General features: G+C 31.1%; 6 protein-coding genes and 1 pseudogene across 8 annotated transcripts; 3 read left to right on the top strand and 4 right to left on the bottom strand.

Annotated features, from left to right (window-relative positions):
• The window catches only part of LOC106763773, an 859-nt pseudogene extending 67 nt beyond the window's left edge, over positions 1 to 792 (top strand).
• Positions 793 to 6,018: 5,226 nt separating this feature from the next.
• LOC106762935 (allene oxide synthase 1, chloroplastic) lies at positions 6,019 to 7,806 on the top strand. Its single transcript, XM_014647062.2, has one exon. The coding sequence runs from the start codon at positions 6,166 to 6,168 to the stop codon at positions 7,729 to 7,731; it is 1,566 nt and encodes a 521-aa protein (XP_014502548.1). The 5' UTR covers positions 6,019 to 6,165; the 3' UTR covers positions 7,732 to 7,806.
• Positions 7,807 to 20,495: 12,689 nt separating this feature from the next.
• Positions 20,496 to 22,854, top strand: LOC106764100 (protein JINGUBANG). The gene is made up of 2 exons (XM_014648326.2): positions 20,496 to 21,509; positions 21,828 to 22,854. Exons 1-2 carry the CDS (start codon positions 20,928 to 20,930, stop codon positions 22,617 to 22,619), a joined length of 1,374 nt encoding a protein of 457 aa, XP_014503812.1. The 5' UTR covers positions 20,496 to 20,927; the 3' UTR covers positions 22,620 to 22,854.
• A 2,686-nt stretch (positions 22,855 to 25,540) lies between these two features.
• Positions 25,541 to 32,243, bottom strand: LOC106765244 (inactive protein kinase SELMODRAFT_444075). Of its 3 annotated transcripts, XR_001376022.2 has the most exons (9): positions 31,745 to 32,243; positions 31,297 to 31,430; positions 28,707 to 28,801; positions 26,962 to 28,016; positions 26,678 to 26,838; positions 26,519 to 26,595; positions 26,123 to 26,423; positions 25,828 to 26,028; positions 25,541 to 25,626 (listed from the first exon to the last, which is right to left on the bottom strand). XR_001376022.2 is itself a non-coding variant. In XM_014649795.2 (8 exons), exons 1-8 carry the CDS (start codon positions 31,944 to 31,946, stop codon positions 25,879 to 25,881), a joined length of 2,175 nt encoding a protein of 724 aa, XP_014505281.1. In that variant the 5' UTR covers positions 31,947 to 32,242; the 3' UTR covers positions 25,632 to 25,878. The 3 variants fall into 3 exon arrangements, 2 of the variants coding, with proteins under 2 accessions (XP_014505281.1, XP_014505282.1); XM_014649795.2 differs by lacking the exon at positions 25,541 to 25,626 and having other exon boundaries at positions 25,632 to 26,028; positions 31,745 to 32,242; XM_014649796.2 differs by lacking the exons at positions 25,541 to 25,626; positions 31,745 to 32,243 and having other exon boundaries at positions 25,632 to 26,028; positions 28,689 to 28,801; positions 31,297 to 31,336.
• A 1,538-nt stretch (positions 32,244 to 33,781) lies between these two features.
• Positions 33,782 to 35,341, bottom strand: LOC106763771 (germination-specific cysteine protease 1-like). Its single transcript, XM_014647929.1, has 3 exons — positions 35,279 to 35,341; positions 34,242 to 34,331; positions 33,782 to 33,973 (listed from the first exon to the last, which is right to left on the bottom strand). Exons 1-3 carry the CDS (start codon positions 35,339 to 35,341, stop codon positions 33,782 to 33,784), a joined length of 345 nt encoding a protein of 114 aa, XP_014503415.1.
• Positions 35,342 to 44,414: 9,073 nt separating this feature from the next.
• On the bottom strand, positions 44,415 to 49,217 carry LOC106764099 (probable transcription factor KAN4). Its single transcript, XM_014648324.2, has 6 exons — positions 47,611 to 49,217; positions 47,225 to 47,301; positions 46,907 to 46,946; positions 46,537 to 46,645; positions 45,161 to 45,263; positions 44,415 to 45,037 (listed from the first exon to the last, which is right to left on the bottom strand). Exons 1-6 carry the CDS (start codon positions 48,092 to 48,094, stop codon positions 44,903 to 44,905), a joined length of 948 nt encoding a protein of 315 aa, XP_014503810.1. The 5' UTR covers positions 48,095 to 49,217; the 3' UTR covers positions 44,415 to 44,902.
• A 12,799-nt stretch (positions 49,218 to 62,016) lies between these two features.
• LOC106762906 (B3 domain-containing protein REM16) lies at positions 62,017 to 65,191 on the bottom strand. The gene is made up of 4 exons (XM_014647026.2): positions 64,920 to 65,191; positions 63,784 to 64,459; positions 62,796 to 62,977; positions 62,017 to 62,644 (listed from the first exon to the last, which is right to left on the bottom strand). The coding sequence occupies exons 1-4, from the start codon at positions 65,019 to 65,021 to the stop codon at positions 62,306 to 62,308; spliced, it is 1,299 nt and encodes a 432-aa protein (XP_014502512.1). The 5' UTR covers positions 65,022 to 65,191; the 3' UTR covers positions 62,017 to 62,305.
• Between the last annotated feature and the right edge of the window lie 6,898 nt (positions 65,192 to 72,089).

Raw genomic sequence — 72,089 nt, 5'->3', positions numbered from 1 at the left:
AAAAACACACATTTGACTACTTCAAGGTTCTTGGAAGAAGACCTAAACATCTTCACAACTCATCGCCACCCCTTCCTTCACCTTTCCTCATCTTCCCCTATACCCAACAACCTCAACCCCTCAAACCCTCCCTCCTCATCGTCGCCCTCTCCCCTTCCTCTGTTGCCCTCTTCCACTGCCACCGCACCACCTCCCCTGCCGCCTCACTCCTCCTCCTTGAACTCTCCCTCTTTCTCCTCGATCATGCCGCCCAAATTCTCCCCCTTTCCCCTTCTGCCCTCCTCGTCATCATCCCGTTCCCGGTCCCCGGATCCCGCGCCTATGCCATCGCCAAGGCCCTCCTCGACGATCGCATCTGCCCCGACTCTGTCCTCATCCTGGACTCCCTCGATTCCCGCAACTTCGGCGGCAGGCTATCCTCCGATGAGGCCGTGGTGTTTAAGTTGGACACCGTCGCTGAGAGAAAGAGAAGCGGCAAAGAGAAGCTCCTGCCGGATTTGGAGTATTATCCTTCCGGAAGGGTTGTTGACGGGTTGGGCACTCTCACACGGTGCCAAGTGGTGAACGTGAGAGTGAGCTTGTGTGTTTCGTGGCCTCAATTCGACGCCTCTGTGGTGTCGTTGATTATGGGTTTACTTCAGCGCCGCATGTTGCAAGAATTTGATTTTGATTTGAGTGATAAAGACGTTTTTAAATTTGGGAGGAGCAAGGATAGGGTTTTGCATTCTAAGTTGTATATTTGATTTCTGCTTTATTATGTGAATGTTTTGATTCACTGGGACTAATTCATTTTGGTTAACTTGTGTTGTTATGGTCCGTAGCTTGGTATATTGATTTTGGCCTAAGATTTTACACTGAAACATATTTTAGATTTTGTCTCATGTCATGGTTGTGTTGATTTACTCTTGGGATGACCATGGATTGGAAATTTTTGAAGTATTTTGGTTTATTTGACAAATTATTAAGTCCACCTATTAACATTTATGTGCCATGTTTGTAAAAAATGACATCTCACCTAGCCATCACACAAGGGTTTTAACGCCGTTTGTAGAATTTAACGGTAAGGACTTTATTATTTCAAGTTTTCATAAAGAGTGACTGCGGAGATCTATTTGATGCAAATATGTATAAATAGGGACCACTGAACCTATTAAAACCTAATTTATATTAAGAAATATTACCTTGTGTAAAAATATCATGTTTGAAAGTATATTCTACTTTGAATTCTAATTTTTTTTTATTCATGGACATCATATTAATTTTTCAAATACATTTGACCATAAAAAAATATTATTTATTAAAAAAAACTTAAAAGTATTATGTTTTAGTATGATCCCACATTTAAAAGATATTTCCGAACTAAGTATTTTTTTTAACCTAATTATACATTCAAACTAGTTGAAAAAAAAAAATCAATCAAAAATAAGTTCAATACTTTTGTAAGGAATGAGTTGACCTCTATAATACTTTAAATGTATTCCTTGTTTATCGAATGTCTCATTTATATTGTATTGAGTTTATTATTATTATTATTATTATTATTATAATTATTATTATTATTATTTTGAGATTCTTTATAAAAAATTTAGTGTCCACGAAAAAAATCTACCAGATAAGATAAATTATATATATGTAATAAAGTTACATAATTTCGCATATTTAATCGCGAAATTATGCAATTTAGTCTTTATATTTTTTGAATTTATAGGTAGTAAATGAATTATTTTGATTATAAGTAAATCGACGAGAAAATAGTGGATGAAATGTTGCATTTTGAATTGTCAATGTGATAAAATAAGCAATATATACAAAAATAATAATATATTTATATTTTAGAAAAATATTTTAATTGGAATGAGATGGACATGTGTTTTGGGCGGCAATGACTTTCAAGCCAAATATTAACTTTAGATATTCTCAGTTTGAGGTCAGAAACAGAATAACATCTGATGCAACAAAAGTTGAATCTCTGTACCAAAGACATTCTCTTAAGGTTAAATTATAAATTATAGACTTTTGGTTTAAATCCTTTCACGTAGTACCTATTTTAAGTGGTAATTTTTAGTTTAGTACTCGATTTTAAAAACATAGACATTAAATCCTAAGATTGTTAAAATTATATAAATTAAGTTTATTTCCTTAAATGGACAGGAGTTAACTCTCGTATGACGTGACAAAGATTTTTTCACTTTTTTTTTTCTATTTTTCCTGTTCTATTTAAGTTTTTTTTTTCTTCAGTTTTCTGTATCTTTATGATTTTTTTGAACATTTACATTGATCTCTAAAACTGAATTATAAAATTTGAAGAATAAAAGTAAAATTTCCTTTCTTTTAATCAGTCTTAACTCAATTAAAATGCAAAGTTTTCATTTGTTAATTATTTTTTATTTAAAAGTTGTTTTTTGAATCATTTTATTTCAATGAAATTTAATTTATAAATCAAATAAATTCAACTCAGTTGATCATACACACTGTCACGTCACTAATGTCATTCTATCACGCACATTCAATTTTAATGTCATTCATCCATATTAACCGTAAGTCTTTAATTGATTCAATTTTTGACATTCAAATACTTAACTGAGAGATTTTACAATACGAAAACCTAATTGAAAAAACTCTATATAAATGAAAATGTTCTAAATGATTAATCCTTACGTTATAAGAAATGATCAATAATATAAAGCTATAATATTAATATTGTTTGGATTTAAAGAACGGAGGTGAAGTTTATTTTTTAAAACGATCTTTAAATTTTAAATTTAGATCAAAGTTTTTCTAATACTTCATATTAGTTGATGTTTAGTCAAATCAATATCATATATATATATATATATATAGGTAAGTTGATGTTAAAATCAGAAAATGTTCAATCATATTAATAATAAATATACAATTAATATAATGAACTCATATGAGATTAATTTGCATGAAACTATAAACTGGTCAACCGTTTAATTCTTCAACTGATTGGACGGTATATTTACTCTTTTTTTTATGAATATTTTCTCTATGTATATATTATTTATATTTTTATAACTTAAATATTATAAAAGATAAAGTAAGAATATTCAGTAGTTACATAAACGATCGAGGAATCTCCATTACATTAAAAAAATGAGATTTTTATAATTTAAAATAAAAGAATGAATGAAACAGTGGTTTGAGTTGTTTAACAAGGTTAGTCCTACAGCGTGAATTCTGAGGTCAACTTCAAATTTCAAACACAACTTTATGCTTAGCTTCCTCCTCCTTTCCCATCTTCAATTTATATTCCAACTTTTCCTTCAAACTCTTACATGCTATACACTTTTTCTTTTCCTTCAACAAAATACGTTAACAATATTAATAAAATATTTTCAAATAAAACCATGCTATTTACCGTCACCAGTAAAATCCACGTTATATTTGAGTATAATATTTTAAAAAATATTACTACCATAAGTATTAAGAAGTAAATTTTAAGTCTAATTAAACAACTTTAAATTAATCTTACTAAATATTAATGGATAGTCAGATAACAGCTCATAAATTTTAAATCTAACTCAATTACACAACTTTAAATTAATCTTACTAAATATTAATGGATAATCAGATAACAGCTCATAAATTTTAAATCTAACTCAATTACACAAAATTAGTTTGTAACATGAGATTTGTACTTGTTTATATACTTTACATTGACTTTATCTTATATGGGTCCAACAATAAATAAAACTTAATCTTACAAAATTTAATTTGTAAGTGAGGTTTTGAATCATACGTGTAATTAAAATTTATTTATTAATCTGATAATTATAAGCTAGTAATAGGATATATTCAAGAAACAATAATGTTTTTTATAATACATTATTAACTCTATTATAAATGTCTATGAAAAAATATATTGCAAATCTTATATTAATTATATGACCATTTATAGTATAAAAATAAATACAAATCATATTTTATCAACCAATTTTGTAATATTAAATTAGGTTTAAACTCACCATTTAATACTAATAACAATAAAATTTGTTAAAAGAAATATATAAATGTATATTGTGTTTTCTTTTTTCTTTTGATTAGGGTAAAGAAGTTAATGTTGATCAATATTGTTAGTGCTAAATTGCCTACTTCAATAGAAATCTAGGTTAGGCAAGAACATCTTCTTACGTACATTAAAAGAAATAATAAATTGATGAAGCTTGAAGATGATCTTTGCTGTTTATAAAATGGATTCACACAGTCACATGATGATGACATGCAACCATATCAGGATTCAGTATATATATATATATATATATATATATATATATATATATATATATATATATATATATATATATATATATTGTAATTGATTTTTGTCAGTTATCCTTAACATTTAGTACTTCATTCTTTAAAAACCACCCTTTAATATTTAATTAAGAGGAGTTATGTAATTTAATTATACAAGAAAACGGTATTCTTTGTTTCAAATTAAACAATTGAAACTAAGTATTAAAGTGATAAAAGAATTGTTTATCTTGCAAGTGACTTAAAAAGCTAATAGATTAAAGTGTTATTATGTATGGGAATCTGAAATTAACACGTGTTGAGAATATTTCAACTTGAACTCTATGATTTCTTTACCAACATAAGAAATTAATTATTATTCACTAAAATTGTAATTAATGGAATTATTATGTTAAATTAGCACGTGGGGTTTCAGAAAGACGTGTTGGCTGCTCTGACTTTCTTTTTTATGATACAATAATACAAAGTCCATGTTCCCAGGTTCCACATAAAGCTATAGGCTTTCGTGTAAAACAAGATTTTCGATTTCTATTCAACTTTGGTTATAGTTCTACAAAAATATTTATGTTCAGAGAAAAAAAAAAAAAAGAAATGTTGTTTATAAAAGTTATTGACGTGTTCATGATTTCTACATCAAGTAATTCTTTTTTTCATATCAGTATTAATTATCATTCTCTTTGGTTTATTTTAATTTCAATGGATGGAAATTTTCCTCATAATTTCATACGCTTGTTGTATTGATTTCTAATTTGATTTATGAAAAATGAATAAACATACTTAGACAATATTTTTTGACAACATTTAAACATCATCATACGTATCATTGTGTAATTGATTTATAATAGTATCATTATATCATTTGAACCAATCACACAATAACACGTATGATTGATATTCAAATGTTGTCAAAAAATATTGTTTATTTATTATTATCCATAAAAAATATAATGACCAAATGGATGAGGATTTTATCCATGATGACTGAGACAAGAAAGAATATCTGAGAAAGTTTGCGAGCACTCCGATTGGGAAAACAACGTTTCATGATTGGACTCAGCACTTCTTCGGAATGCGTAATTCAGTAAAAAGAAAAAAATAATTGCTTTATGTTTACTCGTAAATGGTACTAGAATCTGTACCACAATCACTCAACTTAATTCACTACTCCCAAAACACTATTTTACGAAAAAAAAAACAAAAATGAGGGACATAATTATTATAAAACACCAAAAATAAGAAAATTAGGATAAAAACATATAAGAAAAATATATAATAAATTTAACTGTGTTAAGGTATACTAATTACATTTAATAGGAAAAAGGTCAAAGTATATGTATTGCTACATTGTGTACATAATGATATAATTTTTTCTGTGATAGAGAAGAATCTCAAGAAAAAGTCATCCAAAATCTTGTTTAATAGATCTATATCATTTGGTATCTACGGTGAGCACATGATAAACTAATTATTTAGTTATTAAAGAATATAACGAGTCTTACATGTTTATATAATATGGATAATCTTATTTATTAATTTAAAAATCCATTTATTCTTTTGACTTTGCTGTTGTTTTTATTACACTAAAAAAAAACTACCTTTTATTTTTTTCATTATAGGTATGCTTAAGTAATAATACAGTAAATTAATTGGACTAGATAGTAATTTATGGTAAATTGAAGGTAGAGTGAAGAGTAAATATGAAAAAAATGGTATTTATGAGAAAAAGAAAGATGGACGGAGGAAATGCAGAAATGTGAGTCTTAATTATTCAGGTCAACAAAAACGACCCCTTCAAGCTTTGTCTATAAATAATACAACTTCACACTTAAACACAACATCACCCAACAACTTGACACCAAAAAAGGAAGCAGAAAAAAAAAAAAAAACATGGCATCATCGTCTTCCTCGACACTCTCCTCCCCATTCCTGGGACTGGAGTTCCCCTCTGCAAGAAAACAACGCTCTTCCAATTACATCCCCTTCATCAGAGCCTCCGTTTCTGAGAAACCACCACCGGCAGTGTCGGTCACCTCCCCCGAGCCCACCAAGCTCCCCATCCGCAAAATCCCCGGTGACTGGGGTTTGCCGGTCATCGGTCCCTTAAAGGACCGTCAAGACTATTTCTACAATCAAGGCCGCGACGAGTTCTTCAAATCCCGCATCCAAAAGTACCAGTCAACGGTCTTCCGTACCAACATGCCTCCCGGTCCCTTCATCACCTTCAAACCAAACGTCGTCGTTCTACTCGACGGCAAGAGCTTCCCCGTCCTCTTCGACACCTCCAAGGTCGAGAAAAAAGATGTTTTCACGGGAACATACATGCCCTCCACCGACCTCACCGGCGGCTACAGAGTCCTCTCCTACCTCGACCCCTCCGAACCCAAACACGCCCTCCTCAAGCAGCTCATCTTTTTCCTCCTCAAGTCCCGACGCTCCCACGTCATCCCGGAGTTCCACGCCTCCTACGAAGACCTCTTCAACCAGCTGGAGTCCGACCTCGCCGAAACCGGCAAAGCCAGCTTCGGCGACGCCAACGACCAAGCCGCGTTCAACTTCCTCGCCCGGTCTCTCTTCGCCGCCAACCCCGCCGACACCAAACTGGGCCAAGACGGCCCAAAGATAGTGCAGAAATGGGTTCTCTTCCAGCTGGGCCCACTCCTCCGCCTGGGTCTCCCTCAGTTTCTGGAAGAATCCACCATTCGCACCTTCCGCCTCCCTGCCTCCCTCATCAAGAAAGACTACCAGAGACTCTACGACTTCTTCTACTCCTCTTCTTCCACCGTCCTCGACGAAGCAGAGCGATTGGGAATCACGCGCGACGAGGCTTGCCACAATCTTTTGTTCGCCACCTGCTTCAACTCCTTCGGCGGGATGAAGCTGTTCTTCCCCAACATCATCAAGTGGATCGGGCGGGCGGGGGTGAAGCTCCATGCGCGCCTGGCGCAGGAGATTCGGTCCGCCGTGAGAGACGCGGGCGGGGAGATCACGATGGCAGCGATGGAGAAGATGCCTCTGATGAAGTCGGTGGTTTACGAAGCCTTCCGCATCGACCCTCCAGTGCCGTTGCAGTTCGGGAGGGCGAAGAGGGACCTTCTGATCGAGAGCCACGATCACGCGTTCCAGGTGAAGGAGGGGGACCTGCTTTTCGGGTACCAACCGTTTGCCACGAAGGATCCTAGGATCTTCGAGAGGGCCGAGGAATTTGTGGGAGACCGGTTCGTTGGGGAAGAAGGGGAGAAGCTCCTGAAACACGTGCTGTGGTCGAATGGACCCGAAACTGAATCTCCCACACTCGGAAACAAGCAATGTGCTGGGAAGGATTTCGTTACCTTAGTCTCAAGGCTTCTTCTTGTCGAGTTTTTTCTCCGCTATGACTCCTTCGATATTCAGGTTGGAACTTCTCCTTTAGGTTCTAAAGTCACCATTACCTCCCTCAAGAGATCAAGCTTTTAGCTCTCATTAATTATATATTACTATTACTATTTTTCCTTTCACCAAACTCTAATTTTACATTTCTTTTTTTTTTAATTTTCTAATCTTCATGTAATTTTTAATTCCATATACGTTTTATTTTTAATTCACTCAGTCTTTTTCTCTTCATATATCACTTCTGTTTTTCATTCATGTTCAAAGTCAAATCACACATTAATAAATGAGTATCAAAATATCAAGATTATATACTATACTATTCCTCCACCCATCCAAATTTAATAAAATAATATAACATGTTCATGATGTAAGTTTAAGATTTATCAGTATTTTTAGATCCGCTAAAATTAACGAGTTTTACTTTTAGTTTCTACGATTTTTTACTTTTTATTTTTATAAAATTTTAAAACACCCGTTGTGTTCTTCAGAAAATGAGCGAATTTTGGTTTTAGTTAATGAAAAACATGTTCCTTCATTTTTCATCATTCTAATGTTTTTAATCTCTAATATTCGTTTTAAAATAATAAATAATTTCACAAACTTTGAATTTTTTAGTGTAAACAGCAACTAACACTATCATTAGAACGATATTTGACTTTCCTTCTTTCAATCCTCACAATTAATTAGTGTTATACAAGTTTGCATCCATTAAAGAAAGGTGTATAATAAAACATGTAAGAACGATACATTAAAATTCAAATCATTAAGATAATATGTATATAATATGTGATATTAAATACCAACTAACAATAAAACTCAATAACAAATAATTTTTCATTTGTAGGTTCTTTTAATTTTTAATTGAGATAAAATCTCTAACAATTTTTAGTTGATAATTTAAATAGAAGTATTTTTAGAAATATATTAAATAAGAAAAATTTATAATATACAAATAGTTAGAAATATTATTTTAAAAATTAATTTGATAAGATTGTGGAAGAGTTGAAAGTTGAATTATTTAAAATAAGAATTAAAATTAAAAAAGAAAATAAAAATACATATTTTTGAAAAAAGTTTGGGATTTGAAAGTCTAAAAGAGGTAAATGTTGTGATTTGAAATGGTTTTGATAGCTGCAATGTCCTGAAGCAGATTTGAGAGATGAAGTCTAATAATAGGTTTTGTGGTGGGGGCAATGTGCAGTCCACTATATAAGTAGTGGAAGCTCATACTGTTCAACAATAAACAACAGGATAGAACTGGGTTGGGCCCTCATTTCGATGTGACTTTCAGCCAATTATATGATATTAATTATTAAGATACACACTTTTATATTTATTTAACATAGTATAAAAATTAAATTGTCATAAAAATATAAATTTTTGTATTTAAAAAAAAAATAAAAAAAAATAAAAAAAATAATATCAAATAAATATAAAAAATAAAGATCAATCGTTATAAAAAATAAGTCAATTGTTGGTATGGTGAGTAGGGGACTTAACGGTTTACACAATCATAAACATGACACACTCCTTTTTCGTTTCTTCCTCTCCTTCTTTGCACCCAACAACACTCGAGTCTCCCAGACACCGCACTATTGTCCGAAGTTCATAAATATGTAGGGAGGAAGTGTTTGTAGTGATTTGAAGATGTTTTACTGCGTATCTATGCTTTGTCGGATTTAGAGACGCGATAGAGGCTGTATTGGTTCTCAAAAACCGATGTAGGCTGTATCGGTTTCACATGTTCAATACACGCCTAATTTTTTTCTTTTAATTTTGTTTTACCGTTTTATTGTATTTTTTTTCTTTTTCATTTTATAGATTGTTCTTTTTATTTGAAATTAATTGTTTTAATTTAAATAGATTATTATGTATATTAATATTTGAATAAATTATTTTCTCTTATAATTATTTTAAATATTCTGTTATAACAATTTTAAGTTTTCTGTTTTAACTTTTTCAAATGTTTTGTTATAATTATTTTAAACTTTCTGTTTTAATTTTTTAATTTATAGTTATTTGATTTTTATTTTAATAAAATTGATATAATTGAATATAAATTAAAAATTTACAACAATTAATGCATTCCACCAAATGAGTCATATATACTGCTTGACTACTAAAAGAGAAACTTTTTTTAACTATATAAAAGTCTCATGTCGATAATTTGTTATCCACCAAAATCATTCATCTTTATCTATTATCAATGTTTATCTCATGTATTTGAAAGAGATGAGTAGAGAGGTGTGGATTAATATAAATACAAATTGCAATTATAACATAAAAGTAAAGAAGAAGAGAAGCATGAATGTGTATGAGTTAAGAGTTGTGGGCTTAGGTTCTTTGCAAATTGGTGTGCACTGTAATGGGTTGGCTTGGTGTTTGACTCTATAATTCTCTCTTCTCTTTTCTTTTATTCTCACAAGTTATGCTCTGCTTAGCCATCAACCTAAAGTTTAAAAATATATATGCATCACATGCGACAAAAAAAAATTTCCCATCGACTGTCGACATTTGAAAAAAAAGTTTTTCCCATAAATTATTAACATCTGATAAAAACTGCATCGGGTATCTAGATCCGAATCTCCCCTTTCGGATTTTCATATCCGATATATATACTTGTATTTTATTTTTCACCACCTCCAATTCTCAACAACCCTGTTTTGTTGTCTGTCTTGTATCACTCACTGTATATAAGTTGTAAAGCAGAGAGAAAAATGATGAGTTCTGCCCTTTTGTCTCTTCACTCATTTATGCTCGGTCCTTCCATCTTATATAATCTACCCACTTTGATCTAACTTACTAAAATGCAAAATATTCAAGAGAAGAAGAAGATTTGACACCAAAATAGAAAAGTAAAAACGTAAAAACCCTCCTCAATGCACATTAGAATACACTTAACGAAAATAAAGGAAATAGAATGGGGTGCAGGGAAATGGGGTATAGCGAAATGTGGTGTGGGGGTGCACAGGGGAAATGGGAGTGGAGGCTTTCAATGTTACACAGAATTTGTCCATAAACAAATAATTACTACATAACTACCTTATTAATTGACGAGGCATTTTAGGAAATTGGAGGTGCAGGATGAAAGTGTTGGAGGTGTAGGGTGAAACATCCCCACCTTAAACGCACAACTTTATTAAACTTCAGCTGACCAAGAACCAGCCCAAATGACAAAAAGACAACTCAATCCAAAACATTGGCCCAAATTAACTTTCTTTAGCACTAGCCCCAATGCAGAATTTTTCAATCAGCCCAATGCTTCTATTGACTCAACTCCAGGCTCCTTTAACCAAGGGCCTTCCTCTAAAAAAAAGAAGAAATGAACAGGGATAAATCAATAAAAAAAGAAAATAAAAGCCTGTAACAACAAAACTCTAAAAACATTTTTAATTTGACATTTAAAGAAAAGATAAAAAAAATACTATTTATATAAAAATATAGTATTTGTCACAAAATTAACACTATTTTTACAAAACCCTAAAATTAAAGCAAAAATTCTAAACAATTCTAATTCTAGAAAATTAGAAACTAAAAGAACCTAAAAGTAACTTCTAGTCTAAGAAAAATAGGGAAAATTGAGAGTTATCAATCATGTTTAGGTTTGGGCAGCTTGTGTACTGTACAATTTCACTTGGGATCGAGCACCACCTAGGTCAACCACTCATGTCGACCACCCAAGTTGTCCACCCAGACCATCCACCTAGGTCATCCACCCAGGTCGACCACCCAAGTTGTGTCCAGTATGACCTATTAGTATGGTTAGTTTATTAGTGGTAAGGACTCATTAAGCCCCAAATACAGATTAAGGTGTGATTAGGCTGTTATTAGGCCAGCGAAAGGTAAAGACCCATCACAACTATTATAAATAAAGGTCCCAGGTATTGCTTGAAAAAAAGAAAATGTGCATAATATGCATTACTTGTAATGCTAACCGATCAGTTATATTACTGACTTGAGCGTCAGAGTGCCTTTGATAGGTACCCACTGGCACAACTTGGATAAGGAAAAGGGAGAGAGAACAACATAACTTGGATGATGGAGGACCATTAGGGAGCTCATTCGGTCTTCAGGAATACTTGGAGTACTTTAAGTAAGGGACCTCAAATCCATAACTGAAACAAGAGCCATTTTCTTGGTCCTGTAGAAGTGATGTGGAGCATGGTGAATACAAGAATGAAATCCATATTAGATTTGGTGAAAAGGATGATGCAAGAATTAATGCAGGATCATGAAAGATAAAAAATCAAAATCATGAGCGATTCCAGCATTTGCAAAGAGATGATTAAAGGCCTCACCGGGGTGGTATAAGCAATTTCCTGTAGCAAAAACAAAGGTGAAACTGGTTCCATGATGAATGCAGGCAATGGGTCACACTTACATGAATCTTCATATATTCACATCAATAAAGTGATTACTGCAAAAAGAAAAAGAACGACAATAACCACAAAATACACAATAGGGTAAGCTAGGTGAAAAAGAGATAACATACATCTACTATACAATAAGTTATTCAGTTATCACATAATGCATACATACAATCAAAATCTTTTAGACTCAACTTATCTAGATAAGTGCACTTAAGTCATACTCATAAAGTCATGCACTTATGGGGGTAAAATATCACTCTACCGAGGTGTCATACATAATGTTAGTCCTTGTCATGGTCATAAGAACCTTAGGGTTATCCTTATGATAGGACCTTTTGTCACCCTCACCATCTAACCATCCTCCTCTACATGAGTATGAATGATTAGTAGAGTTTAGGATAATTTAACATGATGGAACAATCTTTACCTGAAGGCATACCCTAATGAATCACCCATTCAACGGGGTTTCCTCCCTGGAAAATACCTTATAACCCATTCGTCCCTACCACTATTTCACTTTACAAGCCAAATACATCATTAAGATAATAATTGACATCATAAAAACATGGAAAAACAATCAATAAAAGATGTAGAATAGATGGCGCCGAGTGGTATCAGAGGTGTGTCCAACATTAGTTTTCCAAGGTTTTAGCGCCCAGCGCTACAAAGTCAATGGGCTCCTTGACTCTGGTTTTGCCTAGCAAAAACCATTTCAAAGACTCACTGTCGAAATGTCGTCCAATGGAATAACTTAACGCCCAACGGACTGAAGCGAAAATACTTCCAAACTTGAATATTTGACTTGGTGTCTAACATCCATTGATATCACCCAATGCCATGATAGGAAAATGTTAAACGAGAGAATCCAACTTACTCAATTCCTCAAATTAATACTTCCTACTTTCTTTTTCAGCTCAAACAAACTTTAAGTGGTATCAATACGCTCATATTGTAAATCTCCTTTTCAACCTTATATCAAAACCTCAATTTAACACATAAGAGCACAATAATAACATATTGATGACAACTTTCTCAGTTAAATAAAACAAATTTAGTGATATATCAAAGCCTCTAACCATTTATTCATCTACACAATATTTAAATTTAATTATCAATTTACAAATCAAAGATACATGCTAGCTTCCATTACCTCTTAAAGAACTCTAATAGCTTTAAAACCATTATAACTCCTTTAACTTTATACGATGTTCTATTTACACATAGAAACATCACAAGAATGATCAAGTTATACTACTATGATCATTGATAAGCAAAAACGCATATTGATGACTTAAATGACACTAGTAAACAAAAGAGGACTACATACAAAAACAAAATAGATTGGACCAAGAGAAAAGAAACAGAAAACTAACTTACACTAATAGAGAAACTCATCAGTTCAAATTGAAGAGCTTGTTGCGAAATCTCTCCAACGTTATCAAATCTTCAAACAAGTGAACAAAGAAGAATAACTCATAAAAAGAAGTCAAATTATTCTAGAAAAGTGATTTCTAAACATGATGTATTTTAAAATAATGAAATCCATTGATAACAAAATTATTTATACTAATTTTTTTAATATTAAAATAATTAAGTTTCATTATTTTTAAAATATATTTTTTTAAGTCTTTATAATATTTTTCTCAATAATTTATAAAATCGTAGAAATACTTTGGTTGTAAATAGAGTTTTTATATGGGTCGTAGAAATGTCATAAGCATAATCCATGACCAACATAGGTTACTATTCAATTTTTTTGCCCATTAAGTTCTGGGCTTCTGAAAATTGGCCTACTAAACTTTTAACTTAAATCAGTTTGGTCCATCGGTGTGCAAACAAACAAATGCATTTACTTATATAACTAAATGAGTATTTCAGAAGTAACTTTAAAGAGGTAAATATATGTGATAATAATAATATATTAAAAAATGAATAATGATCCTCAAAGCAACTCATTTATAAATAAATTTACAAACATCTATATCTTTTCACTTTTTTGGACCAAACAACTTAAATTTTAATTTTTTTAGTCTACATTCACACTCTATTAAATTATTTTCATTGATTTTACTTTTTATTTATTTAAAAGAAAAAAAAATATTATATGTTTTATTTTTTTAATTATTTTGAAATACTGTGTATCGTTTGGCACAGGGCAAGGGCAAGGTCGTTTTCGAATTTCCCTTCTCAATGATTCATCTCACCGACGTACTTTACTTCATTCTTCTGGCAACACAGTGAGGGCACACATTCCAGTGTTGAGCGCCACGTGGAAGACGGAGAGAGGAAGCTAAATTTTCCGACCAAGCCAAACCATAGCGCATGCGAGTTGGCACGTGTCAGGATAAGAACATTTGGAGCATCGAAGTGATTAGGAAAAGAAGGATGATGATATTTTCACATACTTTTTTATAATTTTTGATAACAGAATATATGTTATTATTTTATTGATTTATTTGAATTTAAGTTTAAAAAATATTTAAAGTAGATCAATTATAAACTGTCATAATTACTGTCACGTATGTGTTGTCAGAAAATTATTAAAAAAATGTTAAAAACAAATTTCCGAAAAAGAAGACAAAGAGGTTGATGAATGGGTTGAGGGTAGGGTACATTACTACTAAGGGTTCACCAAAATACACAAGTATCTTTGGTCCTTGTTTTTCCTTCCTGTTCATGATTTTTAGTTTTTTGAGAAATTCTATGATAAACGAAACCTCTGAATGTGCAATGCAATGTATGGAGACAAATATGACACAACGTTGTTTCAAGACAAACGTGTCAATTGGACATGGATTGATGACACCATCACCTGTTACCAGTTTGCAGCTTCTGCTCTATTATTCATCACCATGTTACAAGAATCCAAGATAAACTTCCTTCTTTTTATTTCACTTTTTATCTTTTTTCAACCATTTTAGGGCAACCACATTGTCGTGGAAAGAAAGTTACTTTTCTCTATTTAAACACTCTCATTGTCATTTTGTTCATCTTCAAGGAAAATGTTTTTTTTTAAGAACTTTGTTTTGATAATTTTTTTTATAATGTATAAATCATAGTTCGTGATTAGTTTTGTTTTATATTAACTAATAAAATAATGATACGTAATTTATTGTCAAAAAACTATTCACATATATAATCTTTTTATAAAATTTAATAATGTTTTAAGAGACAAATGCAAAGTAGAAAGAGTGATAATTAAAACTTGTATAGTTATAAATTTAGTAATTAAAAATAGTTTAGAAGTTTTATCTTAAAAGTCGAATTATATTTAAAGATGAACTAATGTTTATTATAGTAAGTTTGTTGTGTTTATTAATAAACTATTATCAAACTATTATTAATGTTTAATCTCTTTATATACACATAGTATAAAAAAATATGTTGAATATTTCATTAACTAAGACTAATTTATAATAAATTAGTTTGTGAAATTAAGTTAAATCTAAGATATATTTAACAATTTTACTAGAAAAGTAATTATATTTTACATATTGTTTTTAAAACTACTAAATCAAATGAATTAAAGATATTTTGATAACCATATAACTCTATTAAATATGTTTTTAAAGATAACTAAAAAAATAAAAAAGTCAAATAAAATAATGTATATAATTTTGTAAATCTTAGTTACACGCCACATTAAATCTAAAATTTATTTCTTGACAGTTTTAAAAAGAAATATTTTACAAGTTTTTCTTTTACATTATCAAACCAAGTGAGTTATCTTTGATATAAAATAATAAAAATGATATTTTGATAATATATAATTCTTTTAAAATATGTTTCTAAAGATAACTATAAAAAAAATAAAATAATGGATATAATTGACTGTATACATGTATTGGGAGATCAGTGTATGATTGTCCATCAAATAACTTAAAAAATTGAAAAAACTTCTCATAGATTTTCTCTGTTTAAACCTGATGATTAATTAAGCAACAATTTTATATATATTTTTTTCAACTCTTAAGCAAAAGAGTTGCATAAGAAGTTGATATCACCCTTAGATCTGGGAAGTTAATTTGGAAACCATGATGTAAGAATGTTATATAAAATTTCTTTTTTAACGTTACAATAACATTTATTAACAGTAGGTATAAAGTTCAAGAATGAATATAATAATTTTGTAGTCAGTGTTGCTTCAATTTTTCCATTGAAATTCAAATTTAAACTATGCTCAAGACGTAAATAACAGTGAAAGTCGTTGGATTTCTCTAATTCAATTATATATGCATAATAATTATTCTTTCGGTTGTGGAGTTGAGTTATTACCGATACATGTACAATTTGTCTTTTAGGCTGTCCGGTTTCACCTCTTACTGTCTTCTTCTTACAAATAATGTATGGTCTTATTCTCATTTTTCTCCTTCTCTTCTTACAAATAGTGTCTGGTTTTACCTTCATATTTCTCCTTTGAACGAATACTGTCCAATCGGGTACCTGTCTGTTCTTCGCTCAAGTCAGTGCACAGTCTGTTCAGTAAATCTAGAGCAGTAATAAATGTGTAGTAAATGTGAATTACCCACCTCATACCTTTGACTTACATTTATAATTTTTACCATGGACTTATGATTAGTGAAAACTTAATCACGGTCTAATACTGGCTCAATATATAGTCTTAATCACGTCTTACCTTAATCTTATCCTAAGTCGAGAACTATAGTCGGCCGTCCTTAATGAAACGCCTGGTCATGTCTTTTTCAAGACAGCTCTTCTTCCGCCCGGTCCATCTAGTTCAATTACTTTCATTTAAAAAATAAAATATATATGATATTTTTTTATCCTAAACAATACTATAGTTTTTTTTATGTTATAGAAAACAACTATGTAATAGAAATACTTGATATGAATTTTGATACTACATGCATATTGAATTTTTGCTTGACAGTGTCTGGTTGGTCCTTCATAATTCCTTTAAGAAGATCCAAATTTAGGTTATTAGAAATTCCATGAAACTGAAGGAAAGGAGCAAAAACATTATTGATTAGCTATCTATCTCTTAGGTTTGGTAGAGTCACATCACATGGGTTTACTGTTTTAAGGTCGATGCATACTTTGTTTTCACTTTCACAACCTCTGCATGTGTCCCTACCTCATAAGTCATAACATATAGCAATATCAAAGAATGTCACTTAAAACATATAAGGAAGACAAATGCTCCTCTTTCTATTTCTGTAAAATGCTTGCATAACATTTTCATACAAAATGCATCATTTCACGTGATGTTATTACAGATTCAACTTGTCTACATTTTATACAGCAACTTGGGCCACACAGAATGGTCGTTTCAGAAAATCATTATAGGATCTCAAATTTCACACTGCACATGATTCATTATGAAGTTCAAGCTTGTATTCTGTGTAATTTCTTTTTAGCTATGAAATAAACCACATTTTTATGATTTTATGCTACGCTTTGGTGTAATATATAATTAAGCCAAATTTCCCTTTTTTTATCGATAAATATAAATCGTTATTAGTTCAAAATTCTCTTCCAAATTTTGGGATTTATATAATGGAATATTTATAACTCAATTTATACAGTAACCGGGAAAATAAATGAAGGAAACCGATGTTCCCATATAAAAATATAGGGGAAGGATTATAGTACAGAGATGTATTAAATATTGGAGCGTGGAATTTCTTATTTGAAAAAAATATATTTTGGACAATATATTAAATATTTTGATATAATATATGTTTTATTTTTTCACTGATTCATTATTTATTTATTATTATGTTAATATACTCTAAACTCAATAAAAAAATGATACTTATGTTTTGTCAAAATATTATAAAAAAATTTGTGTTAACATATCTTTATCTTCTTGTTTTATGATTACAATTATTGTAATTCTACCTAACATTGTTTTAAAAATAAAGATTGAATTTACTATATTAATATTGACACCAGTAACCAATAATATGATACAAAATTTAAAGCAATTATATATATATATATATATATATATATATATATATATATATATATATATATATATATATATATATTATCAAACAACAAATATTATATAAATATAACAAGACATTTGGATGTCTTAAGTTTTTTACAATAGAAACACTACATATATAATTACTATTATGCTATACTTTCATAATATAATTTAGAAGACTAAAATCATTAACGACTAACGTATTATATTGACATAAACACTATATCATAATATCACTATACAAATGTTCAATTAACAATTTCATAAATCATTCTACATCTATATTTAAAAATCATTCTACATCTATATTTAAAAAGCTTATACATGTAATGATAAAAAATAATAGTCTTCGATCTTCGTAGCCGTCAAAATGGGTCACAACTCGTGGGTTAATCTGACCCATCACGGGTTCGGGCAGAGTTAGGTTTGAAAAATAAAACCCACTTATATGTGAGTCAGATTTCAACCCGGCTCATTTAGACCCGATTTATGGGGGTTGAACCCGTGATGAGCCGGGTTGGCCCACCAACCCACCCACTTAATTTTTTTTTTAATTTATTATTTTATTTATGAAACCCTAAAAAATAAAATACTCTCTTCAGTCATTATGTATACCAAAAAAGTAACCTTTGCTCTCATACAAATCACTCTCACAGTACTTGTTCTCATTTGAGGGTGCTTTCACCCTTACTTCACTGAAATTCTTCAAGGAGCAGCTAAAACACCCTTCCTTTTTTCTTCTCTTTTCTCCACATTTTTGTTTTCTCACTTTTTTTTTTCAAAAATCCTATAATGACAAAAATAGGGGTTTGCGAATTTGTTTATTGTTCTGGGAGATTTGAAGACATGGAATGATTTTTTTCATGTTCTGACATGCTTGTATCAGATTTTGTTCATTTTATTTAAACAATTTGAGTATACATTATTTGAACAAGCTTTGTTTTATATATTTGAATTATATATTTGAATTTGGGAAATTATGTTACAGATTAAACTATTAATTTTTTGTTGATGTTATTGAGTTTTGGTTCTCTTTTTTTTTACTAATATTTTTTTATTAATTATCGAAATTGTTTTGAACTTATTTGTAAGAAACTTATTTGTATGTTTTTTGTATTTGTTTTTGGAAAACATTTGGATTATATTGTACTTTTTATTTTTATTTTGAATTGTGTTTAAGATAATTTTTGGGAGTGAAATTTGTTTAAATTTAAATTACAGAAAGTTTGTATTTTTTTTTATTTTAAAAAAAATATAATTAAATGGGCTAGTGAGTCAACCCATTTACCCACCAACCCGTGGTGGGTCAGGTCGGGTTCAAGTTTTTTCTGGCTCGCTAATAAATGAGCTGGGTTGGGATGACTCACTAAGTGACCAACTCGTGGTGAGCCGGTCTAAGTCGAACCGGGTTACCCGTTTTCACAGCTCTACTACATATTCTCTCCATATTTATTCCAACGTTTATTTGTGCATTTTAGAGACATTGTTACAAATAACTCTTGTGAGCATTTCATTTAAGTTTTCCGACCTTGTTGGACTTGATGTTTAATTTTGATCTTCTTGACTTTTACTTCTTTTTCATAAATTCTACTTGCATGTTAGTTCCCAACATGTTCTTAAAGAATATTTTATCTTTATAGGAATAATTTTATACTATATTACTCTCACATTTTCCTTTGAATTTATATTGACTCATCTAATCAAAGAGAACTATCCAATTCCTCTCTTTGATGACAATAAAATGTTCTTAGTACATAAATTTGAAACAAGAAATCGAACTCAAACACCAAATAAAATATGAAAATTAAGCTTTTAAACATTTATTTGTGTGATTCATATTCTAAGATTTAATTTGTATACTAGTGGAAAGCATTATATTATTAGTTTATATTCAGGATCAAAGTTGTAGTGATTTTAAGCTAATGAATTCACAAGTCTCTTTGACTTAATTTTCCGTTTTAAATTTTTTTTTTTTGGATTATCACAATTTTTTTTATGAGTAACAATATTATGAAATCAACATTAGACCAATTATGTATAATATTATGTAATAGGGTATAAGAGGTAGTTATACTTTAAACTTCAAAGTTTAATAGACAAGACGTTAATTGACAAGACTTCAGACCTAAAGTGCAACCTATTAGTCCTCATTTGTTAAGATGATTGATACCTATATAATTTGTTGTATAGATAATTACGGATATGCTTTAATTTAAATATTACGATAAAGAATAACGTGTGAGTTGGGATGGTGTTATTCATTAGCAGGAGCTAATATTACAAAATTAAATATGGACAGATTATACTATTTTAATTGAAACAATTTAGTCTAAAAAATAATCAAATTAAAGTAAAAACAAAATAGACCAAATTTTTATTCCAAAAGATCAAACAAGATCATATTTAAGGAGTATGAACTGAATCATAAAGACGAGATGAGATGAATGAGTTGAGAAATTAAAGATGCATATATTTGGTAAGAAAAGAGAAAAGAAATGAAAAGTTTCCCTTATTATAAGAGGTATAGGGAGCTAAAATAGTGAATGAAAAGCAGAGAAAGAGGAAGAAGATATGCCAAAGATGGAAGGAAGGAAGAAAAAAAGAGTGTAAAAATAGGAAGGAAGGTTAAAAAAAGAGGTGACATGTGTCGAGAATGATATGAACCATATATGAAGTTTAGAACATTCTCTCTCATCTCTGGGTGGCACCATCAAAGCATTCTTCACACTCTTTAACCTCTCCTTCGCTCTCTCACTTTCTCTTCCCAACCAAGAATCAATCAAAGTCTTCGTTCAAAATTTAGTTTCCTCTTTCCTTCTCTCTCTTTCTCTCTCTCGTAGCAGTTCAATTTCTTTTATCTGCTCAACGGTGAATGAAATTACAATACACACGTTAAAGAAGGAGAGAGGATTGTCCATTATTAAATTAATTAGTTAATTAATTCATATAGGGCTATGTATGGTGAAAGCTTTCCCCGATCACAGTACATGCAATCGGAGCCCAGAATGTCCAACACGGAGGCTTTAACCGACGACGAGTACACAATGCGGACTAGCAGTTCAGCGTCGCCGATGAGTCCTTATTTCTACGACCAGGGTAGGCTCAGCGGCGAGGGTTCTCCGATGATGATGTCGCCGTGGAACCAGACCTCCGGTTCGCCGTTTCAGAAGGTGCAGTGGTTGCCGGGTGACGACGGCGGGAGCTTGCCTCAGAACGCTCTCGTAGGTTCTCTTGTCAGAGAGGAGGGACACATATACTCGCTGGCGGCTACCGGCGACCTCTTGTACACGGGGTCCGACAGCAAGAACATTCGCGTGTGGAAGAATCTGCAGGAGTATTCTGGGTTCAAATCCAACAGCGGATTGGTCAAAACCATAATTCTGTCGGGACAGAAAATCTTCACGGGGCACCAGGACGGCAAAATCCGCGTCTGGAAGGTGTCGCCGAAGAACCCGAGCGTTCACAAACGCGCCGGCACGTTGCCCACGCTTAAAGACATCTTCAAGAGCTCCATTAAACCCAGCAACTACGTCGAGGTTCTTTTCGCTTTCACCTTTGTCTTGCATTCTTTTCACCCTTGTTGCTCATGCAAGATTTCGTCACACCATTGCTTTCTGATGTATATCAGAACAAAATGACGATAAAATTACACGAAAATCAAAATACAGATACGTTAATCTTTTTTTGATGAATTCTTTTAGTTTTTAATCAAAACACAAAAGTTTGAATTTTTAATGGAGATATTGAAATCGAGTTATATTAATAGTTTCTTTCTGGTAAAAAACATGCACATAGAACAAAGAGATGATGATGTGTTGAGGTTTTTCATGCTGTGAATTGTTTTGGGTTTTCAGGTTCGGCGACACAAAACGGCGTTGTGGATAAAACATTCGGACGCCGTTTCGTGTTTGAGTCTCTCTGATAACAAGTTGTATCTATACTCTGCGTCGTGGGACAGAACGATCAAGGTGTGGAGGATCGCCGACTCCAAATGCCTCGAGTCCATCCACGCGCACGACGACGCCGTCAACGCGGTGGTGTGCGGCGAAGACGGGATGGTGTTTTCGGGGTCGGCGGACGGCACGGTGAAGGTGTGGCGGCGGGAGCCGCGGGGGAAGGGGTTGAAGCACACTGCGGTGAAAACGCTGCTGAAGCAGGAGTGCGCGGTGACGGCGCTGGCGGTGGACGCGAATGCTTCGATGGTTTACTGCGGCGCCTCCGATGGGCTAGTGAACTTCTGGGAGGGCGAGAAGGGTTACGTGCACGGCGGCGTCCTGAAGGGCCACAAGCTCGCCGTGCTGTGCCTCACCGCCGCGGGGACGTTAGTGTTCAGCGGGTCCGCAGATAAGACCATATGTGTGTGGAGAAGAGAAGGTGTGATTCACACGTGCGTGTCTGTTCTCACGGGTCACGACGGTCCCGTGAAGTGCCTGGCCGTGGAGGAGGACCGCGAAGCCGCCGGCAGCAGAGACCGGCGTTGGGTTTTGTACAGTGGCAGTTTGGACAAATCGGTTAAGGTTTGGAGCGTGTCGGAATCGATGAACAATCATCAGGCGCAGCATCAGCGCATGGTTTCTGATGCGGAGTCGCTGCCGTCCATCTCAGACAGTAGCCTCTCTTCGGGCTGGGCCAGTGGGAGAAACTGATGGGCCTGGCCCGTGTGGGCTTGGGTTTTATCATTGCCACGTGTTTTGATTGGATGATTGTGCCTTTTGTTTTTCTTCCTCTTGGTCTCGTATTTTTTGCTCGTTGACTTTGATTGATTGATTGATTCTACGAGATTGGGAGTGTGGCTTGGTCGAAGATCTGTAATATTAATTAACATGTATTAATGTAATGTAATTTATGTAAGAATGAATGGTTGAGTTGAGGTAGTTCAAACAATCTTTTTTACTGCTACGCTTTTCGTTAATTCAAAATCAGATTTTCTCAATAACACCAACGATTATCACTCACTAATGTATTTCTTATTCGTATAACAAAAATCAATTCATATATTTTCTTACTATTATTTAATCAACTCAAAACTTATTATTTTGTGTTGTGAGTTTTATTATTGAATTTTAACAGCTATAATTTAAAGTATAACGTCACCACCTTAGAGAATTTGAATCCCATTTCTTTGTTTTAGCCTCAAGTCTACTAGGATGAGATTGTAGTGTAAGGAATCAAATCGGAGTATGTCAAAGTTTCTTCTAAGTCATCAAGCTGAACTAGATTTGTAGAGCAATTTAAGTCCATATATAATAGGTTGATCCCACTAATATCACAAAAACACTTAATTCACTCTAATTAAAAAACATAAAAATCATAATATTAAAAGAGTGTATATATATGCTAATAAACACAATTAATCTATATATAGAGAGAGAGATTATTTATACGAAAAGAAGGAAGTATATATTAGATTAAATAGAGATGAGAATGAAATAAAGATAATACACTATTTGATTCTAACAGGGTGTATATTTTTATTAAACAAGTTATAAGTAGATATGGTGAAATTGAATGAATCGGAGTGTATAATATATTTGGTAACATTCTAACACGTGTCTATTTTTTAGGCCATAGCATATGATTTGAGTAGATAATCGGAGTTGTTAGATGATTAATTAATGGTGGGTTGGTAACGTGGGTGTATGTATTAAGATATGGAGATATCATGAAAAATATTTTGAAGGGTAGAAAGCAAGGTCATTTAATTTAACATAATATTTTATTAAAAAAGTAGAGGTATAATGTATGTTATTTATGAATAGGATGTGAACAAGACTTTTCTCCTTATTTTTCTTTTCTTTCTTGGTAGACGGATACAAAATGTAATGTAACTTATTCGTCTAGAATAGCGAATTTCAATCTTAGAACAAGAAATTTAATAGGTTAAAAGCTCTTTTTGATCCCAGTTTTGGTTAGGAAAATTCGAAATGGTCCCTGAGTTGATTTTGTGTTCAATTTCGTCCTAAAGAACGAATTTAATGTTCAATTTGGTCCTTTTCAGTAACTCCGTTAAAATTGTTAACGACAACTAGTCCACATGTTTAACTGCTAAGTGATGTGTCAGTTTTTTGCTGACTGGGATTTTAATGTTCAATTTTAATGTTCAATTTGGTCCTTTTTAGCCGTTAGAATTAGGATCTTTTTAAATTGTGGAACTTGCGAAGAACAACTTCTGCAACTTGAGAAGAACAACTTTGGCCTTGGACACCAGTAACGTGCTTTTGTAATCGGAAAGGACAAACATGGTGAAGTGATGATGCAATTTGGGTTTTTTCATATTAGGGGTTTTCTAATTTAGGTTTACGNTTNTCTGATTTGGGATTTTAGGGTTTTCTTATTTAAAATTTTACAGTTTTCTGATTTGGGATTTTAGGGTTTTCTGATTTGGGATTTTAGGATGGCAACATTNTGGCTTGNTTGTTGTTCTCGAGAAGAGGATGATTGCGATTANGGTTTCGCGTTCTCAATTTGGGGTTTTGTGGTGGTTTCTTGCAGGTTGAGCCATGACCATGGAGGTTTGAAGGAAGGTTTCTCTCATTCTTGCAGATCTTGAGGAGAAGAGAATTAGCCATGATGGCTATGGAACAAGGTTATTAGTGGTTGTGATTTGGGTATGGTTTGTTGTTTCAGATTCGTGGTTGCACGAGAGAAAGGAACGAGGAAGCTTTCGCAGTGGCCAACGTGGTGGTGGCCCAAGGGAGATGGTGGTTGCTGCATTGATGGTGACCAACGAAGAAGATGAAAATCTATTAATAATGAAAGAAAAGAAAAGAAAAAGTATAAAAAGTGAAATAAACAAGTTCCACAATTTAAAAAAATCCTAATTCTAACGACTAAAAAGGACCAAATTGAACATTAAAATTGAACATTAAAATCCCAATCAGCAAAAAACTGACACATCACTTAACAGTTAAACATGTGGACTAGTTGTCGTTAACAATTTTAACGGAGTTACTGAAAAGGACCAAATTGAACATTAAATTTGTTCTTTGGGACGAAATTGAACACAAAATCAACTCAGGAACCATTTCGAATTTTCCTAACCAAAACTGGGACCAAAAAGAGCTTTAAACCAATTTAATATATCTGAGTTTTAGAATTAGGTTCGAGATCTACTTAGGAAAGGAAATCATAATTTTAGGAAAATGATATTTTAACACCATTTTTTTGACACCATTTTGATACTGTACACGTGTCAAAATGTGATTGGACGATTTCAAATTAAGAAAAAAAGACTTTGGTTTTTTTTTTCAAATATATCCTTTCTCAATTTTTTTTTAATTTGAAATCGTCTAACCACATTTTGACACGTATGCAGTATCAAAATGATGTCAAAAAGTGGTGTCAAAATATCATTTTCCATAATTTTATTCTATCTTACTTTCATCATACCCACTATCCCATTACCTCTAATAATAAAGTTGATAATTTACATTACATGATTGAATGTTTTTAGCTTAGACATTTTTTCAATTTTAGCTAGAACAGTAATCAATCAAGGTAGTACAAGAAAATAGACGATGTAATGGGGGAAAATATAGAATAAAACTAATTTTAAAGGAATGTAATATTTGTGTTCAAAATTAATATATTTTCTTCTGCAGAAGAAATGGGAAGAAATATGGTGAACAACACACATGCACACTGCTAGCAGTCCTGCATATTGAAATTGACAGTTATTATTGAGAGCCTGAGGTTGTACAAACAATGCAAGAGAAAATAGAATAACGAGAAATGAAATTTTTGCTATTAAGCATATGGCGAGTAAGAACTACAGGGCTCCAGAAACACCAGCCAAATTAGAAATCTATTTATGAATGAGAAGGCTAAGATAATGATTTCTTTCCTAGTTGTTACCTAAAAGTGCTTTGCATATCTGAAAGAAAGGTCCAAGAGCAGAGAGAATGATCAATGTGATAGTGTACGAGAATGAATTATCGTAGCTTCTGGTGGATTGAGCGACTTCAAACCGCTTAAATGCCCACTTGTGTTACCAATTGAGTTGATGTCTAAACCCATAGGACGAACTGGATCACCCCCTTCCAGCACTCGCAGGATCTACATTCAAGTTAAAGAGAATGGCCTTTTTAATAAAAAAAAAAAAAAGTAAAAAGAGTTTCTAAGTAACAAGTTGAACACATGCAAGATATACCTTTGACATTGGGGGTCTGGCATCAGGATCCACACGGAGACACAACGAAGCAGCTCGAGCCATAGCTTGCAATTGAAGATTAAATTCCAATGGTTTGGGAGAACTAACGTTTTGTAAGATATGACTGGGCTCTAACATGCGTAGAGGGTGAATCCATTCGGGAAGATACGAGAATCCATTGAACTGTTCTAACTCGCTAATTCTTCTACCTGTTATTAACTCTAATAATACAATTCCAAATGCATATACATCTACTTTATATGTAAGATTTCCAGCGTCAAGATACTCCGGTGCAAGATACCTAGTTTATGTAAGGTACCATCGATTAGAATCAAAACCGTGATGTCCCTTATCTTTATGGTAAGAAAATATACATGCATAAAGCAAATTCGTTACCCTGAAGTTCCTAGAACTCGATCTTCTGTATCTATATTCAATTCTGAGTACCATCTAGCAAGCCCAAAGTCCGCCACCTATATCAAAGTTGCATTATTAGATTTAAAATGCAGTTACTTTTGCCCAAAAAAAAAAAGATGCGGAAGGTGAGTTCATTACCAGAGGTTCAAAGTCATGGGTTAAGAGGATATTTTTAGGTCGAAGGTCTCTGTGCACTATACAACCAACTCTACAGTCTTCATGAAGGTAGCGCAAGCCTCGTGCAGTTCCAATTGCAATCTTTAAGCGTGAGTTCCAATCCAGAGGCATACTATCATGTCCTGTTAATCAAGTGATAAACTGTTTGATCTCTCTTTGGATTGATGTCAAGAACATTGAAAACAAATTACAGAGACAGAAAGAAACAACAATAAAGAAGTGTTTGAAATAAAGTTAGTAAATACCATATAAGTAGAGGTCTAAGGATCCGTTGCATATGTACTCATAAACTAATATCCTCAAATTGCTCTCTGTACAAAACCCTATCAACAGCACAACATTTCTGTGTTGTGCACAGCTCAAAACCCGAACTTCCCTGCAGAAGTCAAGATCTGCTTGAGAACCCCCACACTTTAACTGTTTCACCGCAACAACCTGGCCATCTTTGAGTATTCCCTTGTGGACCACACCGAATCCACCTTCAGCCAAAAAATTCACATCTGAGAACATATCAGTAGCTTCCTCTAGCTCTTTGTAAGAAAACCGTTTTGGAGGCTTTCCAAATACTGGTGCTTTATTCTGACACTGTGAGCACAAGGGAGGAGGTATTGAGGTAGTTCTGCCCAAAGGTATGGAATTATCTCTGTTGCCCGTCTCGTATCTTCTACTTTGAGCTTGGTCAAACCCGTATTCATTTCTTCTCATCTCTTTATCACAACGCTTAAAATTCTCAAGTAAAGTTTTCGAAGATGGAGATTTAGTTCTTTGGATGTTGTTTTTAGTTTTCGGAAACTTGTCGTCTACAATGTGGTTTTGAGGAATCCAAAATACAGGCTTGTTTTCACTAGCCACAGATGGTGTTGGACGCGGCCAGAGCGGGGGAGGGCGATCTCTTTCAATGTCAAAGTATAATGGTGGCTGGACATTGAAATCTATCTGTTCGTTGATTGCTTTGTGTATGTTTTTTCCTGGGCCCTGACCCTCGTACAAAGGATTTTGTTCATAGACAAGGAAAGGAGAAGTCATCGAGTCCGAACTTGACCCTGAATTTACTCCTATATTTCTTATAACAGAAGTACCTGCTTCTTCAGGGCTACCTACTGGGGTAGAATGCATCAATCTTCCGCCTTTTAGCTTTGCAATTTCTATGCCTGGTGAAGAAGTAGCCGAGAAAAAAGGAGTTTGGAGTTCGTCGGAACACCCTAAGTTAAGTCTGAGGATTTTTGCCTGTGACCCATTCATCACCACAATGCTACAGTTGAGTTCATCCATGCAATGATTTACCTCTTGCTTTAATTTCCTGTTTCAACAACGTAGGTACTCATCAACAAATTTCTCGCATATTTATCATTCAACAATGCAGCTCCAAAAAATTCTACCTATGAGCAGTTGTTCAATCAAATCCTAGAAAGGCAATGCATCTTCGAATCTCAAAACACTTTTTCCTAATTAAATGTTCACTGGACCTAGCAAAGAATTAGGTGGGAAAATGTAATAGGTTGCTTTCTCTGTTTACCGGCAGGTAATAACCGGAGAGACAATAGTTTAGGCTATTCCATGCATAAATCAATTGAACGATTAACGTGATGCAGTTGGGTAAAATAAGGTCCTCTTGTATGGCTTATCAGCTGCTCGTAATAAAAAAAAAACGGCCAATGTGCTACATATGAATTGCAGAAGAGGGTCATCCATGATGAATTATTTGGTGGTCCGGAAGATATCAATTATCCCCTTGTAATATATGGTTAAGTGTTAAAATTAATTTTTCATAAACTGGAATAAAATACATGTTTAGATTGTTCTGAACCATGAATAAACAATGTGGTTCTCTTCCACCCAACAATTTCTCATCACCAATCCATCAACGTGTCAAATATGCGAAGCCAAATGACCTCATTGCGGCGTGCATGGAAGAAATGAGAAACATTTGCAATGAACAAAATAAACTAATAGCTCAGAAAAAAAGAAATACTTTTTCATGTTTAATTACTTGTCCAGTATGACCCAATGGGAACCGCTCCATCTAGCCTCGGCCGCCACAGCACCACTGGGAGTACCCGTAACCACCTTAATCTTTACCCTTACCTGCATTATGAGAAATAAATACAAACTGTCATACCTTGATATACAGTAATCATTTTACGGAAAATGCATTCTTAAACAAATTAGGAATGAGAGAACGCGTATTCATATCTCACTTTAGAAAAAGAATTTGGACTAGAAGTATATCCATATACTGTTGTATCATATCGGTGTATATGGCAGTGTATTCCCGAAAGTTCAGTCTAGTTAGTGTGAATACGTCGTAAGATGCTATTTGATTAGCTTGGTATAATAAGGGGCTGATTTCCATGGCCTAGGGCCCAAGTTGGACACTCTCCCCTCATCTTTGACCATCTTCCCACAAAATAAGTAACCATTTCTCACAATTGATTAACGTAAATTGGAGACCTCGAATATCCATGACAGAGATTCGGCGTGAATACAATCCTACACTACTGAGATTAGGAGGGAAAGAGGGAAAATAATTCTATAATTACAGAGGGGAGGAGGATTAGAAGATTGAGAGGGAGAAAAAAAACTATATACAATTCAACCAAAATGATATTTTAACATTAATTTTTTGATACCATCTTAACTGTATATACTTGCATTTTGACACTATACACGTGTCAAAATATGATTGGACAATTTTAAATTAAAAAAAAAACTTTAATTTTTTTTTTCCAAATATATTTTTGCTTCAATTTTTTTAATTTAAAATCATTCAACCATATTTTAACACATGTACAGTGTTAAAATGGTGTCAAAAATTGATTTTTTTGTTGACCTAGAAAATGGAGTTTCGTGTCGTGAATGTTTAAGGAGAGAGAATTGTGACCTAGAAAATTGAAGTCTGCACGTCATAGTGAGCTTTATAAAGCTAATAATAGTATATATAATGCATGAAAAAACGTAAATATTAAAAAAGGATATTTTTAAGCAAAATATTTTATTACAAAAAAACATAATCTTAGTCTATTTGTCCTCACAAATACGTATAGGAACCATAATCATGAGGGTAGTCAGACTCAGTAAAAATAAAACAAACTGGGATCAACTCTTCACTGTCAAATAACGGCCAAATCTTTTCATTTATGCTACTAAAAAATATAATTAAGAATGTTGTTTTCACTTTCAATAAATTTTTTTACACATATTTGATATTTACTATTTTAATTTTTAATTTTCTTTTTATAAATATAAAAGTTAACTTTTTTAATGGTAAAAAAAATTCTAAAAGTAAATTATCAATTAATGTAATTTAGTGTCAAATAAAAACATTTTCTATTATAAAATAAAAAATTCTTTTCCATTTTTCTCTAGCATGCATGGACAGTTGATTATCATATTTTTGTGTAGTTTGTCCTACCATGCTTTCTGCATGTGCAATTATTGATAAATCATAAACTCCGTTGTAAGACAAGATTTTAAAAGCATATACGAATCCAAAGAATTAAGTCAAGCTGGTACAACTTTGAAGAGATCAGAAACTTCCTCAACTCTGACATGTTACTGAAAAGCAAAGTTGAGGACGTAGTGGTTTATACATTGCCCTTTTTTGTGAAAAAAAAAATACATACATATACAGACATGGATATTTTAAATGATTGATATAAAAAAGACAAATTATCAGCAAAAATTATTGATATAGATTTGACAGAAAATATATAATATATAAAATTACCGGCATAATAATTTGCCATGCTTCTGTTCTAAATTTGCTTTAGTTTAAACAGATAAGAGGACATAAAGATAAATGATGATTAAATAAAGTATAAAATTTTTAACTCACTGATTCAGGGAAGAAGTAAAATGGAAGAAAATTTAAAATAATATAGCTTTATAACAAAAAAATAATAAACATCTTCGTATTAAGAGAATAATAAAAAATAGTAAAATGTTAAGTTTTTTTAAGTTAAATTTAATTTTCGTAGTTAGTATAAAAATAATACAATTTATTAATTTTCATTCTTTATTCTACTCTCTTTTTTTTTTTTGGATCAGCATTCTTTATTCTACTTATCTAAATCAACAGAAAATTCCACTTCTTCCATTCTATTTTCTTTTAATACACGCAACTCATATTTTTATTCTATTTTAATTTTATTTATCTTATTTTAATTATATTTATCTTATTTTAATTATATTTATCTTATGTGTTTCAAAAATTTCTTGTAAAGTGGTATTGCAAACATGGCATTAATGATTGAAAAATACATCTCCGTTCCGGGAAGAAAGAGAATGAGACAAAAACGACAGCGCGAATATGGTCATAAAGTCACAACGTTTTTAAAACCGGAAAAAAAAAATTGATAAACAACGAGTCTTCATGTTAAAAAAACCAGGTGGAAAATTGAGTCCTTTTCGTCGCACTAAACGTTACCAGTGACAGAGAAAGGTGGTGGAAGCGATACCAGTGACAGCAGGTACAGGTTTTCCGTTTACTCGAGTGCATAATAATTCCTCAATTTTAGTATTGACTTCACAGTTTTCTTTAAAATCGTGAATCGTTCGGGAAAATTAAATTTCAAGGTTACCTCAACTTGATTGTGCAACTGAAGCACCATCTGCGCACAAGACTCGGAGATATCTGAAATTCGCTCCGGCAACTTCGCCGCCGGTCCGGTCGTACAGTCTCCAGCAATTCTCGAAAAATGCCAGAATCTTCTGCCTGCAAACAGTCCGCATCCACACAAAGTTATAGTTCAAACTCTAAGCCAGTTGAACCGGCAAGAAGTAGAACAAGTTAAACAATTTCATACATATAATTTCAGTGTTCTTCTCAAATCAGCGTGTGAAATTCCAGTATTCATACAAAACGACTACAGAAATGAAACTTCAATTCCGTTAAAAGTACAGCATGATAAGCATGTGAATAAAAACATCTAAGTTTTGTTGTGAGAATTAATTCTTCAATTTTGCGATTGTTCAATACGATTCAAAGGAATTGAGATTTATCGAGAGGGTTCAGAGAAAAATAGGTACCGGTTTTTTGAGCAGAGTAAACGGCGAGGAGTGTGATGGAGTCGCTGGAGTGAACGACATGAGTGAGAGCCCAGGCTAATGCGGTGTTGGAGATCACCTTCTCCGCCTTGACGGCGACGAGAACCTTGTTGGAGACAGTGGCAGTGGCGGAGGCGGCGGTGTGCCTGGCACTTCTGGAACCCACCGTTTCCTCTCTTAGCATTGGCGGTTGAGTGTGGAAGATGGAAGAGCGAAGGTTTGGGTTTGGATCGGGTGCTGCGTTGCCTCGTCTGGTCCTCACGTATGCATTGCGTTGCGTGTATGTGTGTGTGATTGAGTGACCTTGATCATTGCATTATTTTGCGGACTTAACTTGAAGCCCATGTCTCCAACTGGCATGTCCCAACCCTGGTTCGGTTAATCTAACCAGAGTTACGAGAACTGGGTAGTTGTTTGTTAGTTGTTACTTGGGCGGGGCCTAGTGGTGAGGCGGGTCGTGTTCTGTCTGTGTCTCTGAAGTGGCACAAAGGAAATTTGCATTCGCATAAATAAATGTCAAAAAATTATTCTCCTAACATGTTCTATACAAAAGTATGTAATTACAATTATTATTCTTACATATCAAGTATTTTTTTCATAAAATATCATATAATATATGACAAGCTTTTCATTTATATTTCCTCCATTTTCTTACCTATGCGTTTGTGGAGATACTATTTTATTAGAATCAAATAGATTCAAAAAAATTTCATTCTTCCTTCCAACACAATAATTGAATTTATAAATTAATTAAAATTAAAAAGTGTGAAAATTATAAATAATAAAAACTATGTAATCTAATATTCAACTTTACATACATAAAAACAAAGCTTTTCTTAGTTAAAAAGAAATTAGTATGATGCAACTTTTTCTTTCATATATTAAAGTCGTGTTAATAACTAAGAAAAAGTTACTTCTATATTTGGTTGTGAAATTTTTAAATAATAAAAAATAGGTTTAAATATTAGTTTAAATAATGATGATTCATGAAAAAGTGTTGAAGACTTAAATAATGCATGGATTTAAGAGATTATAATTTTGGTTGTTAAAGCTATATAATATGTGTATGTCATTTAAGAAAGTAAATGTAGAAGGTTATAAGTCAAAAGGTAGAATCCGAGGAGCAACACTGGATTATTTGAAAAAAACAATATTTTTAAAATAAACAATGATAGTTGATTATTGTAGAGAAAAATTTGTTTTGAGAAATACTATAGATTTCAAGAGAGGTGTCTTCATCCTTTGTGGGATTCAAATGAAAAGTTCATCCCTTGTGGATTTTACGGGAGGTGTTTTTCATCTTTTGTGGCTTCAAGAAAGGTATTTTTTTTTCCTAAATTGTTTCTATTGTGATTGTAAAATTTAGTTTATTTTAATGTTTGTTTAATATCTCTTTTAAGAGTGATTAACAACTAGATATAAGATCTTTTGATCTGAACCAATATAAAATACCTTATGCAATTTTCTCTTATCCTATTCTCTTATGCAACTGATATAGTTTTGTACGTTATAATAGATTTACACATTTTATGCAAAAATTTACATCATGATAACCTGAACATATTATGATGCAGTTTCTAAAATCAGTCCATTTTTTTATATGAATATTGAAGAAAATTGTTTCGGAGTAAAATTATCTATGTTCACATTCATTAGAGTTATTTCTTTTTTTATAGACATTTTAGGTGAACATAGATAATTTTACTCAATATCAATTCGAAACAATTTTCTCCAATATTCATATAAAAAAATGGACTGATTTTAGAAACAGTGTCATAATATGTTCAGATAACGTAAATTTTTGCTATGTCATAAAATATGTAGACCTATTATAACGTACAAAACTATGTACGTCATAGTTCGTTTTTGTACGTCATGAAATATGATTTTTGTACTAGTCAGGATTGAAGATAATTGCTCCATCAAGTAGTTTAAATCCAATGATTATCTAAATCAAACTTCGTATTTTACAATCAGCAAAATGGGTGGGTTTGGACTACTCTTAACGGTATAAGATGGCTAGATCGCAATTCCACACTTTCCTGATCTGCTGTTACCCAGATTTCTTTCCATTCTGATGTATCCTTCCTCTCCCCAATCAGCACCCCATGAATTCCTCACAATCCAATAATCATGACCGTTTTCTGTACCATACCCAACNNCCACAACACCATGATCTAGTGNNGTTNCACATNTTCCNGAGAAGACACCCTGACAAATATGAAATATACTGATTAAAAAATTATGTCAACATTGCAAAACCAATTTTGTTTAAAATTGAATAGGGAAAGAGTGGAAGTTTTTATGTTCTAATCAAAAGCAAAAAATAAACCACATGTTTTTCACTTAGACTCAAAACTCTGGACTTTGGATCTTCCTATTCTACTTCTTTCTATGTAATAGGCACACCTTCTTTTCCCAGGTCATGAATAAAATCAAATTGGAATTCTCTTCCTCCTCCTTCAATAGGAAGGCTCACGGGCTGATTTGCAACGACCTTTTTCAATGCTAACTCATAATAGGAATTAACATCTTCATAAGAATCAATAGAAACAACTTTGGCATTTTTCTGCACATTAGTAAAATAAACAAATAAAACAAAGGAACATAAGAATTTGATTGATAACTATGTTTTAGAAGCAATTATTTTCTTAAAAGATCAGGACCAAGTTACTAACCCTATACTAGTCACATGTACCATCAACAGGACCAACAGTATACACTAGTAAAAAAATCATATTTGATGACGTACAAAAGTGACGTACATATAGTTTTGTACGTTATAATAGGTCTACATATTTTATGACGTAGCAAAAATTTATGCTATTTGAACATATTATGACACTGTTTCTAAAATCAGTCCATTTTTTTATATGAATAAATTGTTTCGAATTGATATTGAGTAAACATAGATAATTTTACCCAATATCAATTCGAAACAATTTATTCATATAAAAAAATGGACTGATTTTAGAAACAGTGTCATAATATGTTCAGATAATGTAAATTTTTGCTACGTCATATAATATGTAAACCTATTATAACGTACAAAATTATGTACATCATAGTTTGTTTTTGTACGTCAGAAAATATGATTTTTGTACTAGTGTCTAAACTAAAGAATAATTTCATAATTTGATATTATGTACTATGAAATAAATTGATGCATAAATAATAATGTTGAACTTTGAAAGTTGAAGACACTTAAGAATTGAAAAAGGTTAGAAAATTTATGAATTGATATTGTTGAGATTAGATTTTACCGACTTCACTATTTTTCATATATAACTCATGTCATCTCCACTAATATATTTTTTTCAATACCTAATGAACCTAGCATCAAGCTATGAATGAGCACATCATAGCAAGCACTAAGTACAGAAACAAGAATACTAAGATTTAATGGATGAGACATATATGTATTTAAAGCATTGACAAACAAGATATTTTAGTGATTATCTCTACCCTTAACAAAATGGGTTTAGCTTTCCATTGTCACAAAGAGCCCAAGCTTACAAAATGGAAAATGGAAGAATATGGAGATACAAAGAGGAAGAAGAGACTGTTCCCACGAGCCATAGCATACCTTCAAGCGCTCTATAGGTGTGTTTTTGCACCTTCAACAACTAAAGTTGAGCTTTCCTCGAACAACTAGAAAAAATGGGCACAATTTGCCACATAACTATAAAGATAACATTTTAGGATATCCAATATGCTTGAAGGATAATAAGTTTTATTTTGCCTTTTACCTATGAGAATTTAACTTTTGGTGGATGGATATTAAAGAGATGGTGAAAGCTAGATAATGGATCTTTTCTTGGAACAATTTCAAAGATATATTTTAGAAAAATATTTTCCATATAACATTTAATATGTTAAAAAGGAAGTTTATGTAGTTGAAACAAAATAATTTGTTATTTATCAAGTATGCATCTAGTTATATTTTGTACTTAGACTACTTATGATGCAAACTTTGACTTCTATTTTAGTTTTACATTACAATAGTCCTTTAATTTAAAAGAAATGTTCCCTGACCGGTACTACTATTATACTTTGGTGCTGATGATAACATCAATGTCGGTAATTACATGTATTATGTGAATCTTTTTAATTTTGTTTTACTAAAGTATACTTTTAATACATCAAATTTAGGTCAAAATTTATACGTGTAATACACTGCAAATTTAAACTTCCAGGATTTAAATTATTGTATAATGTTTTAAGATAAATTTATCAACAAATTAAACTCTCAAAATCTAGCAAAGAAGTTATGGGCTAGTCTTGTTGGGCTTCGAGAATCAAAATAAAAAAGAAAACCAAAGAGAGGCGAGGTTATCATAAGCATGGGGTGCGACCAGCAAGTTTGAATAGCTTCTAAATTCCTCGATCATCTTTCAAATTCATTTTTTCTGCCAAACACACCTTAAGGTTTTCATTTCTTTCTTTCACTCTTTATGGAAATTGAACTCTAATAAAGTTTATCACCAAAACTATGTTTGGCTATTATTGTTAAATAGTAGTGATTTTAAACTCATGTATGTATCAACAATTATTTCAAATTTGTTGGTCCTTGTTAAAAAAAGCCATCATATTTTATTTGAAAAATAAAAAATTAAATACAAATTTCATCCATGACAATGTAACAAATAACATAAAAGATAAAAACAAAAACTATAATGAAAGTCTATACTCAATGAGAGGAGAGAATACTATAAAAGAGAGAACTAAAAAAGAAATTTTAAACATTATCAAAATTATTTTTCTCAAATTAAATACGTGTTAGTTGTGCAGCAAATTTTTAGCATCAAATTTAAAAGTCAAAATCAGCTTTTTTTTAAATAAGAAAACTTGAAAATTCACTTTTAAAATTAGGTGCCAAAATATAATTGTTTATTTGATAGACTAAACAATTATTTTTAAATTCGAGATACTTAAATATTAATTTTACATTTGAGTGATAAATATATTACAATTAAATTTGAAGGAATAAAATAAAATGAAGTTCAAAAGTGAGAGTATATTTTCTAATAATATAAGTTTCCTATTTATTGATTTCTAAAACTTAATATATGTAAGATTAAATGATCCGTGTAACACAAGTTTATTTAAATACTATTAAGACTTTATATTACTATTAGGATAGGATTTAACACATAATTCTTTTATTTATCATAGTATTATTACTCATATAATATTGGTTTATGTATTATTAATTTTTTATCAATATTTATCTATAAGTTATATTTAAATATGATATATCATTAAAATAAAGAATTATTATTTTAATAAATTGAATACTCACTTTTAAATAATTTATAATAACATTAAAAAATTTCGAATACAAAAAGAAACACATTTAAATTAGGGTTGAGTAAACAAATTATATGTGACATATAAAAACCTAGAAATTAGAGTATTATAGTTTATAAGTGTTTTAAAATAATGAGACCAAATATATTAATGTTAAAATAATTCAATAATAAAGATAGAATTTTATAAATTCGTTTCATTATTTAAAACACTTGCCCTTTCTTTATAACTATTTATTTGAGTTTCCTTTTCATTCTTTCTAAGAGTTCTAACTCCTTAATTGTCTGTTTGACGATCAGGAAGTGTCTAGAAAATCTTTTTTCCTTTCATACTTATTTTAAGATCATGCCTAGGTGTTCTTCCTTCACATGTGTCGTTTGGCTTTCTTTTTTAGTTTCATGTTGATTAGAGGTTCTAAAGACTCTCTTTGATCACAATTTTGTGTTTCATAGGCTTTTTTATAGTTTATTGAGCTTTAAGAAAGGGTAGTACATTGTGTAAAGCTTGTTCGCATTCTCTTTATGGAAGCTAGTGTTTTTATTTAAATTAAGTTTTAAAGTATGAACTCATAATTAAAGTTATATGAGTTGAACGTATGTTGATTGTTATGTTGTGTGCTTAAATGATTAAGCTTGATTGAATGAATATGTTTGGATTTGAGTATTGTCTGAAATGTTGTTGTTGTGGAGTGTGTTGATGATGAATGGGGTATAATAATGTGAAGAAGTGGTTTATACTGAGTTATGAGTCTTGTTGGGTAATAAATAAAGGTGTTAAGAGGTGACTTTTAGAAATAAGGGTTTGAGAGTAGAAATAGCAATTGAAGACAAGTTGTAGGGTCATTTGAAACTTGTTCACAACTTGAGTTGAAGAAAATTTGATAAGGAAATAGATATGAGACAATAAGGTGATTTTGGAAGGTTTTAAGTACTATTTTAGAGGTTTTGGGTGGTGAGATTTTAATGTAGTAGGTTTGGACTAATGTAGAGGGTTTGGGATATGTAGTTGGAAGATTTTTTACTGGTTTAGACTCCTAGCTTGTTAATTTATTGTTTTGGAAGAATGTAAGTGAGATCAAGTTGTTTAGACTAGTTATGTTAGGTTGGGGTAGTTACTTTGTGTTAGAAACATGTTTTCACATTATTCAAAGTGTTGATGAGGTCATAAGGATCGGTTAGATACGTGTAGTGAGTAACCAAGGTCAAATTAGAGGTAGTTAGGTTCTAGTGTAGCATTCAACGATAGTCAATAGGGTCTGAGCACCAGAAATGCGAGAGCTGATGCCAGGTGTAAGGAGGTGGCACTTAGGCGCCAAAATTATGAGAATGGTGTTGAGCAGTTGGTGCTCAACCATAAGAGGGTGATGCTCAGTGCCACTCTACAAGGTCTTTCTCTCTTTTGTTTTCCAATTCCATGGCTTTTATGGTTTGTTCTCAGTACTAAGATGTATCTTATGACATGTTGTGGTATGTTTTATGATGTGTTATGAATGGTTTGATAGAGAATTGATGTATGTTTTAAAGTGAGATGGTTTCTAAGGAGAAACTTTAAGTGTTGTATCAAGTGTTGTTGGTATAAATGTAAGAAGTTTTGATGTGAGAGTTATCCTAACACTCTAACGATCATTTGTGCTCAATTAGAGAGAAGTGAGTCATATCGTGAGAGTAGTAGGAGGTCCTAGCTTGAGGACCTTTCTTTTTTTGGAAATGGTATTTTAAGAGATTAATCTTGTGTAGTAGCTTTGAGTGGATTAGTTGTTTCACCACACAAGTACAGCTGCCATGACTCGATATTTATACTATATTCGGATGATCAAGTCTAGGTTTATGGCATGATTAAGATGTCTGTTTTACTTAATATCAAATGTGTTATATGATGAAATTTTATTATACCATGTTGGATTATTTCACCATTAACTTATCCTATTTTGTGTATTTTTTATTGCTATGTATATTTTCAATTAACTGTATTATTGTATTGACTATATGATAATTCTTGTATAATAATTTTAATGGAATATTACATACCAAAAAAAATCTAAAATAAATTTGATAATTGGATCAGGTTAAAAAATAAGTAATGGTGGATAAATAAAATTGAGTAAAATAGATAATTATAATTAAATTTAAATAATAAATTAAAATTTTCTAAAACCAACTCAATCAAATTTATATTTTAATATTTATAAATTTATAATATATTTCAAATTTTAAACTTTATTTTCAATATGATAATATTTTATCAAAATTTAATAATAAATTATAAATCCATTATGATAACCATTATTTAAACTACGCATCATGTAGTTTTTTAGTTAAAAATGTAATATATTTAAATTATTTATTCAAAATAGAAATATTATTTATAAAAAAATTTAATTTAACATAATTTTACAATCTAAAACCTAATCAAATTAAATTACAATTCCAAAACATCTTAAATCTGAGTAATCTAGTAAATTAAATACTCAAATATAAATGTTAAAATATTAAACTTAAATTAGACTAGATGGATAAGTTGGATAGAAATATTTAATTTAATGAGAAGGAAAGCGTGACAAGAAAGAGGTATTGAGACACAGCAGAGAAAATGAAAGAGGCATTGTGACAATCCTTTTCGGGCATCATTGCTATTACCATGTGGTCGCAGTTATGACATAATGAATCATTATCATCCATCAAGGACCACCTTTGTCTTGTCACAGATTCTTGTGCCTTGTATGGACCATGTTACACAAATGAAAAAGTTTGTTTTAACAACTATTTTTTTTTAGAATTTTTTCACTACGTTTATGTAATAGATTCTGATTGCTTCATTTTAGATATTTTTGTAAACAAAAATTTAAATAGATTGGTAAAATAATGACATGTTCCTGTTGTTAAAAAATGATTAAAAATATTTGTCAAAATGTCAAGATTTTTGATATTGAATTTTTAACAATTTTTTGCCAACAAGATGCATATTACTATTTTATTAGTCTATTTATTTGAAACGGAATAATCATAAATTATTATGTATATATTGTCAAAAAATTATAAAAAAAAATTGTTAAAAAAACTTTTTCTTATCTTAATTTATGCAATATAACTCATTCTTTCTTTTATTTATGAAAATATAATTACAAAAAATAATAACTATACTTAGATATTCGTGTGCATCTGTTTATTGTTTAAATAAAGTAGGATTTAAACATGTCACTAATAAATCTAAAATCGTTGAAAGTTACCATAAATTATCTTTAATCTCTTTTCTACTTTTTGTCATATTATAAACATATGATTAACCATGTGTTTGGATTATCAGCAAAGCCTTCGAAGCAATTAATAATTGCTTTTAAGAAAATTGTGAAATTTTACATAAATTTTGTAGAAACCATTTGAATTATCATCATATATCAATTTATGATAGTTTTAAAAATATCAGAACTCGCTCAAAGATATACAAAACTAAAATCTTACTTAAAATTATTAATTCAGATAGTTTCTTTAAAATTTTAAACTAGTTCAATATCTCTTTAGTAATTTAATTTACATTATATACTAGTATGCATAGCGTAGGGGTCTTCAATATTTTTACGATAAAAATAAAATAAAATTATAATTATAAAACAAATGTAAATAATTTTTACAATTTAATTCTAGATAATTTTTATATATATTATATAAATTTTTTGTTGTAGATAATTATTTTTGGTTTAAAAAAAGTCAAATAAAAAATGATTAAATTTTAAAAAATTATTCTTTAAATAATAAAATCAGTAAAATAATCATTTTGATTTAAAAAAATCATTTATTAAAAAAAAAGTCCTGACAACAAAATAAAACTATAATGGTATAGATTTCACACATAAGCTCACATGGTTTTGGTAAAAAACTATATTTGGACCTAACAAGTTACATCACTCGGCCCATTTATATTTAGTAGATGTGCGGTGATTCCTGCACCTTCACGTTTTTGGCCCTTCACCTTCCCATCCTACTTTTATTCCTTTCCTTATTTATATTTTTATTTTTTATTTATATTCTTATTATATCCTTAAGTAAATGGATGTCGCACGGATATCCACATTCGTTTCAAGTCTAAACGGATGTGCATATCCGTTTATGTCTAGCGTCTTCTTCCTCCTACTCATTCATAAGTCCTCACACAGAAAAACAGCACTAGTACAAAGCAACACCGAAACGCTATATTACATACATTTAAAAAAACCACGCAGAAATAAAGACAAATTATATCATGCTCAAGAAAGGAAACGAAAAAACTAAGCTCTCGTGTAAAGCTCTCGGCAGAAACCAGTAGGAACATGCATGCCCAGAAGAAGAAATCGAAACGAGCAAACTAAGCTTTTCTATCAAGCTAAAGAAGAGACGAAAAACTAATCTCTCGAAGACGAAAAGGCAGAAACGAAGCACCGCCACCGAACACAACACCACACAAACTCGCTGTATCGCCACACACGGAGGCCGCACTGCCGCACAGAGCAAAAGCTGCACCACCACGAAATGCACAAACAAACAGAAGACTGGAGTTGGGAGTCAAAGGTTAAAAAAAATGAAAACGGGAGTGAAGGGAAACAGATATGGAAAGTGGGGATGCTGTGTTACCGTGAGGAGGGAGTGAAATTGAAAATGGAAAAGTAAGAAATCTAAGATTACTTAAATAAAAGAGGGTTAAAAAAGTAAATTACAAAATAAAAAAAATTATTTTGGTAATATAAAAAAAAATTAAAAAAAATGGGGAGGTGGAGAGTCAAAAACGTGGAGGTGCAGGGATCAATGTCCTTAGTAGATCCCTTGGCCCACACGCATTTCACCATTTAAATAAGTAAAATATAAATAACAACAATTAAAAAATATCACAAAAATAGAAAAATAAAAACCAAAGATCAAAAGATTACGGCAAAAGAACACCTTATGTTTTTTTAAAGTTGATTGTCTATTCTCTAAAGGCTTTTTTAGAACACTTCAAACATTTTTTTTACTTTTGGAGGTATTTATCTTTCTTTCGGTTATTCATTTTGCTCAAGCTAGATAGAAATTGTGTTTGCAAAAGATAATTCCTAAGTTAACTTACATGATTCACAGTAATGAAAGTAATTATGTGTTATTTATATTATTATTTCTAAACTTTTATCTGAACGGATTTGGATCTATTGACCTAAATACCTATTAACTTTTGAATCTAATCGTGAGCTATTATAATTAAGTTTTTTGTATAATAATGTGGTAATAGAAAAAAAAATGAATCAATTACATATTGATTTAGTAGTTTAATATATATTCACTTAAGACGAATCTTATATTTGTATGACCAAGAGGTAATGAGTCAAATATAACACAATTTAAGTCAATCATTAACACTTAAGGGTTTGTGAAATTGATTTTGATTTTACAAAATAGATTTTAATTAAAATTAATTTTGGATGACTTTGATTTTATAAATTAGATTTATAAATATTTGTTTAATTCCTACAAATCCTAAAAAAATATCATAAATCATAGATTCATGACGGTACTAGGACAATGTGGTGGGCCTTTTACTTTTTCCTTTTTCGTACTTAACACGAGATGATTGAAAAATGGATCAGATCAGCAAAACGGATTTTGGTCCACAACAAAAGTGTTCAATTGGGCTGGGGAATACAGAGGGACTCATCTGCACTTTTTATATACCTACAGAAAGTGACTTTCTAACAAAAGAAAAGTTAAGCAAATTTTAATATTATATTACCCTCTCTATCAATGTTTTCTAATAATTAAAAAATATTTTTATGCCATTTAAATTTATAACTTACCCTATATTTAATCACATAATGTAATTTATCTTTAAATAAATTTTGAACATTATTTTTTATGTTTAGTATATATTTTTATAATTTTTTTCCTTCCAATGATAATTCAGTGAAAATTCATATAGATCAGAAGTCATAACACAGGTAGGGCCAAATGGGTGGGCCTTCTACTTTTTCTTTTTTCTACAACATACAGGGATTGTTCTTACAACATGAAATGATTTAAAATTTGTAGAAATCAGAGATAGAACTTCGGCCCACAAGAAAAGTCTTCTAATGGGCCACAATAAACAGAACGGAAAAGGTAAAGGTAACACCTAGTGCCTGTTTTCTTATCCACCTTTTGTTTTCTAATAAAAAAAATGTGCCCTTTCTTAATATCTTTTGTATTTTTGAAAAAAGGAACTTTAAACATGTATATAATTTGGCAAGATAAACTTTGTAGACAAACACAAAGGCAACTTTTTCAGTTTCAGGCAATGTAATAGTTAAAGTTTATGTTAGAAGTTTCACTGAGACTAATTTAAATATATACGTAGGTGTAAATATCGACTTTTTAATTGATTTTATAAAATTAAGTCAAACTTAAAGTTTACTTCTTAGTATAATATTAAATTTATGAGTTAGAATTCATTTTATTGAAGTTTATTGTTTTATTTGCTATCAGACCATTATTGTATCATCTATTAATGTTCAATCTCTCACTTCTTATGTATATAAGAAATGTATTGAAAATCATATATCCAAAAAAAAATGTTAATTTATAGTATATATACAAATACAAACTTCTTTTACAAATCAATTTAATAAAGTTGATTTAGGCTTGTCCATCTATTCAACCGGCAATATTCATTATTGTTGGTATGTTAAAAAATATTTATAGTATATTTTAAAACATCAAAATCAGTGTTTATTATGATTTTGAATTTTCTGCTAAGTTTCTTTATATTTTCCTTTAATCTCTTTGATTATCATGATTATCTTGGTGTTTTACAATATATTAAAAGTAATGTATTTTTGAAGGCATGGAGGACAACACAAAAAAAAGTATAGAAAAATTTAACTCATCTTTTACTGTATCTTGAAACTTCAGTAAAGGAACGACAAAAAAATATTCAGCAAAAAAATCCAAATATTCAGAAGAATATTAACCTTACAATAATATATATATATATATATATATATATATATATATATATATATATATATATATATATATATATTTATTAGTTGATAGGATATTGTTTATATGAATATTAAACTCTTAAAAGTCGTTCTTGAAAGAATTAATGAATGAGATATTGGAGTGTGAAGAGTGAAGAAGCATTCTAGTGGTCCGATCAAATTTTACATTTTATGAAGAATATGAATCCTACATTGATGGTTGCAAATAGCAAATCCAAGAAAGAAAACCTCTATCATACACTCATTTTAATCAGAAACAAAATTAACAGTAACTTTTATATTTATATCTTAATTAATCAGTTAATATATTATGAGTTTGAATGTATATATAAGAAGACAACAAAGAATTTAATGTATATATAAAAATAAGAAGACAAAAAAGGTTGGAATATTAATTTGTAAAAGTGAATTAATGTGGGTGATAACATGTATGTGTATGTGGTACATATGTGATGATGGTGTGGCAGAAAAGATGACCCACATGTCTCATATCAGTATTTCCAAATGGGTCCTATTTTGCCTAACTATAACCTATGCATGGTCCATGACCTCAAACAAACCATTCCATTTTTATTTTTCATCATGTTCTATTCTATAGCTTCCACAGAAAATGACATCAAAGACAATGCCTGAAAAATTCCTTGGACTCAAGCATATGTTCTTTAGCAAAATTCCTTCATCTCTCTCCCAAACACATCCTTACATACATACATACATACACACACACAATCAAAATCATTCACACATCTCTTCATCATCATCATCATCATCAATTCCCTCCACACATGTCAAAGGCTGGTTATTTAAACTTAACCTTAACTTTGTTTACTTTTTTTAACGTTGTTTTAGGTGTTTCAACAGTTTAAAAGAGTTAACTCTCTGGATGATTCTGCGTGGTCTTTTTTCCAAATGGGTCTTCCAAGGGTGAATTCTAGGTCAAGCATTCCCTCAGAACGTGACAAAGTGGTAGAATCCAAGCCATTCTTCACCTGTATTATATTTATATATAAATTATTACCCTTGTTAGTGACATAAGCCATTTGGAGAATATTCATAAATGCATGCAACAAAACTACAAGCCAGAAGCTACATCCATTTGTGTCACAACTTACCATGCTTTCACTTCCCTTCACCTCACAATACGTCAAACCCTTCTCTGCTTCTTGTCTACTGTTCTTTGTTTTTGTCTCTATTGATGATTGTAGCCACGCTGTCCTGAAAAGTGGAACAACAATTTAATGTTGAAAGTGAACATCTTCTTCTACTTAGTATTATGTTTTACAGTCTGTAACAAAACTCCAAATCCAAACGCCATTGCTACATTACATACCACTTCATCTCATGTGATGCATTAACGGTCAACATCCAAAACTTTCAATTTGCCAAGGAATTAATTGAGATGTTGAAACTTTATATGTGATCTTATTCGGAAATGGAAAGAAATCAGATTTTAACATACAACCCTCTTCATCAAGAGAGCAACATTTTTTGTTTGCAATCTCAATTTTGGTAGTCAAACATATATATAATGAAACTGAATTTCTTTGTAACTCATTCATGTGTGTGAATAATAAACAACAACCATTCTCCTTATTGTGTATATTTATAGACAAAAGTAAATTATTAATTAGGTGGTGGATTAGTTGGTCCATGACCAATTAAAGATCTCACAAGGTTATATTACTATAACATTTGAAGTTTATTGTATCACTTTTACTTTTCTTTAAAAAATGTGGCTTATGTAATAACACATTGAGATTTGAACCACAGGGTAGAACTTTTTCCATGCATTGGGATCAAGAATATGAAAGCATTATTAAGAATCCATGTAGAAAATGACCACCCTCATACCTACCTATAGAAACCCTAGGTTTTACTCGTCAAAATCTATGTACATGTTTTCAAGCTGTCGTTATAGAACCTTGTAATAAAAAAAAAAAAATAAGAAAAAGCCAGTGACACACGTGATTTAAAAAAAAAAAAAAAGATTTGGTAAAAGAAAAAAAAGTCTTACCGACACCAAACATTAAACTTTTAATTATAGGGGATGTATAAATCTTAGAAAGTATTAACTTTACACTCAGTTTAACTCTTTTGTGCCAAACATTCACTTAATTATATTTTCCATTTTTTATTTATATACCAGCTCTTTTTCCGTTAATTTTTTTTTTCTATATATTTATTTTCACGTAAAAGTGAGGTATATGAGTATCGTTATTGTAAAAAGTTTGCAAGAAAAAATAAAGAAAAGGATGAAACAAGAGGGATTTTTGAAAAACTGTGCAAATACATTGTACTCCGACACTCTCGTAGGTTGCTTTTAATGTAATGGTCCAGTTGAATCATCATTAGTCAATAAGTGAACATTAAGTTGAAATTAATTTGCATAGAGAAAAAACATGACGGTGTGTGAATGAAATCTGAAAAAGCACAGAAAATTAAAAGACAGAATCGTTTAGGTAACTGATGCAAAAAATGAATGAATAACCTGTGGGAACTTTGAATCGGGTCTGGTAAATTGGGTGAAGGTGAATGCAAATGAACAATGTTAATCCCTTGCCTTGGATTCAATACTGCAATATCTGTCTGCCCATGACCTGCAAAATTCATCAACAATGGAGCCATTGCTCTTCCTTTATCAGACACCAGAGGTTAATAATTCACTTGGCGATTTTGAAACAAAGAGACTTTTGTTTTTAACGGGGAACAGTACTAGGCAAATCATAGAGTTTTCTGTCACACCCGAATCACCAAAGATCTCAAACAAAGAGAATAATAATGATGATAATAATATATAGAAGAAGAAACTCAAAAGGGTCATTGAGAAGGAACACAACACTCCGAGATTATTCAATTACCTGTGGTGCCTTTGTCAGTGCTCTTCACTGTTCTATACATCTGCATGAACACCCCGCATAAAAGATATAATGAGAAGAAAAGTCCACAAGGCTAAGATTGTATTACATAATCTAGATACCCCTTTTGTCCCTAGTCCTTGGTTCTACCTTCCCCACTACTAGAGGCAACCTATAACGACTAACAATAGTCCTTTTTTCCCTTTCTTTTCTTCTGTCTAGTCAGAAACTAATTCAAAGAGGAAGAATAGGAACTTCACCACTCATTAAGCTCAAAGACTATGGAGAAATATAATGGGGAGAGAATAGAAACTACCCCACCTGCAAGTGACTCTTGACGTGTGCTAGGGTTAGATCCTTAACATTCATTAACTCTAACACAGACTTCGGAGTTGCTCCTGCAAGTGTGACAAGACAAACTCAAGATTAGACATAACCTAGAATATATATCTATGTCTATATATATATATATATATATATATATATATATTTATACATATGTTTTATCTCATGACCGTTACCTTTTACATTCCAATATATGATAACAAGCCCTCAAACAATACTCACACGTATAATGTAATTAAACCATGGCGCATAGAACATCATCTTTCAATGGTTTTTAAAGTAATTCAAGAAAAAATCTTTTTTTTTTTTTCCGTTGATTTTGGAATCTGCTAAATTTTAGCGATGGATTTTGAAAGACTTACTTTCATGGCCGCCAAGAAGTTGAACCGCGTGAACAAAATGGGCATGGAGGGTGGTGGTCCATCTCATCCGAGGAGCCCTGACGCTTCTTTTGACGCCATTGACGACTCTTGCAGTTCGTTTGAAATCGCGGCCGTAGATGTGAGGCTGAAGGTGGTGGTGGTGGTGGTGGTGGTGAGTGAAGCTTCTGGTGTCACCATGAACCTGATGATGGCGAGGATTCAAATCCATTGTTCCAAAGCCTAACTTCAACGTGGGCTCACGATGGTGACGAAGGTTGTGGAACTCATGGCTCAAATCACTTCCTCCACTGCTCCCGGAATCAGAAGTTGAACACATGTCGCTGTAAACCACTTTGCCGAAACACCCCACTTCCTTGACCTCAGAAACATCCGAAATAGAGGGAGGGCTTATGTTCAAGGAGAGGTCTGGCTCCGGCAAAGTTGACAACAAAGTTCGCATTAGCGTATGTGAATTGGTGAACATGGAGATATGTAGAAAGACAGATAAAACTATAGAGAAACCGAAGAACGGAGAAGATCTGTGTTTGTTAAGGTAGTGAAATATATATATATATATAAGGGAATGGGAGAGTTAAGAGTTAAAGTGGAAAAGCAAATATAGTAAGAGGTGAAAGGAAGGGTTTAAGGCTGTGATTATATCATGAGTGACTTATGATTTGAGATGGTGTGGTTATAGGCTTTTAGTATAGGATCCCACTAGGGTTGAAGGAAGACCACCATATGGAAAATTTTAAAAGCTGAAAGAGAGAGAAAGAGAGAGGGAGTAATTAATTTCCAGGGACTACTTGTCACAACTAGTCAGATAAAAAAAAAAAAAGGGAAAGAGAAAAGATCAGAGTTTTTTGGGGATGGTGGTTTGAACCAAAAGTTAGTGAAAAGGGGTAGCAGTTATTTATGGAAGCTGAGAGATATATTAGTCATCAAAGTACTACTGTAGATAGATAGATAGATATAGAGAGAGAGATACAGAGAGAGAGAGAGAAAGTGAAGGAAAGAGTCTGGTCTCTGGTTTTCCTTATCTGCAGGTAATTTAATTAAATAAAAAGAAAGAAAAGAAAATAGAGAAGTTTGAAGCAGCGATGTAATGGTGGTTCTTGGCAGGAATATGGTTGGAATTCGAGAAAAACAAAAGGGGTACTATTGAATGGAATATTGGAATGGAAATTGAGTGTCTAGTTTAAGATGATGGATGGCGACCTGTTAAAATTCCCTGCTCTTTTTGTTTCTATCAGGGTTTAGTTTATCTCTTTTAAATATTGCATTTTTCTTCAATTGGAATATTCCTCTTTTATTATGAACGAGGATTCACTGCCACCCCAAAATATCCTCTTCAAACTCACCCTCCTTTCTCTTTCTCTCTCTCTCTGTTACGTGCAGATGTACACATATGTGCCATTAAACCTCATCGTTTTCTACCTATGACACCCTCCCTCCATATGCTCAACCTTGGCTATATATACTCACAGGAAAATGACTCTTTCTATATCTGTATTTTCCATACCCTCTTCCCCACAAAAATTTAATCAACACTTACAACCCTAACCCAAACTCTAATCTCAACATCTCATTTTCATTCATTTCTTAAGCTCGTCTTCTACACCTCCAAATTTCGAGCTCAGAACAAAGCTTCAAAGATTTAAGAAAAAGGTATGAGTGTGAGTATGAGTATAGAGCGTGTAGGTGAGAGCAGGTTGCAGACCCACAACCACATGCAGAAGCAAAAAATATGCTGATAAGGCCCTCAACTATGTTATTGTCATATCTCTCACGGTGTTACTCTAACGCGCTTTTTGACTTATATATATATACCATTAATGTATATATCTAATCAGAACAATGTTACCTAAACTCTCTTTGATAGTTCTTCTGAGACTTATGTCTAGTGATTGGAATTAATAAAAAAAAAAAAGTCATCACTTTGGTGGGTTTTTCTTCAAATTTAATTGCTCTTTCGTTCTGATTTAAAAGTGTGATTTTAATTTTTGTTTTTTTTTTTACAATTTGGAATGAATTTTTAGTGATACAAAAGTCGTAGCAAGAGAGAAAATGTGGCTATATTAACAGGAACATTTAATCCTGTAATTACATATTCTTACCGTAATTTTTAATATATGCTTTTACGTATGGTTATTAGACAGTGTCCTGATAGATATATAGAAAAGGAGAAAATTGAAAAGATTTTTTTCTTCTTAATTTCCTTTTTCTTGTTTCTTCCCTTATTTTCTGTCGTTTTATCAAATTAACAATAGATCCCTTTTTTTTTTCAAATCTTAAATGTTTACCTTTTTCCCTCTTTGTACAAATAATTATAAGGTTAAACTTAGTATAAAGTAACATACCCACACAAGAATGACTAGGTTGAATGAAACTAAAGTGAAGACAATCCACTTCCATTGATTTTATAATCTATTTTAAGGTCGACAATACACTCTTCATTTGTCACTAAACATTACATTTAAATTAATAAAGATTTTCTCAATAAATAAATAGTATGTAATTTTATGTAATCATGACTAATAATTTAATTCACATATATATATGAAGGGATTTCTTCATTTTCCTCGTGATATCTTATTGGTTCTAGAAAAACCAAACCCTCGTGATATTTTATTGATTATTGTAGTTAAAAACATAAAAGTTAAATATGTTATTGATTCTAGAAACCTACAATTTTGACATAATTTAGAAGAATTTATAGGTAATATAAGTAAAAGATATAAGAGTTGTGATTATAAAAAAAAAAAAAAAAAAGAGTAGGGAAGTAAGTGTGTGAATGGAGCGTGGGAGGAAGTGCAAGTAGGAATTGTATAAAGAAGTGCATCCGTTCCAACGTTAACGTTAAGAATTTCAACGCTAGCATTTGTCTAATTATGTAGCATATAATCCTCCTCTCCAATATTCCCTCTCCGTGTTCAAATATTCCATGTCTTATGTCCAACACTACCTTTACCTTAAGCAACTCACCTCACCTCTCCTCTTTCCATTTCCAAGATAATTAGAAAACAAATACCACATTTCGCATATGCAATTTTTTGAGATCAAGTCTTCACGGATTTGCTTTTGGTACTACCTTTACATTTTTTCTTTTACGCCAAGTTCTCAGTGATTTATTTTTAGTATTACTCGAAAGAAAAGACTTCTTACCAATTGAGATATTTTTATGTGGTATGTGAGACTTTATTTGTATTTTAATAATTAGAATAGTGTGTAAGTTTTGATGTTAGAAGAGAAAATGTTTTGTTTTATGTGGAGATGAAAGTATAAAAAAGAATGAAAGAGGGATAGTAGTAATAGATAGCATATTGATCGGCGTCAAGAAGGGTAGGGTCACGTGAGTTATGGGCGTGAGTTTGTGTAGGCAATAGGGTCTTCTTCTTGGTTTGTTGTCTTGTTTTGGTCCAAAACTTTAAGATTTATGGCGTATTGTATGCAACAATTATGGTCGGAACCCCATGCTTACTCCTTTCTTTTCTTTATTCCTTTCTACTCTTCCTAATTACATCAAACCAATTTCTTAATCCATTTCTTAATAGATTCCGAACCCATGGTCAGCGCCTGATGCGCTCTAGATTCTCCGGGAAATTAAAACTTTCCCTTTTCTTTATCATTTTCTATCTCTTCTCTTTTCATTCCAATTATTCAACAATCAGCTTGTGATCTGAGAATATCCGCTCCCCCATTGCCATTTGCCTCTGTCCAATTAATATTCCATGTGTTTGTCCAATCTATTCCATTCTATTAAACTATTCAAACTTACACTTAACTCAATTTCACTCTCTGTCGGTATACTCAAACGTAAAATAGACGAAAATCCAATTATAAGTAACACGATATATAAGAAAGAACAATACACATAAATTTTCACACTGTTAAAATATAGTTTTCTCCGAATCAAACTTTTACGATTTTGTTTTTGGTACCATTCTAACAACCTTTTACCAAAAGAGGTATCTTATGTATTTCTTTTTTAAACTTTAAATCTAACTCAATGCCGTATGTCCAACAAATAACAAATATTATTAGGGTAGGCTTTAACGATGGTTCTGATACCATGTTAAAAGTAGACTTTAAATCTAACTCAACCCTCACAAAACCGATTTGTAAGGTAAAAAATTCACTTATATACTATGAATTGACCTTATCCCTAATCAATGTAGAACTTCCAACAAATCTCGAAAAAGATAAAATCTGATACCATATTGAAATATAATATCAAATCAAGATAAAAATAATAATTTATTAAATCAAGATGTATTATTTAAACGAAATAACTATATATAATATACAGTAAAATCTAAAATATCTAAAAATGAAATAAATTATTATATGTAATATTGGCAATGATATTTGTATATAAGTTTGGACATATATTTTATGACAAGAGTATATGCATATGTTAAGTTGTGTGGTGGGTCATTGTTTTTTCTTTTATTGTGATTGGGCAGTAAGTTTAGTGCATCTGAAGCAAGAACAGACATGATGTTACACATTGTGTAGTAAATGAAAATTGCTATGTTTCTCGTGATTTACTTCTTATAGGATGCTTGCGTTTTACTATTTTTTGCCAACCTAACTCATGTGGAATGCCATATCACTATTTCATTCATTCATGCAAAGACATGTGCGCTCGTACACTACTTCATTAGATGTCTCATATAAACTATAAAAAAGAACGAGGTTGTCAAAGGAACAAAAAAGAATAACAACAACTTTGTGCACTTATATTCAATTCTAGTATCATTTTTTTTTTCTAGGGTTTAAGATAACCTATCCTTAAAATTCAAATTTATTCACAACTTGAGCTCATGTCAAGATTTGTGTTCAATACATTTTTTTATCTGAAAATGATACAATTAGATTGAAGTAGAAAATTTCATAAATTAAGAATGTTTCTATAAAAGTAGTCTATTCACATAATTAATTTCATCATGATAAACGCATCCATATAGTTAATGAATCAATGAAAATGTATAAATAAAATATGTTTAAACAATATGAAATATAGCACTAAAGAAAAGGATAGTAGAATATTAAAGAAAAGATTAGTAAAACTCGAGATTTGAGGATTGATTTGATGGTAATAAATCCTAATAAGAGTTGTGAAATAGTGGATGAGAAGAATATTAGGTTGGATGGGAATACAGCCATAGAAGCATGTGTTGCTTGGAAATTAGAGTTTCATCTTCCCCTAGTTCATCTACTTTGAGTATCAAAGAAACGACAAAAAAGAAAGCAAGGAATCACCGAAATCAACGCCGTTTAGGCTCATGTGCTCCACGACATTACATGCTCCATAACAATTCACACTTCACTTCTTACATAATCTTAATTAATCAACCAATAATCAACATTAAAGTACTACTTATATATATAAATATACGAGTTTGGTTTCCTGCTTCAACCAAATCCTTCCTGCCTTTTCCTAAAGTGTGTGACAGCTTTTAGGGCACACTAGTGCTGCCAAATGCCAAATCCTTAATCAAGATTAATCAAATCATGAGATAATAATTCACTAATTATAGTTAACACTTAGGTCAAAATCTTCCTTCCTTTCTCTTTATGTCTCCTTTTCATATTTTTTAAATTCATTATTATATATTCACTTTCTTTTTTCTTTTCAATGTAATAATTATAATATATTTATCCTTTACATTTCGACTAATTTAGAATATTCAAGTGAATAAAAAACTTACAAACCCATTTTTTAGAGCTGTCAAAATGAGTAATCCGGTTTGATCCGGTCCGGTCCACCATGGGTTGATCACTTAGTGAGTCAACCCAACCCGACTCGTTTATTAGCGAACCGGCAAAATTCAAACCCGGCTTGACCCACCACGGGTTGGTAGGTAAACGGGTTGACTCACTGACCCACTTAATTATAATTTTTTTAAAATAAAAAAAATTACAAAGTTTCTATAATTCAAACCTAAACAAATTTCACTCCCAAATTTCACTTCCAACATGGATTTTTAATCAATTTTGAAAATACGGAACCTAAATAATTTTTTCAAGCAAAAAAAAATCAATATTTTTTTATTAAATTAAAATTAAATTTTAATAAAATAAAATTAGGTAGGTGGGTTGGTGAGCCAACCCGACCCACCATGGGTTCAACCCGCATGAGCTGGGTTGCAATCTGACCCGCATAAAAAATATACAATTTTTTCAAACCCAACCCGGCTCAACCTGTGGTGGGTTGGGTTGGCTCACAGACTGTGACCCATTTTGACAGCTCTACGATTTTCTTTTTTAAATTAAGTTAGATTTGAAAATTCATTTCTTAACATTTAATATTTTTCCAAATAAAGCATACTAATATAAACTTATTTGTTAATGGCCAACTAATTAGGTCAGATACAATATTGATCGATAATTATGCATTACTAGTATGTAAATTAGTTAGATGGGAAAGTAATCTTAGAATATTATACATTCATTAAAATATGTAGGGTTAGGTGTATTTGTAGAAAAAAATAATTATCATCTGTTCAAACATATACTAAATATAAATAATTAATGAAATAAAGAGAAGTGCAAGGACATTTCAGTGAAAAGAAATATTCATTTTTTTTTAAAAAAATACGTATGCAAAAATCTTAATTGACATATAAAATTAAATGAAATATGCATATTACTTAAGCTCTTAATAAATAAACTTCGTTTCTATTTAAAAGTATCGTATCTTTATATAAAATATTTGTAATAACATGTATGATAAGTACTCAAATATTCTAGCTGGGAAATTTAGTATTAATTGTATTTAATTTACATAAAACTAAATGTAACTTTGGTTGCAATGGTAACAGATTGAAAATATAATAAATAGTTTAAATGGGGGAAACTAATCTATTTTTTCTCTGTTTTTGGGTATAAACATCATAAAAACATAGCAAGCTTATTTCTTACATTAATGAAAAATCTTAAAATTTCTTTTTCTTAATTAATTTTTGTAGATCATATATTGAGTCATCTCAAACAATGGACCTTATTATAAAAATACATTCATGGAATCAGATTTCTGTCAAACTTTGTACAATTAAAATTCCTTTATCTAAATGTCTCGATTTTCTCAGTGTGTTGAACTCCATATATTTTGGTTTTGAATGGCATTTGAAACTTAATTAATAAATTGATTACTTATATATAATATAAATAAAGCATAAAAAGATTTTAAATTGAATACTATGGATGATGCAATGGGTGATAATTAATTATCATGTTTGTTTGAATTTCTTGTAAGAAGATAGTATTTAAAAAAATAATATATATATATATATATATATGAAATTTATTTTCTTTTCTGAAAATACTTTAAAATAACCTATTTGCAGTCTTAAAGAAGTAAAAAGAAAACTTGAAGTTGGAATTGAGTTAGCATTTAAAATAAATAATTATTTTAGATGAAATGGGAAAGCAAATTAATTTATTATTAGTTAGAAAATAGTTTGATAACTAACAACTTTTATTTCCTCCTAAGATTTTCATAATAAAAATAGTTTCATTATTACTTTTTCGAAAATTATTATTTAAATATTTACAAACACATTAAATAAAATGATATAACAAACCTAATTAACCCTTTATTCGTTTTACATGAGAGATGATTTATACTCTTATAAAATTAAACATATAAATGCCGAGACACATCTTACTTCAATTTAATCTATCACTTTCCTTTTACTTAGTTGCAAAGTTATTTATCAAAATTTGCAATTAAACATTTCTGTCATTTTACTCATGATATATAAAATATAAAATTCCATGTATTATATTCATTAAAGTAAACATTAGACATGATTTGAGTATATTTTAATTTGAAATTTTTAGTATCATAAGAAAAATATTAAAACACAAATTTCAATATATAAAGAGTGCTGACAACATGGATAAAATCATTCATTAATAATGTCCTAACAGCATGAATAAAATTCAAACTCTCACTATTGTTCACATAATAGAAAACTAAAAAGGGCAAAATAGAATAAGTGAAAAGGTGTCATCTTTGAACTGAAAAAGAAAAAAAAGAAAGAAGAAAGAGATATTTTGAATACAATTTCTTGGACTAATAATACTAACAACCACCTTTACTTTACACATCAGATCCTGAGAAATTTCAACGGCAGCAGTTCATCATCATGGTCTGCAACATATCACCTGCTGCTGACTGACATAGATCATTGTGTATCTTCACGCTAAAATTCACGACCCTTTTGTTTTATTTTTCTAGCCAAGTATGATTGAGTTAGCTATTATCAGTTGATATACATGTGGTGTGGTGGAAGCATGAAAAGTTTAAAACTTGGGATAAAAACAAAAGAAAAGAAGTGGTTTGTACACAAAACACAGGAATTCCTAATACTTGGTACTCAAAAACTGCAAATGGGGCAGCGGATGTAAAGGAAAAAAGGGTGAAGAGAGGAAACTGAAAAAACCAGTTTAGGTAGCAGAGTGGAGAAAAAGGTGTATGCACTTGATTCCAATAGCAGAGAACCTTATAATATATATGCAGTGTTGTGTTGTGTTGTGTTGGTAATATGTTGTGGCTGGAGCACTGAATAATGTACTGCTGTAATGGGACCACTCAGAAGCAGAAAATCATGTGCCTGATATCAGATTGTGTGGGCATTGCAGAGTGGCCACTGAAAACTGGTCTCACCCAAAGAAAGATAACTCTTCTCTTGGTTGCTATATGCTTGTAATGTATCTTAATGTGTGTGCTTTTCTATTCCACTAAAACTATATTTCCCTGTTCCTTCAGGCCCTCCGATACGTCGAAAGTCTCACATAGATTAAAGATGACCTTCCATCAATACGTCGAAAGTCTCACATCGATTAAAGATAAGAATATAAATCTTATTTATAACTGGTTTTATAAAATTCAATTAGACTTAAAATTCATCTAAAGTTAAGATTGTGAATAGAAAACGTATCAAGTGATTGAGCTTATTGATGTTTAATTTCTTCAATAAATCTCTTCTTTCATAATCCAACATAAGAGCCTCAAATTCATCACAATATTCTTCTGTCTGTGATTTCAAGTTTACATGACTTTTGAATAGAAATACAACAAATTTCAAGTTTCATGATTGTAAACGTACACAGACACACTGCACATTTGCAGATTATCAATCACAAACAGCCATTTCTTTCATTCCTGACCCTTGAGAAAATACAAAACTTAATTCAGAGCTGTCATAATATATATTCAGTATTACTATTATGAATTAGACCAGTCGTAGTAGTTCTAGATTTAATTAATGATGATGAATGTTAATGATGTGGTTGAGTAACAGCTCTGATGCTTACTGTTATAAAATGCAATAGCAGAAAACAGTGAGCACCTATTAAGAACAGAACATAGAAACTATTCCTTTCATCTGCCATTTTTCTGTCTGGTTATGACTCTTGAATCTTTGCGTATCTTGTATTATTCAAGTTCAATCAGAAAGATTGAGATTTTAGAACGTTGGATCTCAGCATTTGACAGAAATTTCACTGTCAAAAGCAAAAACTAAAGTTTTATGATTTGCGAAAGTTAATGTGTAACACTATTTTTCTGTTATTAAAATGTTTCACTATCTGTGATTTTCACTGACATCAATTAACGTTGTTTCCATTTCCATCTCTGCATGCATCAATGGTCTTGCTCTACATTATCCCGTGACAATTTTTCTTAATTTGTGCATATATTTTTTAAATACTTTTAATATTTCGTATCTATTTTATAAAATCTTTAACTAATTCACACCCTTTTGAATTTTTTTTTATTAGTTTACTTATTGACATTAAATTTATCAACTTTTTTGTTAACTGGCACAGCCCTAATAATTAATTAATTAAACAACAAAATGGCGACATAGAAAAAAAAAAAACAAAAGTGGGGTCCCTTTCACGAAGAAGAAACCAACCATGTTTGCCATGACGTATGAATTTATGAAATTACTATTTTTAACGTTTTTAATTTTTGTGTTCCAAACGCGACATATTCCTTTTTCCTTTATGATAACTAAATATGAAGATAAATCCACCAAGAGTACCAAGAAAACAACAAAGCCATGACGACTTTGTTTGGCTTTGCACGACCATTACTAGATTACTTCCATTTGTAGCTTCGTAAACTTTTACGGCAATGTTTAATAGAAATTTAATTAATTGCTATACAAATGACCCTCTTAAAAAGATAATGATATTTAGAGAACTTTTTTTTGATAATATTTAAACATTAATTACGTGTCAATCCATGATTAGTCAAAAATTACTCCACAATATCATTATCCTTTTAAAAATTCAATTAATTAAGAGACTAATTTGTAGAATAATTTATTTTTATTACTGTAAAAAAATCACAATATGTGTAGTTAGTAATAATAATTTAATTTAAAATAAGTTATGTTGATCTATCAAGAAGAAAGTTACATTTTTAAAAAGAGCTTTTATTATTAAGAGATATATCTCATGTGTATATAAACTCATCTACATCTCTTGTTTTATTTAATATGCAACTTTGATTGTATCCAACCAATTATATATAAATAGGTAAATAATTAGTTTAGTATAATATTATGATATATTTCGTTTTTAATATAATAATGAAAAATTTCACTTTTAATTTAATTTTAGGTCTAATAATAATTATTATAGTTGACCATAGATTTAATCTTTAGTAATTATAATATGTTTCTTTTCATAATTAATTTATATTTATGTTATTTTTTAATAAATAAAAATAAGCAAATTAAAAGTTTATATTAAACTGATAATTTTTTATTATATTAAAAAATATTAATATTTTTTATATTGATTCGATTATTTATTTTTCATTAATTTATTATATTAAGAAATAATATTTTGTGTTGTCATTAGGTAAGTTAAAGTATAATTAACCCCATTACTAGTAAAAATATAACTTATATTATCATTAATTAAATTGTGGTTCAAATATGTATTTTTGAAAAAGTGACCTGTATACATAGTTAAATCATTTTCCGTCGAATTTCATATGAAATACTACCCATTCCAACGGAAATACGTATTTCCACTTTTTTTTTTTTTTTATGTATTGCAAAGTCATAGATATTTAAGTAAAATTTATCGAAAAATTGGGCTGAGTATAGCATGTGAGAATAACATGGCTTTGTTTGTGGATTTCTTTTTTGTGTGGGCCGGGTGGGTAAAAAGGTCTTTTTGCAGCCTAAAATATGTTGAAATAAAAGAAAAAAAACTCCTAACTAAATGTATTTAGGTTATTTTTGTTTAGTTAGAATTATAATTTTAAAATTTTGTAAATAAAATAATAAAATAATCTTCAAATGCTAACAAGAATTGAAATATACATTTTATATTATTTTTGTAAATAAGACCAGATGTCATCACCATTTTCTTTTCAACTTTTACTACACATATTAATTCCTAAAATGTGAACTTGCTTAAAAAAAATATTTCTAATTTTCTGGTAATGGACAAGTACTCGCATAACCACTTCATAAGAGAAATAAAATAAATAAAATAAGTTTTTTTTCTGTAATGGGGTTTACTAACAATTCACACCTTCCTTATTTTCAGATAAAATATTTTAATGTCACTTATTAATTTTTTAATATATTTTCCTTAGATAAGCTTACTATCATTTTAAAAATCATAAATAGTGGAATTTCAATCAATTTATTGACAAGTTTTATGTTTATTTCATATTAAACATTATTTGTTTTATTTTTCAATGATAATTTGATAAGTAATATATTTTATTTTAATCTAATATTATCGGACCATAATTATTGAGCTCTTTTTTAACATACATCAATTTTAGTTTATTAAATTGTCAAATATTATTTGTGACATTAATTTAAGTTTCAATGTAAAAAGATTTTTATTACATATTTTTAATATTTTAAAAAAGTATAACTTTTTTTCACTGATTATATATATATATATATATATATATATATATATATATATATATATATATATATACCAATTTAGTGAATAAGTCACTCATTTTTTTAGTGTATAAGAGTTAACAAACACTTGTTACTAAAGTTTAAATAATGGTTGGTGGAAAAACTGAACTTCATTACGACATTATGAATGGAATAATGAGATAGTTATTCTTATTGTGGAAATGCTGCAATAAAAATAAATTATTTTAGTGTGAAGTGTATTGATGATAAAGACAAGATCGATATCATCCCGATTCTACTAATACTTGGATTTAGATAGGCAAAAAAAAACTAATTGAGAGAATCAAGAGAAATTCTTATCTAAAAGTGTAAATAATAGTCAAACTCATTAGGCATAGAACTTACCCAATCATACTCTATGAATTGGGAGAAGCTTTAGCATTTTATAGCTATAGCTATTGGAAAGCAAGAGTGGTTGAGAAATGGTAGGTACAAGATTTTAGGATACTAGTCAATACACTCATCTTTGGAGGTCATGTATGCGATTATTAGTGTAGGTTGTGTATTATTTGAGCCTTAGTATTTGATGTTTATATGATTTAGAAGCTATGTAATTACATTTAAATTGTCATTTCTCTTTTTATTTTAAATTTATAAACTTTAAATTATCTCTAACTTATATTATTTTCTTTTAAGCATTGATGTTATCTATTTATAATGATAGTGAATTCCATCAAAGCAAATGACATGTGATGTAAGAAGGAACAACATTGAGTCATTAAAGGATGTTAAATGTTGAAAACAAGTTTAGATTATATTATCTGTCAATTCAAGTAGTTTCTTTTTAATGTTCTTTTGTATAATAGACTCTTCTATTATTCGTATTTGGTTTTGACCACTCGATCTCATTGTGATCGTTCGATCTTGTTCTTGTACTGATCTCTTTGTGATCGAACGTTCTCTTAGTTGTGACTGTTCGGTCGTGTTCTTTCAGTTCTAGCTTCAGCTATACTGTTCAGTATTTGCTATACTCGACCTATGTTCGACTTCTACTACTGATGATCGTTCGATCTTTTTGTTATGCTTGTTTCAGTCATTTGGATTGACTATAAATTATAGCCTCTTTTTGCGTTTTGAAATCCATTCAATCTCGAAGTATTTCATATCATTTCTCTTTGTCTTTTACTCTCTTCTTTATTTCTCTTTTGGATTGACTATAAATTGTAGCTTGTTTTTGCGTTTTGAAATCCATTCAATCTCGAAGTATTTCATATCATTTCTCTTTGTCTTTTACTCTCTTCTTTATTTCTCTTTTGTCATCTGGGTTTCTATGTTCTGTTTTCACGCAAACCCAACAATTTCTTTAAGTTTCGGTTATCAAAGGACTAAATATTATAAATTATATCTTGTGAATTTTTCTTTGGTATAATCATGTAAATTTCACTAGTAAGTTTTGACCTGTTATTTTTGGAGTGTTACAAAACCAAGATAACCTCATATTGTTAGTTTCAATGAAGTTCAAATTCGGTGTGATGATACAACTAATGTTTTATGGCGTAAGAAATTACTTATTTCGGTTTGATAATTATCTTAGACAATAAACAAGACAGCTCACAATGAATTATTGTGTTGATTTTGATCTTACCCAACGTCATATTAAACCATAATCTATATAACGGTTTTTTTTATAACATTCGAATACTTATTTAAAACAATCCATCGAAGAGTAGCTGGTTGGATTTGAAATCAATGTTCTACATTCATACTGTGAAACCAAAATATATACATATTAGCAACCAAAAGGATTTTTTTTTTTTTAAATGTTTTGTTATAAACTAACAAGATAGAAGATAAACTTGTAGACTTATGAAGTAACATTTTTTATCTTTCACACATTTAGTTCATAAGTTTTCTCTCACTTTTATCCTAGTCTTTGAATCAAATTTCTCAACTGCCTTGTTTGTTATATAATAATTCATGATACCTACATACACATTATGATTACGCAATATAGATATATTTATAATTAATTAAAAAGAAGATAATGTTAGCTTGAAATTACAAATATTTATATTAATTCAAAAAATATGTAGGACAGTGCAAAAAGACTTAGGAAACTTTGACCCTTGACATCTTTTTTCTTAGTTTCTCATCCTTTGTAATCAAATTGCATTGAAATGCTACGTAACAATTCAAGGCAAACTTAATAAACCACAACAAACCAAAATCAAATTTAGTATCAACTCAAATTTCCATTTTAAGTATACATATATTAGCAGGAAACACAAAAACACTTCATAAACACAAGTAAAACAAACTAGGTATTTCATGTCAGTTAAAATAAACATATTCACTTGAAATTGGTGAAATTTCTCTAGTGAGAATTCTCCACTTTTCAAACTTTAACTTTGGAAATTACTTAATCTCTTCATAAATATCCTTAGAAAATCAAAACCAACTTCTTGAATAAATTACTTTGAGACACTGATTAAAACAGACTAAAATCCCATCACACTAGATTTGTTCAAGTCAAACTAAATATCTAAAAACTCTGCAGATATCAGTTCATATTTAAACCAGCTAGGTCTAACAGGACCAATAAGTACATACATATATATAACTACACTACGCCCCCTTAGAAGACTGATAATAAGGCTAAACAATCCAACTCAATATCCAAAATACACACAACACAACTAGAGAACTTGGTCTGCAGTCCTGTGATAAATTATCAACTTACATTGCAATGCTTTCATTCACCCTCATGATGATGAAAATTATGTTTCAGTCAGAGTAGCATTATTCTGTGCTGGTTTTCTTCCTCTTTTTCCTGTTGGAGACATAACAGAAAGAGGAACAATTTCCTCAACAACTCTGAAAATGCTCATATCAAGGACCAAGTTGTCGTTCATTTGGCCAGCTGGTTTAAAGACACAAACATCATACTCTTCCAGGTTGTTGTCCAAGACAAAGTGTTTCCACCCACCAGTAAGTCCACCAGTATGACGAATATTATGGTAGCTGTATCTAGCAGCCCATTCACCCGTGTCCATGCGCAAGATCACATCTTGAGACATTGGAGGGATGTGTTCTCCTATCCACTTGTTGGGCATTGACTAGTCACAGAAAAGGATTACAATGAATAACAAACACCTACTTAAAGAAAAGACATGGTAAAATGCATCGAGTTTCTCCATAACCTGAGATGATTTTAGCTTATGTATGCACAGATCAAATAATGAAAGATTGTGTGAGGCAAATGTTTACCACAAAGAATCTCTTGTACACGTGAGAGGGTCGCATGACTACAACCAAACTGTCATCAGTACGTCCTGCCTGGGCCAATGCTAAGGCGTTTTTAATCTCATCATCTGTGACAGGCCTTCTATTTGATATAAATGCCTCTTGTGCCGCACTTCTAACAGCAGAAACAGGTTCAGCATCTAGTCCTGATATTGATTCAAAGAGAAGCAGCAGTGTTATAAGGTCAATGTAAAAACAGACCAGGTTTTTTTTCTTTCTATTTTTACTTTTATCAATTTTGCAAACTGAGAAGCATGTGCTAGTCCAACTTATTTTCAAGAAAGAACCACTTAAATGTGTTAACTCCCTGAGATTTTGAATATAAAACAAGTGATTATTTCTCCATAATCAATCTCAACCACGCATGTTTTCCACATGCAAATAATCAACTAGTTGTTTCAAGATAATCACATAACATTTGAGTTTAAAACACGCAAACAAGAAGCCTACACAGGCAATAACAGCCAACTATCATCAAAGCAATCAGTTGGTATCTGTTGTAGAGTTCAGGGCACATTTATGCAAAAGCAAGTCTTGCCTTATGCTATTACTCACATAACTTGTTCTCATTGTCAGAAAGAAATGATGGATTTAACCTTCACTTAAATTAAGACATTTCACAAACGTAACTTGCTTTAAATCAAAGGTATGAGCAATCATACTTTCTCATTAGCCAATTCATATGCTTCGTTACATAATAAAAGAGAGCCAAATTCCAGTATATGATTAGGGAAAACAAAGGTAATGTGGAAGCCTGCATTCGGCTTCCATTATTTCATATCAGCTATATGTATTTGAAGTTCAAAGCCTAAGAAAATATTGTGGTTTTGAAGAATCAAAAACTGGTCAGTAAATAAAAAATTCTCAAATTTGATCTTCATAAGAAAAAAAAAAGTTCATTAAACAGTAGTAATATCATTTCCTTTCAGTTTTTGACAAGTAAACATGTTACCAGACACCCAGTCAAGTGCTCTCTCTATAACAGTAGACACTTTAGCTGGTCTGCCCCTGCCTCTCCGTTTGGTCTGCACATGCTTAACAACTGAAGCAAGCTTCCTGATCCTTTTTCCATTAGCAGTTTCTGTGGGAACAGCTGACAGAGGGACTCCATCAGATGTAATTTGCTCAGCACCAGCAGATTCAACATCTGCATTGAAAGCTTCTTCACTGGGAGTAGGAGTTTCAAAAGGTACATTAATTGGCTCCTTGGTACCATTAGCATGCACAGATTTCCCAGGTTGAGCACATTCCACACCAGCTTTTAAAGGGATGTGACCTTCATTCATAGGATCTTCTGCAGTGTCCCTTTTCTTGTTTTGACTTCCACCCACATGTTCAGCTTCGGCGTGCCCACATTTGCGAACAAAATAAGAAGATGCCTTCTCACACAAGCTCCCCCCATCAAACACTAAAACATCAAACTGAAATTCACCATTATACTTAAAGACCAGGAAATCATTCTCCTTCAAACAGTGATCTTTCACAAACTGCTCCCAACCACCAGCTAAGTACAAGGTATCTCCACTAGTAATCATCCCTACGTTCCACGCAACACCACTAGGACCCTTCAGGGTCACATTTGCAGGCGGCTTCTTCTTTAAGTTGTCTGAAAATGTCTTCGGAAGTGCCTGCAAACAAGCTTCAAATTTCATCATCGAGAACGAGATACAATAAGCAGCAAAACATGCAGTTAGAATAGGATACACAATAAAGAGCAATCACAACAACTTGATTGATAACCAACTATTCCCATATCAAGCATGCAAAGTAGATAGTGTCTGCAAACAAGGAACAGAACAACAGAGACAACAACAACCACGTCACAAGACACAAACTATTTAACTCATTCGTTTTTTTTTTTCTTTTTCTATTTGCCCTTCTCCCATGTCCTTAAACATTTCAGGGTGCATGCAAATTTTTTTACCAAAAAAATCGATACAAAAGAGATGATAGAATGAAACAAAGGGGGTAAAAAAATTGCGTACATAGAATGAAGTTCATGAGCTCAATTCAAGCCCAATGTTCCATTCCTTGCCAGATTTATCATGATTCACAACATAAAACTACGAGGTGGGATGGAATACTAACAAGATGTTGATCATAACCCGTGCGGAGAAACTGCGCGAAATGGAGGAATTGAAAATGAGACCAGTAAATGTCCTCCTCCCAGGATCTGCAACCGTTACCCATTTGAACAACAACAGTCGAAGATGAAAAAAGTTGCAATCTTTCGTGGTTTGAATCCAAGAGACGGTGAAAGGGTATGAATTGAGAGCAAAGGCACACAGCCCAAAGAGTATAAACTGGAATGACAAAACACAGACCAAAACCACTTACTTAGAAGCACTTCTTACAATGTAACAAAAGTAAGAAAAATTAAAAACAAAATGTAATGACACAATAAGAATCTTATCGCTCTAACCCTTAGGACCAATTTCTTATATTATTTTTTTAAAAAAAAAACTACTTCAGTATATAAATTAGAAATATTTTTCTATTTTCAAAACCTAAAGCTTTATTTAAAATTTTCTTTAGAATATGAATTTTCTACTTTATTACATTAATTTAAAACTTTTTTAATTTTGTTTTAATATAAATCTTTTGTAAGACTTATAATTTATAATTTTTAATATATTCAAATTTTTCTATATTCAAGAAATTAATTTCATTATTATATTAAAATCAAAATTTGTTTTTTACTTTTAACCTTGACATGTTCTAACATTTCTATTATAACTTAATTCTTAAATTTAGAATGGTAACCTCTTTAATTATGGAGATGCAATTAACGGTAGAGTGACTAGTTACTGAAACGGACCCAGATGATGATATTAGCTGTGACCAGTTTACATTCATAAATGTATTTAAATTATTAAATTAATGTTTTTTCAGAGTTGTTTTTTTTTTCTAATTTAAATTTGGAAGTTTAATACAGTAACATTTTTTAGAAGCGAATTCAATGTAAAAATTCATACATATAGATTTAACAATTTTTCTAACCATAAGTCTTATTTTAAGAGTTATTAATTAGGAAACTAAATTGACTGACTTTTTATTCCAAATTTTATTATTTAAAATGAGATTACTTTATAGTATTTTTAATCACATCTTTAATAATAATAATAAAAATAAAATAAAATATAAAAGGTTTAATACCTATTTTGGTCCCTCCTTTGGGAGGGTTTGTTCAACGTGGTCCCTCCTTTTTTCAAAAGTTCACTTAAGTCCTATCTTTTGTAAAAACTGTTCAAAGTGGTCATTTTTGCTAACGGCGTTAACTTTCTTAACGGCACAGCTGCCAGGTGGCTAATATTTGTTGAGGTGTAACGTTTTGACTGTGTTGGCACTGTTTGTGTGTTTTAAAAAAAATAATTAATTGTGACGTGGAATTTTGGGATTAGGGTTCATCTTGATTGGGATTTTCTGGCAATTGGGATTAGGGTTCATCTTGATTGGGATCTTCTGGCAATTGGGATTAGGGTTCATGCTTGTGACCACTGCAGCACAGGGCGAATCTTACGCAATTGGGATAATGCTTTTTTGTTGGTCATAATAGGTCATTTGCAGGCAAAAAGCACTCCTTCAATATGCCCTCTGTTAAACATTGATCAGGGAAACCTTTTACCCTCTTAGCCAATAAAATTGCCCGTAACTGCAGACAGAATATCCATACAGAATATCAGGAACAGAAAATCTTGTAGACATACCAGACGTTACGTTTATGAATGGAAATCCAGATACAGTAAAAAGGAAAATAAAAACAAATAAATCTTGTGTAAGACACTGGTTTAGGCATTTCCATTAACAACTAATCCTTATAATCTAATCAGAAGAGATTAATATGTGAATGGATTAAGAGATGCTTACCCTAATGAAAGACGCCCCCACACAAAAACCAAAAAACTTCACATCATGAGAAGCTAGCCAATACACGGGCTTTCATAGAGAATAACAAAGAAGGAGCAGAGATTAATTTGGAAGTGGAAAAAGGTGAAGATTTTGAGACATGGGTTTGTTTGTGCTTGTTTATTTAGCCATTAAGAAGAGTAACGCTCCATGACACAACATTGGTTATAACGACGGAAAGAAAGAGAAGATGTATCGAGATCACGGGATGAGTAGAAGGCACAGGCTCAACTGGTTTTTGACTTGATGCAGGAACGGATTGTGATGAACCCTAATTGCAATTGCCCAAAAATTTCCAATTCGCAGATTTTATTTGTCGTGTTTGGTGTTCATGATGTTTGAAGGTGTTTGATGAACCCTAATTGCAATTGCCCATAAATTTCCAAATCGCAGATTTTACCCAAATTTGTATCTGACCAAAAATTACCCCTAAATCCTTCCTTAATCCAACCCTAATTATATTCATTTACAGGTCATCATTATATATTTTTTAAAAAATAAATTACAATGCCAAATCAGCACATCTTAGACACCTGGCAGCTCTGCCGTTAATGAACTTAACGCCGTTAGCAAAAAGGACCAGTTTGAACAGTTTTTGCAAAAGGTAGGACTTAAGTGAACTTTTGAAAAAAGGAGGGACCACTTTGAACAGTTTTTGCAAAATGTAGGACTTAAGTGAACTTTTGAAAAAAGGAGGGACCACTTTGAACAAACCCTCCCAAAGGAGGGACCAAAATAGGTATTAAACCAATATAAAACTAGCCTCGTTTGAAAGAAAATTTAAAGTATAAGCAAATTTAGTTAGCCACTATAGAAAAATAGTTGTACTTAAATTCAAATAATTATAGTTTAAATATATAGGAGTCTAGAAAAGAAATTATTAGAGTTGATAGATTTTTTAAAATAATAAAATTGAGTATTTTAATGTTAAAATAATTAGAATTTCATTTCATAAATGATTTTTATTATCTGAAATATTCATTATTTCTCTAAAACTTTTTTTCTAATTCTCTCACTTATCTCTAAGATTTTTGACTTTTTGTTTGACGATCAGGAAGTGTTTAGGAGATCACGAAGGTAAATTTTTCATTCTTTATTGATCAATTTTCCTTTTTGAGCAAACAAGTTTCTACTTATTTTTTTTTTAATTCTTAGTTTAAAACACATGAACTAGAATTTTTTGCATGTGTTGTCCACTCTCTTTTTCTATCTTTGTGTCGATCAGTGGTCCTAAAGACTTACTTTGATCATGATTTTGTGGTTTATAGGTAATTCGAGAGTTCTCTAAGGTAAGGCAAGGATAGTGTGATTCTTAGAGTTGTGGTAGCTTCTAAATAGCTAAGGTAAGCTGATATTTGTTTTATTTTGTGTTAAGAATGATGAATTTATACTTGTCATGTTGTAAATATGATGTTTGATTTAACATGTGATCAATTAAGATGAATAATTGGTAATAATTTTGATTGATGCATGAAATTGAATTATTGATGAATGGTTGTCATGTATGTTATTGAATTGGTTTTGCTTTATACATTGAATGTTGTTGTTTTTGGAGTTTTAAGGGGTACAAACCTGTTATGGAATTAATAGTAGTAAAAAGGGAATGTTGTTAAGTTTTTTTCTGTTTAGCTTGGAGTTTTGGTATGTGAGCATTTAGAGGAGTGACTTCTAGTGAGAATTGATGTTTTGGAGTTGTCTTTTTACCATTTAAAACTTGTTTAAGGCCTTAATTAACTAAAAATATGAGGTTGATTTGGAAAAGTAGTATTTCGGTATAATTGTAAGTTGTTTTATATTAAAAATGAGGTTTGGATAGGTGAGATTTTGAGACTTGTTTGAGATACGAGTTAGCATATATATGATTTATAAATGGGTGGTAGTAAATATGTTGTGTTTTGAATGGTTTTTAGGTGCATTTTAGAGGTTTTTGACTGGTGTCTATAGTTTTCTCTCTTTGCTTTCTCCTTCTTTGGCTTTTGTGGTTTCTCTTAAGGACTGGATGGTACTTTATGATATGTTTAGTATGCTTTATGAAATGTTATTAAGGATTTTGAACGAGGTTAATGTATGTATCAATGTGTGATTGAATAAGAGTTTCTAAGGAGAAATTATAAGTGGTTGTATCAGGTGTTGTTTATATGAATGTAGGAAGCTCAGTCTTTTGTGTTTTCCTGACACTAATGGTTATTCATTCTCAATTAGAGAGGAGTGATGCATGTGGTGAGAGTATGAGGTCCTAGTCTAGGTGATCCATTATGGCCTAAGATGCGGAACGGACTAACCTTGTACGTGTGGTAGGATGAAAACCATTGACAATGATTATGCAGAGCAATAGAGGCCACCACAAGTGCATGATTTATCATAACTCAACATTCATACTATATCTGGATGGTCAGGTCTAGGTTTATAGTATGCTTAGGATGTTTGATTAACTTGGTATGAAATAGGATGAATGATGAATCTTAATATTATGTGTTTGTTCTTTTTAGATTAGCTTACCCTTTTGTGTGTTTCTTTGTTTGGTTGTTTATGTATGTTTGGTTCTTTTTGCAATGACCATCTAGTGAGTGTGAGTAAAAGGTGATGATGTATTGGTGTAGCAGACTCTAGGAGGTGATAGAACAGATGTGTTATTGAATTAGAAGAGATGATTTTGTATAGTTGTCTTTTGAGAAACCTTATGTACATTCTTAGTTTCTTTCTCTTTTGGAGTTGTAAATATAAAATAGACTTATAGTTATGTTTTGGATAACTGTACATATATTTTATATTTTTCTTAAGTTTAACTCTTCTAAATTATTGATTTTATGATGATTTTTTAATAGTGTATTTATACTATTTTAATGGAACGTTGCAAAATACATCAAAATTGATAATTAAGTTTTTTATAATTTGATATCAAATTATCATTTAATATAAGTGTGTTATAATTAACAAAAAATAATTAAATATAACTATAATTTAATATCCTATGATAATCATATTCTTCAAAAATGTTTTAGGAAAACAAGTGAATTCACGACTATTTCACATAAACAAGAGAGAATATGTAGATATTATTGCAATTTAAATTTTATGTTTTAAGAATCTTTAAATAAATTAATAGGTTTATTATAACTTTAATTATAAGTTAGGTAGATATTATTACAATAATAAATTTTATTATTTAGATATTATTATCGCTAAAATTTATAAATATAAAAAATTGTAATAATTCAAATTATAATGTGTGTATATGTGTGTGTGCATGCGTGTGCGTGTGTATGTGTGTATGTTGGAAGTCTCATATCGATTAGAGATGAGACCAATTATAATATATAAGTGAGGTGCAAACCTCACCTTACAGGCTGGTCTTGTGAGGTAGAGTCAGGGTTAGAGTCCACTTCTAATATGGTATCAGAATCATGGTTAGAACCTATCTTAGCGATATTTCTTGTTTCTTGGGCATTTCTATTCCACCCGTTGTTGAGCCGCTATCAGACCACTCATTTCTATTATCACGCACGAGGTGTCTATTTGGTGTGAAGGGGTGTGTTGGAAGTCCCATATCGACTAGAGATAAGACCAAATTATAATATATAAGTGAGGTGCAAACCTCACCTTACAAGCCACCTCACCTTACAAACTCGTTTTGTGAGGTTGAGTTATGCTTAAAACTCACTTTCTAATATGAAACCACAGTCCTTTGTTTGAGGGGAGGATTGTTGGGGTACAAACAAAAGTTCCACATCAAATAAAATAAGATATGAACATGGTTTATAATCACATAAGATACCTCCATTGGTAAAAGGCCTTTTGGAGTGGTACCAAAAGCAAATCCGTGAGGGCTTGACCCAAAGCGGACAATATCTTACCACTGTGGAGATCTATGTGTGTGTTGAACCTCCCTACAAATGGAATCAGAGTCCATGGTTTAGGTCTGGAGACCGGGTTCAGACGAGTACGTCTCTCCATGATAAGGTGAATCCTTGGCAGGTGGCCAGTGGCAGATAACCAAATACCTTATGAGAGGTGGAGAGCAAGAGATGCTCAGTGTTATGACCATGGATCGTGAAAGAGGGCAAGGAGATGTTCAGTGTTGACCATGGTGTACTCGAGGATAAGAAAGAAAAGACTTTCATTGTAGGAGAGGTGGAGGTGGAGAACCATAGTCCTTTGTTTGAGGGGAGGATTGTTGGGGTACAAACAAAAGTCCCACATCAGATAAAATAAGAGATTTTATACACAAAAGATACCTCCATTGGTAAAAGACCTTTTGGAGTGGTACCAAAAGCAAATCTGTTAAGGTTTGACCCAAAGTAGACAATGTCTTACTAGTGTAGAGATCTATGTGTCTGTTGAACCTCCATATATATATATATATATATATATATATATATATATATATATATATATATATATATATATATATATATATATATATTATTTTTCAATATTGTTTTTGTGTTAAACAATCATAATAATCACCATAACATCATATATCAAATCACAGCATCGACATAAATATATTAATATTTATGTCAATATATAATACAATTAGTATATGGATAATGTAACCTTTCATTTAATAATATGAACTACTAAACAAAATACTATAATTTTGATAATGCACGATAGATAGATAAGGATTATACAAAATATTAAAGTTATGGATATAATAATTATACAAACATAATATATGTACAAGGTCGTAGGTAAGTTAAACAAGTTTTTCTAAAGATAACAACTATTAGTGAAGTATATAACTAAAACACTAAACACCACTTGAGGACATCCTTGCTTCGACCAAAGACATATAAATGTCTGACTCATAATTTGCTCACATCAATAGGTAATCATTGAAAAAAAAAACATCACAAACAAAAAAGAAGGTAGGGTAAGCTAGTTTCAAAAGAAATGATCATAACAACTTAACATATCACTTATTAGTTCATCAATCATAACATTCTGTAATTCAAATAAACGTATAGGCAATTGACTTTATGCTCAATTTATCTGGGTACATGCTTTGACATAGAGCTTCATTGTAAATATGCACTTGTAGTAGTATTTATACTTTGTAGAGTAAAAAACACCTACTCACAAGGTTAATCTTTCACACCTAAGGCTAACAGTATAGGGTAAAGACCTCCTATCATTTTCTCTCCCACCTCATTTATCTCTATATGAGTTGAATGTTTGGTAGTATATTAAGATATATACTTTCTGAACTCTCATATGTCAAAACACACATTGAACAACACCACAACCAAATCCTCCTTTAATTGATTACAATCATTCTCAAAAAACATTACAAACTAGATATCACATTAACATTCACAAAATAACCTTTAACCATCACAAACTAGTAAA

Source organism: Vigna radiata, chromosome 6 (assembly GCF_000741045.1).
Source record: "Vigna radiata var. radiata cultivar VC1973A chromosome 6, Vradiata_ver6, whole genome shotgun sequence".
Lineage (NCBI taxonomy): Eukaryota > Viridiplantae > Streptophyta > Magnoliopsida > Fabales > Fabaceae > Vigna > Vigna radiata.
This window is presented reverse-complemented; position numbering and strand designations above follow the sequence as displayed.

Excerpts from the sequence above, each read along its gene's own strand:
- LOC106762935 (XM_014647062.2), top strand. The coding sequence starts at position 6,166 with ATGGCATCATCGTCTTCCTCGACACTCTCCTCCCCATTCCTGGGACTG.
- LOC106764100 (XM_014648326.2), top strand. The coding sequence starts at position 20,928 with ATGTATGGTGAAAGCTTTCCCCGATCACAGTACATGCAATCGGAGCCC. Across the intron at positions 21,510-21,827 it reads AACCCAGCAACTACGTCGAG|GTTCGGCGACACAAAACGGC; the intron begins GTTCTTTTCGCT and ends TTGGGTTTTCAG.
- LOC106765244 (XM_014649795.2), bottom strand. The coding sequence starts at position 31,946 with ATGCTAAGAGAGGAAACGGTGGGTTCCAGAAGTGCCAGGCACACCGCC. Across the intron at positions 28,802-31,296 it reads AGTTGCACAATCAAGTTGAG|GTAAGGGTAAAGATTAAGGT; the intron begins GTAACCTTGAAA and ends CTCATAATGCAG. Across the intron at positions 26,424-26,518 it reads CGAGTTCTAGGAACTTCAGG|GTATCTTGCACCGGAGTATC; the intron begins GTAACGAATTTG and ends TACATAAACTAG.
- LOC106764099 (XM_014648324.2), bottom strand. The coding sequence starts at position 48,094 with ATGTTCACCAATTCACATACGCTAATGCGAACTTTGTTGTCAACTTTG. Across the intron at positions 46,646-46,906 it reads CACTGACAAAGGCACCACAG|GTCATGGGCAGACAGATATT; the intron begins GTAATTGAATAA and ends TGAATTTTGCAG. Across the intron at positions 45,038-45,160 it reads TGAAGGGAAGTGAAAGCATG|GTGAAGAATGGCTTGGATTC; the intron begins GTAAGTTGTGAC and ends AATATAATACAG.
- LOC106762906 (XM_014647026.2), bottom strand. The coding sequence starts at position 65,021 with ATGGGTAACGGTTGCAGATCCTGGGAGGAGGACATTTACTGGTCTCAT. Across the intron at positions 64,460-64,919 it reads CGGGTTATGATCAACATCTT|GCACTTCCGAAGACATTTTC; the intron begins GTTAGTATTCCA and ends GCTTGTTTGCAG. Across the intron at positions 62,978-63,783 it reads AGCACTTGACTGGGTGTCTG|GACTAGATGCTGAACCTGTT; the intron begins GTAACATGTTTA and ends AATCAATATCAG.